This window comes from Oncorhynchus kisutch, linkage group LG1, assembly GCF_002021735.2.
Source record: "Oncorhynchus kisutch isolate 150728-3 linkage group LG1, Okis_V2, whole genome shotgun sequence".
Classification (NCBI taxonomy): Eukaryota; Metazoa; Chordata; class Actinopteri; order Salmoniformes; family Salmonidae; genus Oncorhynchus; species Oncorhynchus kisutch.
In genome coordinates, this window is record NC_034174.2 from 19,188,728 (window position 1) to 19,260,816 (window position 72,089).

At 41.9% G+C, this 72,089-nt stretch overlaps 1 protein-coding gene and 1 pseudogene across 1 annotated transcript; one reads left to right on the forward strand and one right to left on the reverse strand.

Annotated features, from left to right (window-relative positions):
- Window positions 1–23,808: 23,808 nt before the first annotated feature.
- Window positions 23,809–42,171, forward strand: LOC109877164 (toxin MIT1-like; annotated as a pseudogene).
- A 2,534-nt stretch (window positions 42,172–44,705) lies between these two features.
- Window positions 44,706–46,890, reverse strand: LOC109909185 (probable G-protein coupled receptor 173). Its single transcript, XM_020508253.2, has one exon. The coding sequence runs from the start codon at window positions 46,436–46,438 to the stop codon at window positions 45,317–45,319; it is 1,122 nt and encodes a 373-aa protein (XP_020363842.1). The 5' UTR covers window positions 46,439–46,890; the 3' UTR covers window positions 44,706–45,316.
- Between the last annotated feature and the right edge of the window lie 25,199 nt (window positions 46,891–72,089).

Genomic DNA, 72,089 nt, shown 5'->3' on the forward strand with positions numbered 1-72,089 from the left:
AACACGTCATTTCAACCAAAAAAACTAATGTAATGACGATGAATCAACGTGGAAAACTGATTGGATGAGCAAAAAGTCATCAACGTCAGGGGATTTAGTATTTTTTTCACCAAACTTAACCTAAATCCAATGACACGTTCAAATCACATTAGTTGAAAAAATACTTTTTTCCTGCATAATCTAGAGCAGAGCTCAACTCGCACATATCTCAGAGTGGCCTTGTTGAAAATGAATGGGGGTGGAATTTCTCCTGTTGAATTCGTTGTTGGTGAAAACCCTACTTTAGTTACCATTCTCTCTGTTTTGAATATGATATGTAATACACATATTACATGAACACATATTACATCTTTGGCCATTGTAGGGAAGATGCATCTTTGAAACACTCATAAGCCTAAATTCCATCGCTATTGGGAAACCGGGTCTTGATTGGGTATGTATTTTTTCAACTGCCAATTCCTCAATATATCAATATGTACCAATATGTACTCATTTCTTCTAAATAGGTGTTAAGAATACAGCCTGGTCTCATAGACTAGATGTAACATAGTAAAGTAAATCTGCAACACTAAAATTAGCATGATAGGTTATGTTTGCTATGGTTACAGAAGACAGAATGTTACTTAAGGTATGAACAAAAGTAGGGTGGTTGGTCGGGGTGGATGTGGGTGTATAATGCGAACGTCTAGCAACCCAAAGGTTGCGTGTTTGAATCTCATCATTGACAACTTGAACATTTTTGCTAATTAGCAACTCTGCAACTACTTAGCTAACCCTTCCCCTAACCTTAACCCCAGTTTAGCTAACATTAGCCACCTAGCTAACATTAGCAACAACAAATTGGAATTCATGACATATCATACTTTTTGCAAATTCATAACATATTGTACAAATTGTAATTCATAACATATCAAACGAAATGGATGATGGAAATCCACAAATTAATACATACCATACAAAACGTAACATATCATACTAATTGGAGTGTACCGGATTTACATTTACTCTGTTATGTCTACATAGTATATGCAAATCCGAGTCCAGGTTAAAGAATAAGGGCCGCAATGAGGTCTTAGGCGAGACTGCAGATGGATATCACAGCTCAGCGTTTTTAAAGGGTAGGGCGGTGGTCATACTCTCTCTTCTCTTCTAAACATATCCAGGTGTTAGAATGGCCAAGTCAAAGTCCAGACCTGAATCCAATCGAGAATCTGTGGAAAGAACTGAAAACTGCTGTTCACAAATGCTCTCCATCCAACCTCACTGAGCTCGAGCTGTTTTGCAAGGAGGAATGGGAAAAAATGTCAGTCTCTCGATGTGCAAAACTGATAGAGACATACCCCAAGCGACATACAGCTGTAATCGCAGCAAAAGGTGGCGCTACAAAGTATTAACTTAAGGGGGCTGAATAATTTTGCACACCCAATTTTTCAGTTTTTGATTTGTTAAAAAAGTTTGAAATATCCAATAAATGTCGTTCCACTTCATGATTGTGTCCCACTTGTTGTTGATTCTTCACAAAAAAATAGTTTTATATCTTTATGTTTGAAGCCTGAAATGTGGCAAAAGGTCGCAAAGTTCAAGGGGCCCGAATACTTTCGCAAGGCACTGTATATGTATTATTCCAGTTATTATTTTTAATAAAGGTGCAAACATTTCTAAAACCTGTTTTTGCTTTGTCATTACGGGGTATTGTGTATAGATTGATGAGGAAAAAACGATTTTATCCATTTTAGAAAAAGGCTGTAACGTAACAAAATGTGGAAAAGTCAAGGACTACTTTCCGAATGCACAGTATATAATGTACATTGTCAATGTATGTAGCTGTATGATTAATCTCGTAGGAACACAACACTTCCCTACCTCTAGTTTCCATGTATGATATGGATCTAATTCTTTCCTAGGATAGTTTCTATAAGAAGTATTTTTCTAGGGTGGTTCACTTTCCCCCTTGGAAATCCAGCCTAGTTATTAATTAAACTAACTGGAGCATCTCATCACAGTTCTGCTCTTGATGCCATCATTAGTCATTCCTTTGATTCACTGTGACTCAGAAAGAGAAAGATGATGCTTGCAGCCTCATGGCTTCATGATGCAATAGGAAATTGTGTTAAACCTGCAGCTCTAGGCGGTTCAGTCTACATCTCTTATGGAGCTGGTGTTAAATCATTGGTAGATCTTTTCATCAATTATAATTCAAATAAAACATTTATAGCATTGGTTTGTGTCACATCCTGATCTGTTTCACCTGCCTTTGTGCTTATTTCCACCCCGCTACATGTGTCGCCCATCTTCCCCATTATCCCCGGTGCATTATACCTGTGTTCTCTGTTTGTCTGTTGCCAGCTCGTCTTGTCAAGTCTTACCAGCGTGCTTTCCCATCTTTCTTTTTCTCAAATTCTGTTTCCTAGTTTTCCCGGTTCTGACTATTCTGCCCTGACCCCGAGCCTGCCTGCCGTCCTGTCCCTGTCTGACTCTGACCTAGTTACGAACCCCTGACCCTGAATGCCGTCCTGTATCTGTCTGACTCTGACCTGATCACGAACCCCTGCCTGTCCTCGACCTGCCCTTTGCCTGTCCTGTGTTTACAATAAATCTGAGGACTGTATCCGTCTCCTGTGTCTGAATCTGTGTGTGTGTATGCATGAGTTAAATTGGGAATTTGGAGATGGTGGAGCCCTATTTAGATGAGTTAGGGCTTCGGGTTTTTAGTTATGTGTAGGGTTAGGGTTGAACAGGAATGTAGACATGAAACTAAGGTTAGGCATAGGGTTAGGGCTATATTCTTAGAAAAAAAGGTATTACAAAAGAGTGGCTGTCCCCATAGGAGAACCCTTTCTGATTCCAGGTAGAACTCTTTTCAGTTTCAGGTCTGTGGGAAGGGTTCTACATGGAACAAAAAGGGTTCTTCAAAAGGTTCTCCTATGAAGACAGCCGAAGAACCATTTTACGTTCTAGATAACTTTTTTTCTAAGAGTAGCGTTATGGTTAGGTCTAGTATTATGGCTAGGGTTAGGTCTAGTATTATGGCTAGGGTTAGGGTTGAACTGGGGTGTGGACATGAAGCTAGGGTTAGCGTTAGGATTACTACTGTAGGTACAATGTCTTACCATTCTAGGGTTAGTGTTAGGGTTAGTACTGTAGGTAGTATCTTACCATTCTAAGGTTAGTGTTAGTACTGTAGGTACAATGTCCTACCATTCTAGGGTTAGTGTTAGTACTGTAGGTACAATGTCTTACCATTCTAGGGTTAGTGTTAGTACTGTAGGTACAATGTCTTACCATTCTAGGGTTAGTGTTAGTACTGTAGGTACAATGTCTTACCATTCTAGGGTTAGTGTTAGTACTGTAGGTAAAATGTCTTACCATTCTAGGGTTAGTGTTAGTACTGTAGGTAAAATGTCTTACCATTCTAGGGTTAGTGTTAGTACTGTAGGTACAATGTCTTACCATTCTAGGGTTAGTGTTAGTACTGTAGGTAAAATGTCTTACCATTCTAGGGTTAGTGTTAGGGTAAACAAATATATATTCTAGGGTTAGTGTTAGGGTTAGTACTGTAGGTACAGTGTCTTACCATTCTAGGGTTAGTGTTAGGGTTAGGGTAAACAAATATATATTCTAGGGTTAGTGTTAGGGTTAGTACTGTAGGTACAGTGTCTTACCATTCTAGGGTTAGTGTTAGGGTTAGGGTAAACAAATATATATTCTAGGGTTAGTGTTAGTACTGTAGGTAAAATGTCTTACCATTCTAGGGTTAGTGTTAGGGTAAACAAATATATATTCTAGGGTTAGTGTTAGGGTTAGGGTAAACAAATATATATTCTAGGGTTAGGGTTTGTACTGTAGGTACAGTGTCTTACCATTCTAGGGTTAGCGTTAGGGTTAGGGTAAACAAATATATATTCTAGGGTTAGTGTTAGGGTTAGGGTAAACAAATATATATTCTAGGGTTAGGGTTAGGGTAAACAAATATATATTCTAGGGTTAGGGTTAGGGTAAACAAATATATATTCTAGGGTTAGTGTTAGGGTAAACAAATATATATTCTAGGGTTAGTGTTAGGGTAAACAAATATATATTCTAGGGTTAGTGTTAGGGTAAACAAATATATATTCTAGGGTTAGTGTTAGGGTAAACAAATATATATTCTAGGGTTAGTGTTAGGGTAAACAAATATATATTCTAGGGTTAGTGTTAGGGTAAACAAATATATATTCTAGGGTTAGTGTTAGGGTAAACAAATATATATTCTAGGGTTAGTGTTAGGGTAAACAAATATATATTCTAGGGTTAGTGTTAGGGTAAACAAATATATATTCTAGGGTTAGTGTTAGGGTAAACAAATATATATTCTAGGGTTAGTGTTAGGGTAAACAAATATATATTCTAGGGTTAGTGTTAGGGTAAACAAATATATATTCTAGGGTTAGTGTTAGGGTAAACAAATATATATTCTAGGGTTAGTGTTAGGGTAAACAAATATATATTCTAGGGTTAGTGTTAGGGTAAACAAATATATATTCTAGGGTTAGTGTTAGGGTAAACAAATATATATTCTAGGGTTAGTGTTAGGGTAAACAAATATATATTCTAGGGTTAGTGTTAGGGTAAACAAATATATATTCTAGGGTTAGTGTTAGGGTAAACAAATATATATTCTAGGGTTAGTGTTAGGGTAAACAAATATATATTCTAGGGTTAGTGTTAGGGTAAACAAATATATATTCTAGGGTTAGTGTTAGGGTAAACAAATATATATTCTAGGGTTAGTGTTAGGGTAAACAAATATATATTCTAGGGTTAGTGTTAGGGTAAACAAATATATATTCTAGGGTTAGTGTTAGGGTAAACAAATATATATTCTAGGGTTAGTGTTAGGGTAAACAAATATATATTCTAGGGTTAGTGTTAGGGTAAACAAATATATATTCTAGGGTTAGTGTTAGGGTAAACAAATATATATTCTAGGGTTAGTGTTAGGGTTAGGGTAAACAAATATATATTCTAGGGTTAGTGTTAGGGTTAGGGTAAACAAATATATATTCTAGGGTTAGTGTTAGGGTTAGGGTAAACAAATATATATTCTAGGGTTAGTGTTAGGGTTAGGGTAAACAAATATATATTCTAGGGTTAGTGTTAGGGTTAGGGTAAACAAATATATTCTAGGGTTAGTGTTAGGGTTAGGGTAAACAAATATATTCTAGGGTTAGCGTTAGGGTTTGTACTTTTATTCTACTTTCTATCCTACTCTTCTTTGGACCAGTAAGGTGCTGGAGCTGGACTCCGCCTCCGTGTGTGTCTGTGTTTGAGCCATGCATTTTTTACATTCATCCCTGTTGGAGCTGTACTAGGATCTTTCTATTTTTTTTGTGATAGCAGACATTTTTCCAGTATCTCGCAGCTCTCAGCTGTGAGCCCTATTTCTAGAGGAGCACTTTGGCAATTTAGCTGAACAATGTGCTGGAGTGGCATCCACACTTACATGTGTTCTGGTGGGGAGCTGCAAGAAGTTGACTTCAGGCCTCACATCTGCATTGCATGTGTGTGTGCATGTGTATCAGCGCGGGTGCGTGCATAAGTGTATAATTACTGTATATCTGTTCTGACCCAAAACTCTTAGCAATGCAGTGTCTTTGTACAGTACATTTCCTCCCATTTACCACAAAGTGGAAAGCTTTGTTTCATAGCATAGATCTGAATTATCACATAGACTGGTTGTGATGAGGCAGCCTTAGCCTGGCTTCATCATCATTTTAAAAGTATTTCACATATATTTAATGAAGTTAATATTATCTAAATGCTTAAACATGTGTGGTTTGGATAAAGTGCACTAGTCCATTGCCATGCATCGCTCTCCACCATAGCTATCTACCTGACCTTAATTGTTAACGACCAAGGTGACTGCTCAGGTTGAAGCTAGGTGTGGTGAATTAGGTCAGTAGCGCGCAGCTCACACATGCTTTCAGTATCTGAGCAGTAGCTCTAATCATGTTCTATTTAATGCAGCGCTGTCTTTTAAACTAAAATGTACTTGACTAAATAATGGTTATTCAAACAAATGAATGCAATTAACCTCTGCGCACAGAACCCGTTAGCGGGATGAAATTCAACAACATACGGTGATCGCTACATAAATAGTCATATTAAACATGTGTCGAAAGCCTAGAATCTTGCTAATCCAACTGCATTGTCAGATTTAAAAAATGATTTACTGCGAAATAATAGGATGCGATTATCTGAGGATAGAGCCCCATAAGAAACAACTATTTCAACCAGCACAGGCATAAAAATCACAAATTGCAATAAATTAAATTGTTTACCTTTGACGATATGTATGTATATATGTATCCTTAATTAAAGCACAGCTCTATTCCCACCCATAATTCAATAGATTCAAGTGTAATTAATTGGTTAATTAGGAAGCAGAGCACAAATCATGTTCATTCACATTGTGTTGAAGATGAACACATTGATTGATGCGCTATGATATTTTAAGAATTGAGAGCCACTTTAAATAAAATGTGTTGATTATTAAACAGAGATAAATGTATTGATCCTCTGCATGCATAAGAAGTAATTTACATACACTGTCTGCCTTATTTGTTGTTTGAATCTCTCATATATATATATATATGGGAGACATATGTTTACATTACCAAAGCTAGTGAAATAGATAATCAACAAAAGTGAAATAAAAAATGAACAGTAAATATTAAATTTACAAAAGTTCCAAAAGAATAAAGACATTTCAAATGTCATACAGTGTTGTAATGATTTTCAAATAGAAAAGAAACAAACATAAATATAGGTTGTATTTACAATGATGTTTGTTCTTCACTGGTTGACCTTTTCTTGTGGCAACAGGTCAGAAATTTTGCTTCTGTGATTGCATGCTGTGGTATTCACTGATCATGCAAAACATCAGTCATATAGCATCACTCTGTGTTGTTGCTGCCGGGGCTGCATGTGAAGGAATCCTCAAACACTTAGATTCACTGAGATATAAAATAAATGACTGCTCCAAGAGCACTTAGGAGGACAGACTAGCTTCCTGTTGAAGGTGAAAGCACCCAAAGGGCCTCTCTTAGAGTGGGCAGTCAGAAGACAGCTGCAAGGGACAGTACACGAAGCAGGGATATATTTAGCATGAGTCGAGTCAGAGGGGACTATGTGGAAGAAAGAAGCTCTGATAAATGGGACAAATCCCATTATGGTGACATTGACTAAAAGGCAGGAAGTAGGGTTATCAACTTGAGAGAAGGAAACCCATTGGAGCTAATAACCTGGCCCTCAGGCAGGTGATATACAGAGGTCTGGGAGGAGTGGAGATGCCAGGGCCAGTCTTTAATCACGGAGCTGGGATGGGCTGAGGCTGAGGAGCCTCCCGGCAGGACCAGGGAGACATCCTGCCCTCTGCATAGATTCATCACTACCACTGCCTCCCCACAGCTCACCGCCCTTGCCCAACACAGATACATCACTGACAGTCCACACACTGAGGTGGGAAGGCGCACACACACACAGAAAATATTGTATGTAACTCAGAATATATACCTGATTGACGTAGCATTTTCCAACTAAAAGTTCACACTGTAAATATGATCGCTATTACACAATGAATGCAGTCTGAAATACATTACTGACACTCTTTCTTGTAGGCTTAGTTTCAGCTAGTGGAGTGTTTTTTCTCTCACTGAAGTCAGAAAAGCTCCACAATCTGTAATCGCTGATGCAAAGATACTGCTGAAGGAAAGCAGGTCAATTCACAATATGCCTCATCTATCTTAAAATGTTTCCATTTAGAAAGAATTCAACCTCAGTTCTGTCCTAGAGTGACAGGGTGAAGTCCCAGAGTTTAAAATGCCTCTCGGTGTCACATCATGTTAGTAGCAGTAGTCTGTGAGAGAGGCATCCTGCAGCACCAGACTAGACCCATGGATGACTGCCAGGAGGGATATGAGCACTGCATTGACTTATCCCATTTCAATCCCAAAAGCATGACTATGAAATGCAATTTTACCTCAGAGCCCAGAAAGAAAAATATAAATAACTGTCAGTTTACATTCACAGAGCATTGCCTGCCTATTTCCATATTCTTAACTGTCAGTTTACTTTCACAAAGCATTGCCTGCCTATATCCACATTCCTAACTGTCAGTGTGAGACAGCTGCTATCCAGACTCTCAGAAGCAGTGCAGTGCATTTAATGGAGGCAAAGACTTGCAGCTATGTGTCCTTATGATTTCTTATGAATATACCTCACTGTTGTCTAGATTAGCTAGCTCACATTCCACACTGTTGTGTAGATCACTCAATCACAAATGAATGGTGAAGATTGTCACCATCTAATCAGAATGGAACTGGATGATATCACATTTCCGACGTAAACAATTGAGTAGTCTTGCAGTTCTTAACTTAAATATGGATTTAAATGCCACATGGCAGTATGAGAAGTGTAATGAGATTGACTAGTATAGAAGAGAAGTAAAAAAGGCAAAGCAAAAACTCTTCAACAGTCATTTAACTGCGCACTGCATAATACATGTGGTACCCTTTTGAATAGAGGAAATTATCTCTTCTAAATGTGTTAATGGTACAGTGCAATGGAAACGATTTGTCTGAATGGCTGCAGTGAAAGACTGCATGTCCTAGATAGCAAACTTAGTGAAAGGGTAAGAGTATGGAGGATTATTTTCCACCAACTTCAACAAAGTATTAAATAAAGTCATCAGAGGATCATATTTGTAGGTTCTTTCTTTTGTCACTGATTGCCAAGCATCATTTAAAATGTGTCAATCAAATACAATTCAGCATTTGTATTTCAGGACACTCAAATCATTGTTGTTTTTAGTGATGATAGTATGCTCCATCTGATGTTGTGTTTTTCAGTGTATTTGTATTCGTATGGAGGCTGCTGAGGGGAGTGTCACAGGCAAAAATTAGGGGACACGAACAACAGGTATTGGCCAATTAAAAAAAACTTTTGTAACTAGGGGGCAGTATTTTCATTTTTGGACAAAAAACGTTCCCGTTTTAAACAAGATATTTTGTCACAAAAAAATGCTCGACTATGCATATAATTGACAGCTTTGGATAGAAAACACTGACGTTTCCAAAACTGCAAAGATATTGTCTGTGAGTGCCACAGAACTGATGTTACAGGCGAAACCCAGAGTGACGCATTTTTTTAAACCGCCTCATGCCAATGACTCCTTATATGGCTGTGAATGAGCTTACGTTTTCTACCTATTCCCCAAGGTTTCTACAGCATTGTGACGTCTTTTTACGCATTTATGTTGAAGAATAGCCGTAAGGGACCACATTTAGCAAGTGGTCACATGATGGCTCCCGCAGAAAATCTTGCGTAAAGTACACAAGTAGCCATTTTGCCAATCGCTTCTTATGAGAAACCAGTTGTCCTGACGGATTGTTGAATTGTCGAATTGTTACATGAAAAACACCTTGAGAATTGATTCTAAACAACGTTTGCCATGTTTCTGTCGATATTATGGAGCTAATTTGGAAAAAAGTTTGGCGTTGTAGTGACCGCATTTTCCGGTCGATTTCTCAGCCAAACGTGAAGAACAAACAGGAGCCATTTCGCCTACAAAGATAATATTTTTGGAAAAAAGGAACATTTGCTATCTAACTGGGAGTCTCCTGAGTGAAAACATCCGAAGTTCTTCAAAGGTAAATGATTTACTTTGATTGCTTTTCTTATTTTCGTGAAAATGTTGCCTGCTGCCAGCAGAGCCTAGCATAGCATTATGCCATGATAAACTTACACAAATGCTTGTCTAGCGTTGGCTGTAAAGCATATTTTGAAAATCTGAGATGACAGTGTGATTAACAAAAGGCTAAGCTGTGTCTCAATATATTTCATTTGTGATTTTCATGAATAGGAAGATTTTGTAGGAAAATTTATGTCCGCTGCGTTATGCTAATTAGTTTGAGGCTATGATTACACTCCCGGATCTGATAGTCGCAAGAAGTTAACTTTAAACAAAGAAAAAGGAATGAGGTGTGAAAGTATCATAATGTAGGGTGTATGTAAAGTGCAGGGATGCGTGAATCTGTGTGTGTGAACATGACTGAGTGACAACTACGTAAAACTACAAAGGAACAAACAAAACAGGATCATACCTGGAGGAGCAGAGAGAGAGACAAGAGTGGTTAGTGACGCAGTTTAAATACCCTGAGCCCAGGTGGCTCCAATCACTAACGACCCTCCTCTGCCTGCAGGAGGAACCGCCCCTGCAATGCAGAGGAGGGGCCGTGACAGGAGGACGACTCATAATAATGGCTGGAACGGAGCGAATGCAATGACATCTAACCATATGTTTGATGTATTTGATACCATTCCCCTAATTCCGCTCCAGTCACTACCACGAGCCCATCCTCCCCAATTAAGGTGCCACCAACCTCCTGTGTTGTGTTTTGGCTGACACTATGACACTATGCAGAACTGAATCTGTCTTTTCCAAATAATATAATGCAAATACCCATCTATGTAATTCTACTGCTGTCTCACTTTGGTAAAAATGGTCCAGTAGTAATCAATAATCAATACAGCTGAGGGTCTTTGCTAATTAGTACCTCAATATGCCACCGGTCCAGAATGCATCCCTTTAGGAAACCCTTTAATCATTATCCCTCTATGCTAAGGCTGTTGTAGCTAAATCCATAGACCCATAGATTAGTGCTATGTTCACAATGAGATCATTCTGGCATTCTATGTCATCTACATCCAAGCTGTTTGCAGTGTGTCTTAAATGACTTGTATCATGATGGAGGTCTTTTGCGTTCTTCCCAAATGACAATGTGCTGAATTGTGTGGGTAACTCGCTGCAATTAAGCGAGCACGCATAGCCACAGTCCCTACTCAATAAACACAGTTCTAACATTAGATCATGTTTATGCATGGTAATCGCTGCTCTGATATCTCCAAGGATGCTGCTATGTTTGTTCATTTATAGTTGGCTGTTAGATATAGCACAGCACAGCCTTTTTGCATTCTTGTTCATGGCATTCCACATGTGAAATTGAGGGCAGACCCCGTCAAAAGATTGCTCAATGAGATTATGTGATGCCTTCCAATCTCGGCCTAAGGATGTGGAGCAACTGCAGCAGTTGTTTGAATATTTCTCTCAGACATAGATCACACATACTCCATCATAGGTCCATGATCCTCAGGGGGAGGGGGGAAGGGCTGCCAGATCTCTCCTCATTAATGAGGGGAGCACCTTGTTATCCAGGCCGTATGCTGTGCATTATACCCTGGGGCTATTGTCTCGGGTAAGCAGGCTGCTGTTGCAGGGAGTACGTTCTAGTGAAATGCCTATAGATCTACTATTGGATCCAGAGGCAGAGAGTGGAGAGGGTATCTAGCCAGACAGGCGCGCAGGCAGGCAAAGTAAGAAATTGATTATTTTCCTACTCACGGACCACGGCGGGCTTTTAACACTGTGCTGGACCAAGGGGAGGGACTGACCCTACCCTGCACCCCAATCTCTTTCTTTCTTTCTTTCTTTGTCTTTCTTTCTTTCTTTCTTTATCGCCCAATCTCTTTCTCTCTTTCTCCATTGCTTGTCACCATGGACATGGTTGGCATCCGCAAAGACACACTTAACTCTGCCGGTCTTGTCGTGGTTTCACAGGACTTTTGATGATAGATGAACAATATTTACATTGCTTTCTGCATCAAAGAGGATGTGGGATTTGGTTTGGATTCAAAATGTTGAAAGCAGGTTATGTGAATTGAAGTGTCCTTCTGAGCCTCCTGATGTTAGACAGCTCTGTCATATTGAGAGAGACGTTGACCTTTCCTTATTTCTGTATGGGCTGAAATGGAAACTGCAGGGATTATATTTCCTCTTGGATAAAATGGGGCATTTCTGGTGTAAGCAATAGGGTGATTGTACTTTGAAGTAAATCTCAACTCTGTTAAAAGTACACTCAAGAAAAACTATTTTATAGATAATAATGATTCAGGAGTATCATTGAAACTGGTTAACATGCCCCCACCAACATTAGACAACTTTACAGAAAGCCCTTAAATCGCTGAAATAAGTCAATAAAATCAATGAGGAGAATAGTCAGATTAACCAAGCTTGGCAACAGCAACAAGGTGTGATGTGTAATGCAACATATTTTTGAGGGAGAACATTTCTTTGGGACAATCAGGCAACATCCTGACAACTGATACACAGAAATGTTCCTGCAATGATCTCATGAAACGTGTCTAAAACATTAGTATATTATATTCTGAGAACATGGCAGCAATGTTCTGTGTATGTTTAGTATGATGTTGATGGAATACTCTCCTAACCCACAGAAAACTGGACACATTAATGTTCTTGCAATGTTCCCATGAACGTGTCAAGAATATTAATAACTTATGTTCTGATAACATGGCAACCATGTTCTGTGTACTGTATGTTTGGTGGGACTTTATTGAACATTCTCCTAACCCATAGAAAACTGGACACATGAATGTTATCGCAATGTTACCATGACACGTGTCTAGAACATTAAAGGCCCAGTGCAGTCAAAAATGTGATTTTCCCATGTTTTATATATATTTCTAGACTATCAGGGTGGAAAAATAATGTGAAATTGTGAAAATTATGATAATGCCCTTTTTAGTGTAAAAGCTGTTTGAAAAGACGGACTGAAATTTCAGCCTGTTTTGGTGGAATGGAATTTTGGCCTGCCTGGTGACATCATCAGACAGTAACTGAGTTAATTAACCAATTGAAAAAGATAGTTCCAAACCTCTGGCAGTAACAGCTGATTTTCAGTTTTTCCCTCCCACTCAGACCACTTCCAGACAGTCCTAGCAAAATTCTTGCTTAAGAAATTGCTCTTTGCTAAGAAGCTATTTTGATTATTTTTGACCAATTTCATTCAAAACTACCACAAGGTACTTAATTGCTTTCCAGAAATTATTTTATATTGAGATTAAAAACTGCTGCATTGTACCTGCATTGTACCTTTAATATCTTATGTTCTGAGAACATGGCAACCATGTTTGGTGAGACGTTGATGGAATATTACCCACAAAAAACTGGACACATTAATGTTATTGTGAAGTTCCCATGAAATGTGTCTAGAACATTAATATCTCAAATTCTGAGAACATGGTAACTGTAAAGGGGTGAGTAACTGGTTGCCGGGAAGTCAGGCGCAGGAGAGCAGTGATGGGTGATAACAGGAGAACTTTAATTTACACCCTGGCCCAAAGGCATAGGCGAGGCAGCAAAGTACAACCATGGTAACATGAACCGGATTACGGCAAAAACTGAGAAAAATCCATCCAGGGAAAATAAAATGGAGGTCACACTCTTTTCAATGGGTTTTCTATGGGGATCTAGATTTCTGTGGCATTTGCTTGCATTTCCGATCGCTTCCACTGGATGTCAAAGGGTGAAAACAAAATGGGTAAAATGGCCCACCTTGCCTGACGATGATGCAGTCTCCTCGCTGCCCAGATGTACTCCAGGTTGCGGTGGTCAGTCCAGATGAGAAAAGGGTGTTGAGCCCCCTCAAGCCAATGTCTCCATGCCTTCAACGTCTTGAGCACAGTCAACAGCTCCTCGTCCCCCCACATCATAGTTTCGCTTCGCCGGGGTGAGCTTCGCCGAGAAGAAGGCACAGTGGCGGAGCTTCGGTGGCCTACCCGAGCGCTGAGAGAGCATGGCTCCTATCCTAGCCTCGGACGCATCCACCTCCACCGTGAACGCCAAAGAGGGATCTGGATGCGCCAGCACGGGAGCCGAGGTAAACAGAGCCCTTAGGTGACCAAAAGCCCTGTTCGCCTCAGCCGACCACTGCAAACGCACTGGGCCCCCCTTCAGCAGTGAGGTAATGGGAGCCGCTACCTTACCAAAACCCCGGATAAACCTCCGGTAGTAATTGGCAAACTCTAAAAAACGCTGCGCCTCCTTTACGAGGGTGGACACCTTCTCACGTCCCAAAGGAGCCAGGTGGACGGTCCCCAGGTACAGGTCCAGGTGCAGCAGGAACCCCTGGCAGCGTGCCGCCGTCCCATCAAACTCCCTGGGAAGGGTGAGACGAATCCCACTGGGACCGGTTGCAGGGGAGGCGAGTAGTGGAGACCCCTGTTGTGCTGGTGGGGGCGCTGGAGGGACTCCCTGTATCTCCCAGCGGTCCATAGTCTGGACGACACGGTCTATGACAGCGCCGAGATGGTGAAGCATCGCCGCGTGCTCCCGGACGCACCCGCTCCTGCTGACTCCATTGATCGGTGTGGAATTCTGTAATGGGGTGAGTAACTGGTTGCCGGGAAGTCAGGTGCAGGAGAGCAGAGATGGGTGATAACAGGAGAACTTTAATATACACCCTGGCCCAAAGGCACAGGCGAGGCAGCACAAAGCACTACCACGGTAACATGAACTGGATTAACAAACAAACAAACCTAGGTTTGAAACAAACCTAGCGCAAGCCAGCCTATAGCGTAACACCCTACACAAAGAACAATTCCACACACAGACATGGGGGAAACAGAGGGTAATATACATTTAGTCTGATGAGGGAATGTGAACCAGCTGTGTGGGAAAACAAGTGGAAAATGAAAGGTGGAGCGGCGATGGCTAAAAGACCGGTGACGTCGACCTCTGAACGCCGCCCGAACAAGGAGAGGGACCGACTTCGCCGGAATCGTGACAGTAATCACGTTCTGGGTAAGTTATATTGGACATTAAGGGAATGGTCTCTTGGAAACCTTCCCGGCATATCACAGGAACATTCCTATGAAAACGTTAATGAGATTCTTAAGGGAAGGTTCTCTAAAGTTGTGGGAACATTTGTTGTTAGCTGGGATCTCAGCACACTGCATGTGCTGTGAAAAATAGAACACTGGGGTTAATGGGAAATCTCCATACATGGCTCGATCATTGTCTGTCCGTGAGGTCTGGAAGACGCGGGGGGGTTCTCTTAACTGTTTTCATCAGCAGAGATGAGGCGTTTATGAGGCTCAGGATGAGGTCAGCACTGATATGCTGTGACAGCTCACTTACTCAGGTCCTCACATGACCCGCCCCATGTGACAGGGGTGTCAGGCCCTGAGGCCACCCGAGCCTCCCGTGTCACCCAGTGTTAGCATCACACCACAGCACTCTGCTGCACTGCATACATTACAGTACATAGAGCAGCAGGGATGTACTGCATGTCCGCGCTGCTGTGTTTGTTTATACTGGCAAAGGTCTATCTTCACAGACTGAGCCCTCCGCCAGAGGCAAAGAAACCTTTGGCATGTAGACTCAGGAATGTTGTGCTCATTCACATGTCCTATCTCAACACCTTGTGAAAAATAATACATTTTTTTTGAGAATGACACATTTATTTTATTTATTTCTTTTTATTTCACCTTTATTTAACCAGGTAGGCTAGTTGAGAACAAGTTCTCATTTACAACTGCGACCTGGCCAAGAATAAAGCAAAGCAGTTTGACACATACCACAACACAGAGTTACACATGGAATAAACAAACATACAGTCAATAATACAGTAGAAAAAAGTCTATATACAGTGAGTGCAAATGAGGTAAGATAAGGGAGGTAAGGCAATAAATAGGCCGTGGTGGCAAAGTAATTACAATATACCAATGAAACACTGTAGTGAATGATGTGCAGAATATGAATGGAGATACTGGGGTGCAAAGGAGCAAGATAAATAAATACAGTATCAAATCAAATCAAATCAAATTTATTTATATAGCCCTTCGTACATCAGCTGATATCTCAAAGTGCTGTACAGAAACCCAGCCTAAAACCCCAAACAGCAAGCAATGCAGGTGTAGAAGCACGGTGGCTAGGAAAAACTCCCTAGAAAGGCCAAAACCTAGGAAGAAACCTAGAGAGGAACCAGGCTATGTGGGGTGGCCAGTCCTCTTCTGGCTGTGCCGGGTGGAGATTATAACAGAACATGGCCAAGATGTTCAAATGTTCATAAATGACCAGCATGGTCGAATAATAATAAGGCAGAACAGTTGAAACTGGAGCAGCAGCACAGTCAGGTGGAAGTTGAAACTGGAGCAGCAGCATGGCCAGGTGGACTGGGGACAGCAAGGAGTCATCATGTCAGGTAGTCCTGGGGCATGGTCCTAGGGCTCAGGTCCTCCGAGAGAGAGAAAGAAAGAGAGAAGGAGAGAATTAGAGAACGCACACTTAGATTCACACAGGACACCGAATAGGACAGGAGAAGTACTCCAGATATAACAAACTGACCCCAGCCCCCCGACACATAAACTACTGCAGCATAAATCTTGGAGGCTGAGACAGGAGGGGTCAGGAGACACTGTGTATGGGGATGGGGTAGTTGGATGGGCTATTTACAGGTGGGCTATATACAGGTGCAGTGATCTGTGAGCTGCTCTGACAGCTGGTGCTTAAAAGCTAGTGAGGGAGATATGAGTCTCCAGCTTTAGTGATTGTTGCAGTTCGTTCCAGTCATTGGCAGCCGAGAACTGGAAAGAAAGGTGGCCAAAGTAGGAATTGGCTTTGGTGGTGACCAGTGAGATATACAGTGGGGCAAAAAAGTATTTAGTCAGCCACCAATTGTGCCAGTTCTCCCACTTAAAAAGATCGTACCAGCAACAGTGTGTGAAAACCTTGTGAAGACTTACAGAAAACATTTGACCTCTGTCATTGCCAACAAAGGGTATATAACAAAGTATTGAGATAAACTTTTGTTATTGACCAAATACTTATTTTCCACCATAATTTGCAAATAAATTCATTTTGTCTGTCATAGTTGAAGTGTACCTATGATGAAAATTACAGGCCTCTCTCATCTTTTTAAGTGGGAGAACTTGCACAATTGGTGGCTGACTAAATACTTTTTTGCCCCACTGTACCTACTGGAGCACGTGCTACGGGTGGGTGCTGCTATGGTGACCAGTGAGCTGACATAAGGCGGGGCTTTACCTAGCATAGACTTGTAGATGACCTGGAGCCAGTGGGTTTGGCGACGAGTATGAAGCGAGGGCCAGCCAACGAGACAGTACAGGTCGCAATGGTGTGTAATGTTGTGTCTTTACTATCATTAAATTAAAGACTTCGTTTTTTATCAAAGATTCCTGTAATTAGTATTATGCGATTTAACTGAATTATCATGTAACTGTAATTAACTAGGAAGTCGGGGCACCAAGAAAAGTATTCAGATTACAAAGTCATAATTTCCCAATATAACCTTTCAGGTATTTTCATATCTGATCAATAGTCTTCTGATTAATGATTGATTTATTTTACCTCACGTCTCATTCCAAACGCCGTAAATGGTTTGTTATCTGCACGAACCCAGTCTTCGCTATGAGTCATCCTTACATCAATTGTCTTAAATCATTTATTTATTACTAAGTAATTCACAGAAATGCATAAACAAAAAAAACAAACATGGTAAATGTGGTTACATGAAATGATAGGAAAATGGGCTGAACCGGCATGGCGGCTTGTTAGACAAATGAGAAGTGTGGGTCGACTAAGTTCAAATCCAATTCCCTTTTTGAGTTTTCCTTCATTAAACAGTCCAGAATCATATTGTAAAATTGTGTAAACAGTATCATACTCACTCATTCATCTTATACAACAATTAGATGTAAACCTTATATCTGGGGCTATTATATAAACAGCATTATGGGAATGTGGCCACACAGTCTCCCATGAGCTTCCCAAGTTGTGACAAATGGACCAGTTCGTAGCTGAATTCTTCACCAATATTTTACACTTTCTCCGGAACATTAAATTTGTTTGTACCTCAAGTTCTGTGAGTTGGAAGGATTTCCTTTGTCTCCATGAAAAACTACTCTCTATAACTGTGTGTCCATGAGGTCTTCTCAGGAATTTACGACCTCTGACCACAGCAGCCTAGTTGAAGAAGGGGAGGCAGGGAGAGGGGGATGGGCTTGCTATACCCAAATAGGCCAACTTCATGACATTAGTATATGGGGCTTTGGTGACAAAATGGATTCCACTGTGATAGACTGCATCCAATTTGTTGAGTAGAGTGTTGGAGGCTATTTTGTAAATGACATCACGGATCGGTAGGATGGTCAGTTTTAAGAGGGTATGTTTGGCAGCATGAGTGAAGGATGCTTTGTTGAGGAATAGGAAGCCGATTCTAGATGTAATTTTGGATTGGAGATGCTTAATGTGAGTCTGGAAGGAGAGTTTACAGTCTAACCAGACACCTAGGTATTTGTACTTGTCCACATATTAAAAGTCAGAATTGTCCAGAGTGCGGCAGGTGCAGGCAGCGATCGGTTGAAAAGCATACATTTAGTTTTACACATGGCTTAGGTTACAGGAACTTGGGAAATACATTGTGTGTAAATAGCACATATTCATCCCATGGCTTAAAACTATCAAACTGTCTAAGTAAACCTATTGGCACTGACCTGTCCAGTCTCAGTCACTGATTTAAGGAGTGTAATTTGTGATGGTAGCCATGTTCACATTACAAAAACTTGAGCATAAAAGTAATGACCTGATACCAGTATGTGTCTGTGTCGAGTATAGGCATGAGAAACACTAGTTGGATGATCTGATCCCATAGTCTAGGTTAAACTCAGTCAAAGTTGAATTGATTCATTCCTTTTGATTATTTGATGCTATGTAGTTGTAATATTCATTGTTTTGTGTTACAGAATCTTCAAATGCACTCTGAGTCATAACTCATAACACTGATAATGTGTACAGTAGTAACTAGTACCCAATAGGGCTCTCTCAATGCATTTGTGCTGTGTTTGAAGAATGTTAAAAAGTAAAGACATTTCACAATCAGCATAGCCCCTTTCATTTCTCAATAGAGTCATCCACTTAGGAAGAAAGTGGAGGAGATGTATTCTTCTAGAGAACAGAAGAAGCTCAGGGCCAATAGTATTTGGAGGTTGGATTCAGTTGGGAATGGATGTGACGGGATGTCTTTGTGGTGAATCAAGGACAGGATTAATGAGCTATAAATTGTGTGTGATCTTGCAAGGCGAAAGGCTATTCGCATGGTAGTGAATGTTCTGGCAATTGTGACATGATTCAAGGTTACATGTTTTCTGAAGGAGTGGATCTCTCTCTTATACAAAACACTGTGGGACTCTAAAAACACAAAATATTATAAAGCTCTATGACACCAAGGGTAAAGCACTATAAAGAACCCAATGAATGTTGTGTAGGTGCGATAGAGTGTATGTGGACTGGGTGAGGAGATCGAAGACAACAATGAAGAATATTAAAGAGTGACGTTAGAGAATTGTGTATATAACTGTCAAAAGATCACCTAAATAGAAGTGAATTGAACTGGACAAATAACCAAGGTTAAAGTTGACGTCTTTCCTCTCTATTCCTCGAACTCAACTCTGACCCTCGAAGACAGTTCTACTGCATTTAGACCTGGGGCACCAGGTGTGTGCATTGTCAGGTAGAACAGAATAGTATAATATCAATTGTTTTTTTTAAATAAAGTTGAATGCAGTGAAACATACTAGGGCAAATTCTGCAGTAATTCAAAACCAATTCAAAATATTTTGCAACCTTCAAATTGGTACATTTTGTCCAAGCTGTAGCTATGACAGACAACCAAGGTGGCTATTCATATTTTGGGTGTTTGAGGGGACAATATCAGGATTCATGAATTTTGAATAGAAGAAAAAGCACAGTACATTGACCAGAAACATTTCACATAAAATGCCTACATATTCTGCATATTGAGGATCAGAATGGTTGGGACAGTTTGAGAGAAATTGGATTTACACCCTGTTTTAGGGAAATAGGATTTAGAAACATGATTTATACCACGTAATAATGAATACATGAATCAATGGGGATTCTTTTGTTATGCCCCTGTCTCTTTCTTGTGCAGGGTTCTCCTTCCACACATCATTGCCTGGGGGCAAATATCAACACATCACACCACAGGGGTTATAACACTATAGGATTAGGCATGGCCTGCAATTAAAAGGCAACTCATTTTGCTGGGGCCCCATGGGATTTCACCCTGGCTCTGCCCTCCCTGATTCCTCTCTCCCTTACACTTCCCTAATCCCTTCAGGGGATCATCCCAGCAGGTGGGATCCTGGCTACACCGGGATTTACTCCCATCTCACACCAGAGGGGCCATGTCATGGAGATGAAAAGCATCAGATTAAGAGTGGCAGAGATGGGCTGGCATCCTGCAGTGCCTCGTGAGGGATGGAGGATGAACACGGGTGATGCCAGAGGATTTGAACAGCAGCAACATTATGTTACCATTGGTTTTGGTAAAGGTCCAGAGACAAAAAATCCTGATGTTCAAAATAACCTGTAATCTCATGACATGTGTCCCTAATAAATGTTTATGGATGCAGAGAAAATTTGATTGGGGATTCATTGAAGGGACAGACTCAGTGTTACGAATCCCTTTGGCCCGGCAGTCTAGGGGGGGATGGTAATGAGATCTGTAACATAACTCATGCAAAGTATAGTCGTGAAAAAATAACAGTGAGAACGAAAAACCACAGACAACTAAATTACTGTCAAACACTCATGGTTTATTTTTAAACACACGGTAAAGGGGAGCGGGAAAAGGGGCTGAGCTGGACCCAAGGAAAGAAATAATAAGTATTCAGAAACACCCCTAAGATAGTCTACCTGCTTCAACAACAACTAGCTAACCAACCAAACATAGTGGGTGGTCCACCCAGTTCTAACTAGTAAATTTAGACAAAGTTTACCTACGGGTAGTGTATGCCCATGGGCAACTTGTCTTGGTACCCCCTTTCCCACCATCAAACAAACAGTCAAACACCATAACAAAACAATACTCACAGGATAACAGACAAAAACCAAAAGAGAGATCTCTGCAAATAGCAATGGAGAGAGAGACACAGAGAGATCAAACTCCAGAGAAACCAACTGAATGGGTTTTTAAACTAAGGAAAATGGGATGTGATTGGGTAATGGAAACAGGAGGAGGTGTGTCTTCTAATTGATGACTGATTGGGGAATGATGATTGGCACACACAGGTTGAATCAATGTTGTTTCCACGTCATTTCAATGAAACCAACATGGAATACTGTATATGTTGAAGTGATGTCTGTGGGGATTGCTCATTCTGAATCCTGAACAGACAGCAGCCAAGGAGAAGCCTTTGTCATTCATGTAAACCATTACTTCGCTCTGGGTCTACATTATATCAGAGACATTAGTGTCCTACTCCCAGAGCCAAGCGTTGTCCTGCCAGACAGTAATTACTGCTGACACACAGAGGAGCTTTAAACTTCCTGACTGTCAGCGTGCCAAGCGCCCCGTACCCATCCTCATGCTTCCTGATGCACCCCCCCCCCCAGCTCCAGGCCAACGAACAAGAACAGCAAGAAAGACGCAATCCTCCTCCAAAAATAACCCCTTGTCTGTAAACTACCTTGACTGTGGTGGTCACCCTGCTTTAATGCTTTCTAAAGAACCTTTGTGCCAGAACCTCAGTGTTTGTCAGAATGAACCAAACACACTGCACTCCTCCGAGTGTAACAATGTGTGACACTAATCAGCCTGGCTTCCCACGTGGCTGCCTGCCTCTAAAATCTCAGCTAGCGCGAGCAAGCAGGTACATAATAAAATGGGGCATTCTGTAATCTGCTGTGGTAAATAAATCATAAAGCAACGATGGGTTCTGCACGGAATAGAGGAACGATTGGGCTCAGAGGGTACTTGATAAATAACTTGTGTGGTTGTGTGGCTGTGGGATGGTTATGAAGTATGGCTCTTAGACCAGAGAGAGTAGTTTTATAAAGGTGATGTCGCAGCAAATGATCAATCCTCATTGACAACCCTTTTGACATTTTCAAGGGAAAGTCCTTGTGACTAGGGGTGGAAACTTTCCCCAAATTCCCTTTTATATTTTTTTATATTTTTTTATCCAGGTTGGAAGATCCCAGGTTGGAAGATTCCCTCTCTCTAGGTTTCTTCCTAGGTTTTGGCCTTTCTAGGGAGTTTTTCCTAGCCACCGTGCTTCTACACCTGCATTGCTTGCTGTTTGGGATTTTAGGCTGGGTTTCTGTACAGCACTTTGAGATATCAACTGTCACAACTTCCGCCGGAGTCGGTCCCTCTCCTTGTTCGAGCGGCATTCGGCAGTCGACGTCGCCGGCCTTCTAGCCATCGTCGATCCACTTTTCATTTTCCATTTGTTTTGTCTTTGTTTTCTACACACCTGGTTTCAATTCCCCCATTACATGTTCATTATTTAACCCTCTGGTTTCCCCCATGTTTGTGTGCGTGTTTGTTTAATTAGCTCAGGCTGTTACTGACGGCTGGTATTTTGTTGCGGGGTTTTGTTAATACGCCCGTTTATTTTGTGGTACCGGTATTTTTCACGCACCATAGTATTGTGTTTATACTGGTGTTATCTTGTATTAAATACCTTGTCCACGCATCTCAGCTCTCCTGTGCCTAACTCCTTTCACCAGTTACCCACAGCCTTGACAGCAACACTGAAAATGATACAAAATCTTGGTGTTGCATTAAAGTTGTATGTTATGCGTGATTTGTAAGTAATGGAAACCTGTCTTATTTCACAGTACACACCATACAGTGCCATTTTGTTGTTTGTCCTAGCCGCTTTACTTCCGTCCTTGTGTTCTTCTTCCTCCAGTCTCTGTTTGACTTGCTTTGAGATTTGGAGCTCCAGCTTGGCAAGCAGACTGGTTCCAACAACACAGGCATAGGATAAAACAAAGTGCTTTAAATGTCAAATTACCTACTTGCAGTAATTTGGGGAAATATTTCCGGAAAAATTGGAGCTACAAAATTTGGTCCTCATTCCCGAGGATGGGACCTTACTCTTGGCTTCCTGTGTGACTTAGTTAGCTGTGTCACTGTGGCTCTGTCAAGTCCTTACCAACTGATGATGGACAGTTCATCCACTGCAGCTGACTGGACTCGTCAGCTGGTATTACTTGATGTCTCTATTCTGGAACACATGCAAGCTAAACAATTAAATGTATTTGATTGAAGCAGGAGAGCATATTTTTGCATCATCATTCTTTTAAATCTAACAATTGAATTGACATTGCTTCTTTTGACGTGTCCCTGGGTAAAACTATTTAATAAAATCACAAGTGCCACCACCTTTCATGTTGGAGAGGAGACCTTGAGTTGTAGTCATGACAACTGTTCCAATAGCAGATTGAATATTGGCAGTTTACCCACAGAGACAGTATGGCCTTGATGAATAAAAAAAAACATTAAACCCTGTACTCTCCTGTACTCATTCAGTTGGCATGAACATTTTCATTGGATTGGCATTATTTTAGTGACGATATACAAACTTATTGCACCAGAGCAACGGAGTGTGTGGCTTTTCTTTTCCCACCATATCATTATAATACCTGGCTGCGTATTACTTGAGTGGAAATTGATATTTTGGGAAAAAAAGATATAATGCTTCATCGCCTGCTTAAAGATGACAAAACAACAACAGGTTTGAGACCACTCAAAGGATGAGTATGGTAACGGTGGAGAAGAATGGGAAGAATTGGCGTCACCATAGAGAATACCAGAGGGATATTGTCGTGTTGAGCCTTACCTTGGGGCTTCTCATTTTTTATCCTGAGGCAATGCTGGTGCTGAGTGACTCAGTGAGACTGTGAATGGCAGGCTGGGTTAATAAACCTCTCTCTGCCCTCAACACAAGATTTTGGAGGCCACCTCTCTTTCCAAGTCAATCTAACGCACACATACACACTCAGGTACACACAGCAGACACAGCATCTCTTTCACCCTGTAGAACACAGGAGCTGGAGAACTATTCTTCTTCACCATGCGGTCCAGCTGCTACCTACTATTCTGTCTACTGCTCGTGTCCCATGGCTCCTCAGCAGTCATCACAGGGGTAAGTGAAAGCCAACAGGTCCTGGGAGCCAACTACACTCTTAGAATAAAAAGGTACTATCAGGACCTTAAAGGGTTCTTTTCTCTGTCCCAATAGGAGAACCCTTTGAACCCTTTTTGGTTGCAGGTAGAACCCTTTGGTTTCAGATAGGAACCTTTTGGGAGAACCCTCTGTATAAAGGGACAGCCGAAGAGCCCTTTTGGAACCCTTTTTTCTAAGAGTGTAGTTATGAGTGAATGATAATATAGAAAATGTAATATTTTGTTATGGGAAGCTTGATTTGGATGAATATGAAATAATGATCATAATTGATCTAAATCTAAATGAGGGGGTGCACAAAATGGAATAGATTCTTAGTAGATTATCTCAGTGTAATGAGAAGCCTCTCATGAAGACACAATACAGTTACAGTCTGCCTTTATAACATCATGTGTGATTTACATGCATCATTATCAACTCTAGGCTGGCTATACACAGAGAAGAACATTAGCATTATGTTGCAATATGTCTGCTTATTTTTCTATATCAATGTGAGGCTAGCCAACTGCCTTAGGAACTCATATTGAAGAGCACAATCCTTTCGTTATTGCTGTAAAACAAATGTTATCATGTTTTTTAAGTTAATATTTTACATTAACTGTGTAACCATAATAGTTCCTTCTGGTTAAACCAGTGTCGAATAATGTGTCAAATAAGGTTTTATTTCTCCAACATAGTTCTACCTATGTATAATGGAATAATTTTGTCAATTCATGTTCGTTGGAAAAGTTGAATGTGATGGCTTTAACAAGGAAACAGGTTTTAATATAATATTGGTACAACTTTATATAACTGAAAATAAGCTTTTACAGTACGATGCAGGTACGTACGCACACATTGTTGCATAGTACCTATGGTACTTCAGGTACCATGCAACGTGTTTGCTATTTGTGTAGTTGCATTGTTTAATATATATAGAGTACCAGTCAAAAGTTTGGACACACCTACTTTTCTTTATTTGTACTATTTTATACATTGTAGAATAATAGTGAAGACATCAAAACAATGAAATAACACATATGGAATCATGTAGTAACCAAAAACGTGTTAAACAAATCAAAATATATTTGAAATTTTTGATTCTTCAAAGTAGCCACCCTTTGCCTTGATGACAACTTTGCACATTCTACAATGTAGAAAATAGTCAAAAGAAAAACCCTTGAATGAGTAGGTGTGTCAATACTTTTGACTGGTACTGTATATATATAGTTTTAGCAGAATTTCCTAGGGGTTCCTAATATCTCTAGGTTTAAAAAACATACTTTGTTTTATCAGTTTCAATGGCAATTTGGTATCCAATTTGTGTATGGAATATAATAGATGAAGAAAAAAATGCCAGAACAGTGCAGGCATAGGGATGCTATTATAAACTGAGATTGGTGCACGCAGCCATGAAACGAAAACAAATTTTCCTCAGAGACTGTCACAATAAATGATCTCACTACTCCCTCATCTCTCTCCTTCGTTTCATTTGAAGTGAGAGCAGTCACTCAAGTTGTTCATATCCTTCTGAGCAATTTCCAGATAGTGTTTTAGAATACACATGATAGACTTCATGTATTATACAGTGGGCTCCAAAATGACTGGCACTGCACAAACAATGCTGAAACAAATATAAACAATATAACTATAGAGATGAACTCAAAATACCAACATGTGAGAAATACTGTACTTTATTAATGTTTCAATGGAACCAACCAAGATCATACAATTATTTAATACAAAATCAATTTGACTAAAATCAAGGTTTCATAATTATGGGCACTCCTCATTTACTACTTAGTGCAACCACCTCTGGCAAGGAGAACAGCATGGAGTCTTTTCCTGTAATGTTTGACAAGGTTAAGGAAAACATTTGGAGGAATTTTGGACCATTCCTCTATGCAGATCCTTTCAAAATCAATAATGAAACATCAATAATGTTCCAACCGGAGAATTCCTTTGTCTGAAGAAAAGCACTGGAACGAGAGGTAACTCTGTTGGGAGCACTCTGCCAGACCACTGACTCAAAGAGGTCTCATGAGCCCCTCCTTTATAGTAGAATCCTCAGTCAAGTTTCGAAAGACGGTTAACATCTAGTGGAAGACGTAGGAAGTGCAACCTCATCCATATCTCAATGTGTATTCGGTAGGAAAAGCTTTTGAAAAGTCAAACAACCCAGGCAGAATATATCTTGTCGAGACAACCTCCTACGGTTTAAAACATACAGTGTATGTTATTTCTAATCAGCGCATATACAAACGGCCCCCCACCCAGGTCTATAAATTTATATCGGACACCCCCCAAGCTGCAACCCATGAGGGTGTAGCAAATCAAAATGAAATACCGGCAGACGGAATATGTCAAGACAACCACCTGTGGTTTTGGGGTCTCTAAACATTCAGGGTTACTTATATGGCCATTTTTTGCATACGGATGCCGCCCGAAAAAACGACACCTCTGCTCTGTAAGATCATTACAGAATATCTCTCCTTTGAGCCACGACCGCGGAGCGAGTGACAGCAGATACTATCCACTCTGTACGAACGCCAAAAGCTCAACTCCAGACAAGACCAGCAGCCTAGAACAGCTAAAAGACCATCTGTGAATCCATCCTAATGGAGCTTTCTGAAGGTGAGTTAGTGAAAATAATATTTTAGATTTGAAGGCGTTAAGTATTGTATGGATATTATTGATATTATTGTAATATTAAACTGGGACAACGATTTTTTTTAGGTAATATGTCAAATACACGTATTCTTATAATTTAAAATATATATATATATCAGATAAATATATATTAATATTATATAACGTTTGTAGAGTATCCGTCCTTTACGCAGTTGCTCCGGGGGAATAAATTATTTGGAACAGCCTTCATTAGAAGGGGATTACGTGGAACAAAACGCATGCAGCCAGTCCCCATCACACTATTGTCCACGTATATCCAATAATAAAATCCATAAGAATATTTATACGTTAAAAACAAAAAGTGTGCACCATGTATATTAAAAGCTATTTTTCTGTTTACAGCTGACAGACCGCCAAGAAGGATCACGGCTGCATTATGTACTCTGAACGACTATGGTGGAGAAGATGACATAGATGCTATTCTCCCATTCTGTACGAACGTTTTTTCAAACACACCGAAAACTGGCACATCAACTCCCCCGGGAACCTCCACCCGCTTCCTCCATATTCCAGACCCAAACAAGCAATGCACAACGTATGCGCAAGTGCATTGCGCAGAATCACCCTAGACTGAAAAGTGTTACTGGGCAGGAAACGTACTGCTTCAAGAAACGGCGCTCCATGGACACGGTATGAAGCCATTATACACTGCTCAAAAAGATAAAGGGAACACTTAAACAACACAATGTAACTCCAAGTCAATCACACTTCTGTGAAATCAAACTGTCCACTTAGGAAGCAACACTGATTGAAAATAAATGTCACATGCTGTTGTGCAAATGGAATAGACAACAGGTGGAAATTATAGGAAATTGGCAAGACACCCTCAATAAAGGAGTGGTTCTGCAGGTGATAACCACAGACCACTTCTCAGTTCCTATGCTTCCTGGCTGATGTTTTGGTCACTTTTGAATGCTGGCGGTGCTTTCACTCTAGTGGTAGCATGAGACGAAGTCTACAACCCACACAAGTGGCTCAGGTAGTGCAGCTCATCCAGGATGGCACATCAATGCGAGCTGTGGCAAGAAGGTTTGCTGTGTCTGTCAGCGTAGTGTCCAGAGCATGGAGGCGCTACCAGGAGACAGGAAAGTACATCAGGAGACGTGGAGGAGGCCGTAGGAGGGCAACAACCCAGCAGCAGGACCGCTACCTCCGCCTTTGTGCAAGGAGGAGCAGGAGGAGCACTGCCAGAGCCCTGCAAAATGACCTCCAGCAGGCCACAAATGTGCATGTGTCTGCTCAAACGGTCAGAAACAGACTCCATGAGGGTGGTATGAGGGCCCGACATCCACAGGTGGGGGTTGTGCTTACAGCCCAACACCATGCAGGACGTTTGGCATTTGCCAGAGAACACCAAGATTGGCAAATTCGCCACTGGCGCCCTGTGCTCTTCACAGATGAAAGCAGGTTCACACTGAGCACATGTGACAGATGTGACAGAGTCTGGAGACGCCGTGGAGAACGTTCTGAGGCCTGCAACATCCTCCTGCATTGACCGGTTTGGCGGTGGGTCAGTCATGGTGTGGGGTGGCATTTCTTTGGGGGGCCGCACAGGCCTCCATGTGCTCGCCAGAGGTAGCCTGACTGCGATTAGGTACCGAGATGAGATCCTCAGACCCCTTGTGAGACCATATGCTGGTGCGGTTGGCCCTGGGTTCCTCCTAATGCAAGACAATGCTAGACCTCATGTGGCTGGAGTGTGTCAGCAGTTCCTGCAAGAGGAAGGCATTGATGCTATGGACTGGCCCACCCGTTCCCCAGACCTGAATCCAATTGAGCACATCTGGGACATCATGTCTCGCTCCATCCACCAACACCATGTTGCACCACAGACTGTCCAGGAGTTGGCGGATGCTTTAGTCCAGGTCTGGGAAGAGATCCCTCAGGAGACCATCCGCCATCTCATCAGGAGCATGCCCAGGCGTTGTAGAGAGGTCATACAGACACGTGGAGGCCACACACACCACTGAGCCTAATTTTGACTTGTTTTAAGGACATTACATCAAAGTTGGATCAGCCTGTAATGTGGTTTTCCACTTTAATTTTGAGTGTGACTCCAAATCCAGACCTCCATGGGTTGATAAATTTGATTTCCATTGATAATTTTTGTGTGATTTTGTTGTCAGCTCATTCAACTATATAAAGAAAAAAATATTTAATAAGAATATTTCATTCATTCAGATCTAGGATGTGTTATTTTAGTGTTCCCTTTATTTTTTTGAGCAGTGTGTATATATATATATATATATATATACATTATTAGTTATACATATTTTATTATTTATACATTTTTATGATTGTTTTAACATATTCAATGTCAAAGACTCCAACAAGACATTCCCGGCAGAATCTGGAATGCTTGGTGAAAAAAGTCTCGAGCACCCGGTTTCCACAATTCGTCAGAACAGTCCTCGTCAAAAAAGCAGAGGTAATTTAATTATGTTTTGTTAATATATAGTCTTATACCTGAAATTTATTTGACATTTTTTATGTAATATCTTTTATGTTTAATAACCTATTTTGTACGTATTATTTTCTTTCAGACTTCTACCTGGTGTATAACGGCACAGAAGACCCTACACACCTAGACTACGCGGATGCCCTGGACATTCACAATAAAACCCCAAAACCCGGAGGATTTCACCGTTATAAATGACATTTCCGAGGTAGATGACCTGCTATTATGTGAAGCGGCCAGCCTTCTTGATTCAGCCAATTCTTTGGTGGAAACACCTGAACCTAAAATAGAACAAGCTATGTTTTTCACAGCCTTTCCCAGGGCTCTAAAATCCCGAAAGGTTTTGCTCCACAAACGAATAGTGAGGAATGCCCCACTCACTAAAAGATTCAGGGTAGTCTATGACAAGAGACTGCTTTTGCCTGACGGGACCACATTGCCCTTTGGCTACTGACTTATGCTACAAGCCCCAGTGTGTCTTAAAGCTTAAGATATAATGGCTGCTGTAGAAGGTTTTGACCCCTGGTTGCAACTATCATTTTCGGCCTTAATCACAGGCCCCTCCAATAGTGGTAAAACTTGTTTTGTAAAAAGTATTTTAGAGAACTCTGAACATGTATTTTCTCAAAAGCCTGACAATATTGTGTGGTGTTATTCGTGTTATCAACCTTTGTATGATGAATTGTTGAAGAAAATAAAAATCAAGTTTCTTGAAGGAACACCTAAATCCCTGTCTGATGATGAACTTCTCACTCCTCATAAAAACTATATGCTGGTTTTGGACGATAAGCTATTTGCAGGTAGCGAACATCCCGAAATTGCACAAGCTTTAACCCAATATACTCATCATAGAAACCTGTCCGTGCTTTACTTGGTGCAGAATGTGTTTCATCAAGGTAAAAAATAGCTGTACCATTTAGTTTGAATGCCAATTACATGGTTTTGTTCAAATACCTTAGAGACAAAATACAAATTAACACTCTAGCTCAGCAGATAATCCTACTTTATGGAGAGCTATGAGGATGCTTCCATTTTCTTATTTAATTAGTGGATTTAAAAGCCAATACTCCAGAACTCCTGAGGCTACAAACCGGTCTGTTCCCATGGGAGTGGCCGGCTGCGTACATTCCTAAAAAGTAACCGCTATGTTTCTATGTTTAAAAAGAAACCTGCCCCTCTTGAGAAGCCTAGTTGGGGCTACAGCTAAAGAACGGAAGGCCATCTTGGGTCACTGTTCTTCAGATCTCATATTATCCCTATGTGAGTTTGCTTTGAATCTTCTCAAAGGACGCATTCCACTCACCCTGACGCAATTAAAAAAATTAAAGAGACAAAAGACAGCGATCAAACTCTTTGCCAATAAAAGGGCCAGTCTTCAAAAGAAAAGACATAGAATACAACAGTCTGGGGGGTTTCTTCTGCCTTTGCTAACTATAGCTGTGCCCTTCATCACCAGCTGTATTGCTGCCAGACGTGGGGGTTGAACACAGAGTGTTATGGCAAATAAAATGTAATTGGTGCCTCAACAAGAGTTGGATAGACTTAAAAAACAAATGCAGGGTCCTGAAAATATTAGACAAACAGCACAAAATGATTTGGATATGGCCATGAAGGATATTTTGAACTGAAAAGGATTGAACCCTTATGATAAGGTCCAATAAATACACAAACCTCTTGCAAAGGTATTTGGCCTTGGTAAAACAAGGTGAGAGAGAGACCAACCATTTAACGCTTTCCCTACCGGACCCTTTAAAAGATGACGCGCCTAGCGAGAGCCAAGCCCCTGTAATACCTGTATCTTCGATCTTACCGGCTGAAGATCAAATGCCTGTTGAAGATAAGGTTATAGATGACATGTTGACACATGTTCCGGCACGTAACAGGAAAAATGTTAGATACATTATAAACAAGATAAAAGACTCAAAGGGGACCACTACTTGGAATGACAAAGGAAAGTTTATCCTTCATGGCGCTGTTGTCAAGGGTTCACATATGCCTGACTGCCACGCTAAGCTTGAGAGCTAATATATTTATTTCATTTCATTTGCGATTTTCATGAATAGTTAACGTTGCGTTATGGTAATGAGCTTGAGGCTATAAATAGGATCCCGGATACGGGATTGCTCGTCGCAACAGGTTAACAACACTGTCATCTCAGATTTTCAAAATATGCTTTTGAACCATAGCTAAACAAGCATTTGCGTAAGAGTATTGATAGCCTAGCATAGCATTAAGCCTAGCATTCAGCATGCAACATTTTCACAAAAACAAGAAAAGCATTCAAATAAAATAATTTACCTTTGAAGAACTTCAGATGCTTTCAATGAAGAAACTCAGTTAGATAGCAAATGTTCAGTTTTTCCAAAAAGATTATTTGTGTAGGACAAATCGCTCCGTTTTGTTCATCACGTTTGGCTACGAAAAAAACCTGTATCCAGGAGTGTAATTATCTCCGCAAGCTCATTAGCATAATGCAACGTTAACTATTCATGAAAATCGCTAATGAAATGAAATAAATATATTAGCTCTCAAGCTTAGCCTTTTGTTAACAACACTGTCATCTCAGATTTTCAAAATATGCTTTTGAACCATAGCTAAACAAGCATTTGTGTAAGAGTATTGATAGCCTAGCATAGCATTAAGCCTGGCATTCAGCATGCAACATTTTCACAAAAACAAGAAAAGCATTCAAATAAAATCATTTACCTTTGAAGAACTTCAGATGTTTTCAATGAAGATACTCTCAGTTAGATAGCAAATGTTCAGTTTTTCCAAAAATATTATTTGTGTAGGACAAATCGCTCCGTTTTGTTCATCACGTTTGGGTAAGAAAAAACCCGAAAATTAAGTCATTACAACGCAAACGTTTTTCCAAATTAACTCCATAATATCGACAGAAACATGGCAAACGTTGTTTAGAATCAATCCTCAAGGTGTTTTTCACATATCTATCGATGATAAATCATTCGTGGCAGGTTAGTTTCTCCTCTGAAGAAATGGAACGCGCATGGACCTGGAGATTACGCAATAATTTTGACGCAGGACACCGGGCGGACACCTGGTAAATGTAGTCTCTTATGGTCAATCTTCCAATGATATGCCTACAAATACATCACAATGCTGCAGACACCTTGGGGAAACGACAGAAAGTGCAGGCTCATTCCTGGCGCATTCACAGCCATATAAGGAGACATTGGAACACAGCGCCTTCAGAATCTGGGGCATTTCCTGTATGAAATGTCATCTTGGTTTCGCCTGTAGCATTAGTTCTGGGGCACTCACAGATAATATCTTTGCAGTTTTGGAAACGTCAGAGTTTTTTCTTTCCAAAGCTGTCAATTACATGCATAGTCGAGCATCTTTTCGTGACAAAATATCTTGTTTAAAACGGGAACATTTTTTATCCAAAAATTAAAAGAGCGCCCCCTATCACGAAGAAGTTAAAAGTACCACGACAGCCCACAAGGTTGCTGATGACAGAAGACCTCCCGGGTGGCGTCAGTTTCTTAAGGCCCTGGCAGTCCTCAACATTCCCCTCTCGGGTGTACCCAACTATAAGCTTCGTCAACAGATTCAAGCTTTAAAACAAAAACCTTCAACGAGCTACAGCACCCCTAAAGATATCCCAACAACCCCTCCCCCCTATGAAAGGGATGATGATAACTCATTTACCCCCCTGAACGTCTCCAGACCTTTTCCTAATCCCGATCACTCAGGGTGGTTAGACTTTTGAATGACTTTTGAATGACTATGATTAAATTAAATACATTTTATTTAAAAAATTAAGCAATTTAACATTTTTGGCATTCTTGAAACATTTGATGTGAGCATAAGCCTTGATTACATGGTCTTAAAGGACACAAAACAAGTTACTACATTATCATTACTTCTTAAATCATCATTATAAAGACGTAACATCTTCAAAAGAAACTCCCCGGGCTCTTTGGCATAAGTAGAATACACAGTGTTGACCACATGTAGTGGAAAGGTTATCTTGCACTTGTTTGATGCTGTAGTATATCTTTGATCCGTTTTTGGTCAAAAATTCTTTAATAGATTTGGGGAAATGTGAAAAACTGGGGGGAAAGCCATAGGAATAAAAAAAGTTGAGATTTTTCTTCCTCCTTCGTCTTCTAATGTCACAGCTAGCCAATGTTCACCCGGCATGTGTTTAGGATGGGTATTGACAATAAACATGGCCGGCCGCTAAGGCCATTTCTCAATAGGGAATTCATCACAAGCCCACACTCCACAAAATTGTTTTCCAATCAAGCAGGTCATGAGCCCTTCCAACTCTTGTGTATTCATGTTTGCCGAAACAATCCTTAATAATAATCCACTAAGACTTGTCTTTGAGCATTCACTTCCAAGATTGAATCAGAGCATGCATAAACAATCATGCTAACTGTACGGAAAGGTGTAAAGGTGTACGGAAACACATTTCCAGCCTGAGGTTACCTTGGGACACCACCGACAGGTTTCCTGAGGTGTCTTCATCAGGTGATAAATTGAAAGCATACAATGTGTAACCCTCTGCTAAAATAATTTCTGTCAATAGGTAAAGAGAGATCTTTTAGATGCCTCCCTGTAGCCAGGAATAGGTTGTAAAATTCTCGCACAGATATGTTGTTAATAAATTGCGGTTGGAAAGCCTTAGCAGGGACCTGACGTTCGTCCTGAGCTACATACTCTGCATTGAAGCGTTGAAAATTTAATTGGTTTTTATCTAAGCTGCCCATATTAGAGGCGTGATTAACCAAACCTATAACTATGTAGCGGGGTAAAGAGCCTAGAAAAAGGTTTTCTTGACTGCAGATTCTACTGCCCACAGGTATGCTAAAGGTTTTCATGGTAATTCTTTGGAGAAGGTAAAGGGCATTTCCTTTCATCAAAGCCTGTGAGTGACCCGGACAAACTGCCGGAGATAGACACTTGTTTAATAAAAAGCGTTGCCCCCAACACTTTTAAACTAAAGTCACCGTCCTGGGCAGACATCAGACAAAACTCATCCTTGGCCCTGGTTAATTTTTGTCTTAAATCAACTGAATTTAATAGTAAACGTTCTTGAAAGAAAATGTCAGAGTGTATAGGCCCTAGCAGATGAACCTCTCAAGATTCGGCACAGTAGCGAGCGCGTGCCTCCAGTCCTTTGTTTGCACTGGTGGAAGGGTCTATCGATTCCATTGAGACTCCTGCAGTATCCTTGCTAAACAACCCGGCGCTGAATTGTGTCTTGAGAGTGTCTTCGGAGAAGTTGAGTAAAGACTCCATGATGACCCTATAAGGGTATTGGCACTGCTTTGACTGATTAGGCGTTCACCCAAAGTCATCCACTTGGGAGAAGATGGTGGCCAAGGGGTAATTAATGACACTCACTTTAGTATCGTCTGCAATATTAGTACCATCTCTTTTGGTCACTTTTAGACGTAAATGCACCAAGGTGTTGTTGAGGTCCAGATAGTTGTCACCGTGGCCTGGTATGAAAAATTCTATAGGACCGTTGTCGGTAATGGCAGAGAGTGGGGCTATCTCCACATAACTGGTCCTCTCTATTGAATGTTGGGTTAAGGGGGCCATGAAAAGATCGAGCTCTGTCTTTATAGTTTCAGAGGACATGCGGTGTAAAAGAGCCATGTTGCTTGTTCTTTTAGAAAATACTTCAGAGTATTCTTTTTGTCGTTTTTGGTCCAGACATCCTCACTTTACCACGTCTTTGACATACTGAGTTTCTTTTAACGGTTAACCTCCGCTTTTTAGGGGCAGGCCTGCGTCTTATACCCGGAGGTCACTTTTTTGGTCTTCGAGACATAAGCCCCAAGCCTTCTTGATGCTCGGTATCTGGTGACGCCCTTCTGGTCATAGCATTGGCTACAACCACACTTATTATATTTTTACCCGCTGAATTTTGAATGTGGTTTGGCTATGCTGAGGCCTCTCTTCATAAACGGTAAAACCATCCTGAAGAGGTTACGAAATATACCGCCGATCCCCGAACCGTACATTGTCGGGGATCCATAATTGCTGGGTAACCCATTACCCACTTGAGCAACATAGTATGAGACATAGCGGTTAGGTTTGAAATGTTGATTGTGGTCCATAACCCTTTTAATTGATTTGTATTATATATGTAGAGAGGTTTTGGTGGGTCTATAGTGGAGTTTTACAATCGTTTCATCATAAGTAAATTCTATGTTTTCGTTCTGATCCGTTTTAACGTGTTAAGGGTACAGGTTCCCCAGGGGTACCCCCCCCCCCCCCCCTCAACTGAAACAGTGGCGCACAGAATGCAAAAATATTCTTAGAAATATTTAACCTCCACACATTAACAAGTCCAATAGCTCAAATGAAAGATAAACACCTTGTTCATCTAGCCAGCAAGTCAGATTTCTAAAATGTTTTACGGCGAAAACATAGCACATATTTATGTCAAACCACCACCAAAGACACAGCTAATTTGAATAGCCATGTTGAACAAAAGATGCAATCAACAAACGCAGGATTAAAAGAAAAATAATTCACTAACCTTTTGAAAATCTTCATCAGATGACAGTAATAGGACATGTTACACAGTACATTTATGTTTTTTTCAATAATATGCAATTTATATCCATAAACTCTGTTTACAATGACGCCATGTTCAAAAAATGCTACTCAAATGTCCTGAGAAATGATGATAGCTCCACCAGATAACGTCAGATAACAAGCAATACACATCATAAACTTTGACTAAATATACATGTTCTACATATAGTTAGAAAGATACACTGCTTCTTAATGCAACCGCTGTGTTACATTTATTTTTAACGTTACAGAATTCGTTCACTAGGCAATAATATGAGACGGCGCTCAGAGATTAGCAATATGTCTCCGCTATGTTGGAGTCCACAGAAACACAAAATTACCACATAAATATTCCCTTACCTTTGATGTTCTTCGATCAGAAGTCGTGCAAGGAGTCATACTTACCAAAAACTGCGTTTGGCTTTCAAGTCTGTGTCTTTGGGTTATCAAACGCGACAAATTCCGGCTGAAATGCAGCCAAAATTCTAGGGGTTGCGCATCAAAACTTCAAAATTACATATTATATGTCGACTAAACTGGTCAAACTAAGTGCAGAATCAAGCTTTAGGATATTCTAAACATGCAAAACAATTATCAGCTCGAACAGACAAACCGACATCGTTTGGTGAATCTTGGAACAAAGAGAGGTCCAGACGCAACGCGCGCATGAGAGTACATGTATTTTCGCGTGACCCAAAGGTTTTAGCCCGCCAAAGGGTGAGGGAGCTGAAGAGATAGAAACTGTTCCCAGATCCGTAGCTGGTTGGGAAGGGTGGGGGCGATGACGTCAAAGTTGGCCAAACTTTCTTAATGACAAGAGAGAGTTTGGGAGAATGGCTGCCCTGAGAGTTCTGCTTTACATACAGACATAATTTGAACGGTTTTAGAAGCTCTAGAGTGTTTTCTATTCAATAATAATTATTATATGCATATATTAGCAATTCTGGACAAAAAAAAATTCTGTTTACTATGGGCACGCAATTCCTCCAAAGGGGGCAGTATTCTGCCTAGCTCTAAGCTCAACCAGAATATTTTCAATATATTTCTTGCTTACAGGTACGTAGTGTGGCTTGTCGTAGTTAAGTGACTATATCGCCATCCTTTCCATCTATATGAACTGTTCTCAGGAGGGGCACACAACTGTCTCCTACCCTTTGATAGGATATGATGTCGTTATACACAAATATGTTGTAAAATCCTGCATGTATATCCGCAGGGAATGGGAATAATTTATCTTTCACATACGTCCATTTATCCCCAACATGTAGGCTAAATTACCGCTGGTCTTTATACCCCCATCAGCATCCCCTGAGATTTGTACACGTTTATGTATAGGGTTGTAGATCAAGAGTATTTCCATATTGTTCAGGGTTAGGAGTTCATTCAACTCTGAGATGATCCTGTTGACGGTTCTATAGAACCCACTTTTAAGCTTAATAAGTTTTGCAGGTTCCGATATCCTTTTGCGATAAAAATCACGGTCCTTATCCTTGATATTATACCAACTATGGGGGTATGTAATCTCGCTGAGACCTACTTCCCAGGCCTCTGATAACTCTATAGGCTTTGGGAAATTGGTTGTAAATTCGAACTTTGGTTATTACGGTATATATGTGCAGACGCATTACTGGGGAGAGTCAGGTAGAAGCCGCTGTGTTCCATGATGCACTTCTGTGTACATGTGAATGATGTTGTATTTATCATGCATGAGGGTTTAAGTTAACCCCCGATGCCTCCACCACATTGTGCTCTAATACCCTGTTGAACTTTTGAGGCCAGTTTTTCCAGCGGACCAGCACCCATTTTTGACCCTTTTCTCTCTTTTGATCTAGAATCTCCTCCACGTGAAATACTTTGTCTTTACCCAACTGTACAGTGCCTTGCGAAAGTATTCAGCCCCCTTGAACTTTGCGACCTTTTGCCACATTTCAGGCTTCAAACATAAAGATATAAAACTGTATTTTTTTGTGAAGAATCAACAACAAGTGGGACACAATCATGAAGTGGAACGATATTTCAAACTTTTTTAGCAAATCAAAAACTGAAAAATTGGGCGTGCAAAATTATTCAGCCCCTTTACTTTCAGTGCAGCAAACTCTCTCCAGAGGTTCAGTGAGGATCTCTGAATGATCCAATGTTGACCTAAATGACTAATGATGATAAATACAATCCACCTGTGTGTAATCAAGTCTCCGTATAAATGCACCTGCACTGTGATAGTCTCAGAGGTCCGTTAAAAGCGCAGAGAGCATCATGAAGAACAAGGAACACACCAGGCAGGTCTGAGATACTGTTGTGAAGAAGTTTAAAGCCGGATTTGGATACAAAAAGATTTCCCAAGCTTTAAACATCCCAAGGAGCACTGTGCAAGCGATAATATTGAAATGGAAGGAGTATCAGACCACTGCAAATCTACCAAGACCTGGCCGTCCCTCTAAACTTTCAGCTCATACAAGGAGAAGACTGATCAGAGATGCAGCCAAGAGGCCCATGATCACTCTGGATGAACTGCAGAGATCTACAGCTGAGGTGGGAGACTCTGTCCATAGGACAACAATCAGTTGTATATTGCACAAATCTGGCCTTTATGGAAGAGTGGCAAGAAGAAAGCCATTTCTTAAAGATATCCATAAAACGTGTCGTTTAAAGTTTGCCACAAGCCACCTGGGAGACACACCAAACATGTGGAAAAAGGTGCTCTGGTCAGATGAAACCAAAATTGAACTTTTTGGCAACAATGCAAAATGTTGTGTTTGGCGTAAAAGCAACACAGCTCATCACCCTGAACACAACATCCCCACTGTCAAACATGGTGATGGTAGCATCATGGTTTGGGCCTGCTTTTCTTCAGCAGGGACAGGGAAGATGGTTACAATTGATGGGAAGATGGATGGAGCCAAATACAGGACCATTCTGGAAGAAAACCTGATGGAGTCTGCAAAAGACCTGAGACTGGGACGGAGATTTGTCTTCCAACAAGACAATGATCCAAAACATAAAGCAAAATCTACAATGGAATGGTTCAAAAATAAACATATCCAGGTGTTAGAATGGCCAAGTCAAAGTCCAGACCTGAATCTGTGGAAAGAACTGAAAACTGCTGTTCACAAATGCTCTCCATCCAACCTCACTGAGCTCGAGCTGTTTTGCAAGGAGGAATGGGAAAAAATTTCAGTCTCTCGATGTGCAAAACTGATAGAGACATACCCCAAGCGACTTACAGCTGTAATCGCAGCAAAAGGTGGCGCTACAAAGTATTAACTTAAGGGGGCTGAATAATTTTGCACGCCCAATTTTTCAGTTTTTGATTTGTTAAAAAAGTTTGGAATATCTAATAAATGTCGTTCCACTTCATGATTGTGTCCCACTTGTTGTTGATTCTTCACAAAAAAAAGACAGTTTTATATCTTTATGTTTGAAGCCTGAAATGTGGCAAAAGGTCGCAAAGTTCAAGGGGGCCGAATACTTTCGCAAGGCACTGTACAGAGGCCTTGATGGTGTCCACAAAAATAGTACTGACCACCCCATCAAACACATCCTCAGGCTGTGCACATGTAGGAGGTGTCGGGTGTCTTGCCTGGGGGGAGTAGAATTGTGGACTGCGTGGCATAAAGTCCTTAGTAGTGCCCCCAGGACGTATCGGAGTCCTGGTATGTTGTATGAATATCCATGGTATATGCTGAAATGAAGAACCGGAGGCTTTATGTGCACTCTCTTTATTGTTGAACCAGTCCTTTGGGTATCAGGGCGTGGTTAACGCAGCCGCATACTTAGTTTTCTTTGGGGGCTGACCCTTCTGAGGATGTACCTTCTTGGAGTTCCTTTGAATCATAATCCTCAGGATTCGTATATATTATGCACTTCCTTAGCCGAACAATGCTCTGCCACTGTTGGCTCTGTACAAAAAGAGCTTCCAACAACTCTAACATGTTCAATTCCATTAGATCCCAACTTTTAAAAGGAATAAGCATGTGCAACCTAAAATCCCCAGTCAGGCCACCATCACGAATGTTTTGGTTGCGGGTTTCCTCGTTGCTGATATAGAACTCCACGCATCCACATGGAAGTCCATTCTTTCTTTGTATTTTCACCCTGTGAAATACTCTTCCTGAGGAGTCAGGGGTACCTTCCTAACGGGTCTCGTAGCCCGTGAACACGCTATACCCCTTTGTGATAACTCTCAGTTCGGGACACAGAACCTTGCGAAAAACCGGCCAATCTTCAAGCCCGTAGTCCACTCCTAATGTCTGGTCTGTATATACTTCTCCTTCGGCTACGGTATAGTTTCACTCTACAGGCCTGGTAATCAACCTGATACCCCCATTGCTGTCCATTAGACATCATCACTTGATCTTTCAGCGCAGTTGCGGGCGGTATTTGGGTTCTATACACACTTAGAAACCGCTTTTTTGGCGCATCGTATATTGTGGCTTTATACTTGGCCCTTTCTCTATGTTTCAGCCGAGGTCCTGCTTCCGTTGTTACAGTCATCACAGCTTTGCCACTGATCACAAAATCCATAGTTATTTTTAAAATCATGTTTAGTGTTCTGGGGTCGCATGTGTTGTTCTGTGCTTTCTTTATAATGCGTCTGCCGCAAACACAATCCCCCCCGGACATTCCTGCTTCATAAACAACAACCCTAAGGGCAATAAAATAGGTGGGGTGTGGGGCCATCCTCTGAAATGTTCAAACACGTCCCTCCCAGTTCAACCAGGTTCCTACACATCAATCATCATGACAACTTCAAAGGAATAGATGCAATATAGATATAAAATAACACACCCTCTAACACCCTCTAACACGTGACAACAGGAACAGGATGCACTTACCTTCCCGCAAGGATGTCCTGGCCGGATGCCCATATTTGGGCATGTACGCGTCATCCAGACACAGGGTCATAATTTAACACTCGCCGTCTACTTTCTTCTCTCTGACTGAGATGGCCATAGCAGAACATTGATTTTGTTGTCACAGAACCATTTCTGTGTGGATCTTGAGGTATGTTTCGGGTCATTGTCTTGTTGGAAAGTCCACCTACGGCCAACTCCCAACCTTCTGGCAGAGGCAACCAGATTGTCAGCCAAAATTGCCTGATACTTGGTGGAATTCATTATGCCATCAATCTTAACCAGTGCCCCTGGACCTCTGGAATTAAAACAGCCCCAAAACATCACTGACCCCCCTCCATATTTCACCATGGGTATGAGGTTCCTCTCCTTGTATGCATCTCTGTTTCCACGCCAAACATGCCGATGCTGTATCTGACCAAAACGTTCAATTTTGGTCTCATCTGACCAGAGCACCTTCTTTCAGTCATAATTGAAATGACATTAGGCAAACTCCAAGCGCTTGCGTCTGTGTCTTGGGGTCAGAAAGGGCTTTCTTCTGGAAACCCTTCCAAAGAGCCTGTGGTTGTGGAGGTGGCGTCTGATGGTGCTTTTTGAAACCAGGTGACCCCAAGACGCCACCAATGCCTACAAATCTTTCACAGTGATACTTAGGGATTTTGTTGCTTCTCTCACCATCCTCCTCCCTATCCTGGGGGGCAAAATGCATTTGCGTCCTCTATCCGTGAGGTTTTCAACTGTTCCATATCTTTTGAATTTTTTAAGAATTGCCATGACAGGGCTCAGTGGTATATTCAATTGTTTGTGGATCTTCTTGTAGCCATTAGCAGATTCATGAAGGTCTACAACCATCTGTCTCTTTTGAACTGCCAGTTCTTTTGTTTTCTTCATGGTGTTGGATGACAGCGGGATATTGCATGTGTTACCTCATTTTTATACCCTAGTGAAACAGGAAGTGATGTAATGGCTCAATACAGTTCCTTAAGACTTAGATGAACTTAAATAAGTGACATTTAATTTATGGTTTAATTTTGGTAGATGTTATTTACAATAATCTTTAAGGGTGCCATTAAATAGTGAAACCTTGATTTGAGTTTAACATTTTGAGTTTAACTCTATAATTATGTTGTTTATATTTTTTTAAGTATTGTTTGTGCATTGCTAGTCAGGGGTGCCAGTAATTTTGGAGCCCAATCATTACCAACATAAATCAATTGCTGTAGAAATGCTTTGGCTTCTAGCAATGTTCTCACTTTTAATGCTTCTCAGTTTTTCAACTCTATTATATTTTGTGTGATCTCTTCAGGCCTGTGAGAAGGACTCTCAGTGTGGAGGGGGGGGGGGTGTGCTGTGCGGTCAGCTTATGGATCCGAAGCCCGAGGATGTGTGCCCCTATGGGACAGGAGTGAGATGAGTGCCACTGCTTGAGTCACAAGGTGCGCCAAGTTCTGTACATCGTATCTCACTAGTCAATCTCTCAGTCTCTACTGAAAGTTGGAACGACAGAAAGAGTCCAGATTTCATTACAAAAGATGCCATATAACATATTCGTTCACCTACTGTATGTGTTTCTGTCTCTGTTTCCAGGTTCCCTTCTTTGGCAAAAGACTACACCACACATGTCCATGTCTTCCAAATCTGGCATGCATCACCACATCCGAGGGCAAATCAAAATGTCTTTCCCTGTACATGTACCAAGAATACTACCTCTGAGGACAACCACCAAAAATGCAGCTAGTGATTTACTATGCCTACATTAGCATTTTGGAAAATAATGTTTTCAGGACATTTATTAAAGATACTTTTCAGGTTGTCTTAGATTTGCAAAGGACAATTTGTTTATCCTCCTTAATAACAGATTGGTCAGATTGTGTGGTCAGGAAAAATCCTGGGCCCAAAGCATGTTGTACGTTTGAAATAACTGACCCATATTTCACTACTACTGTAGTTAATTATTAATATATATATTTTATTTTATTTAACCTTTATTTAACTATGCAAGTCAGTTAAGAACAAATTCTTATTTACAATGACAGCCTACTGGGGAACACTGGGTTAGCCACCTTGGGGTGGCAGGTAGGCTAGTGGTTAGAGTATTGAGCCAGTAACCAAAAGGTTGCTAGATCAAATCCCTGAGCTGACAAGGTAAACATATGTTGTTCTACTCATGAACAAGGTAGTTAATCCACTGTTTCTAGGCTGTCATTGTAAGTAAGAGTTTGTTGTTAACTGACTTGCCTAGTTAAATGAAGGTCAAATTCAGGGGCAGAACAACATATTTTTACCTTGTCAGTTCAGGGATTCAATCCAGCAACCTTCCAGTTACTGTCCCAATGTTCTAACCACTAGGCTACCTGCCACCCCAACAAAGCAACAAAGTAGCAACTTAGCTTCCCAATAATTTTAAGAGTTTGGGCATTTAGAGGTTAAAACAGAAAGTGCTATTTGCCACTCAATTTAACAAAGAAAGAAAGAGCTTTCTCTGTTAATAAGAGGGAGCAGGTCTCCAGAAATCCGACAGCTCTGAAATTGTGTAATTTTCTGGGTACATTTTACAGGGCATTTATTTAAAGCTCAAAGCTATAATTAGATTTGTCCGATGTTCGTTGACTCATTTTAATCTCATTCTTTATTCATGGGAAACTGTGTTATTCAGATCTAGTTACATTTCAGACTAGTTTCTCAATATTCATAATACTTGGCTTCTTAATGGAGCAATCTCCCAATGTCCCAAATATAGAGCGTACTCACAGATGGGGTGGGTATCTTCTGCAATTAATATAAATTAATTGGTCAAAGCTGACAGTATCTGACAGACCGTAGAATGTGTATCTCAATAAGTTGATAATCTGTTTATTAGGTCCAAGTAGTGTACCATAACATAATGTACAGAAATTGTTCTCTAGATGGAAAAACAAAAAATATAACCAAGTTTCCTGTACAATGATGTTAAGCTGAGAGATGAGCTATGCCATAAATTAAGCTGTGGTGCAGTTTGGGTAATGCAAACACAGCCTATTACAAAGCCGATAATCAGGTTTTACGAGCCAAACAGTCCCTCCCATGGTGATAGAACAGTATACAATTATGACATTGGCTTGTATAAGCCACAACGTGTAGAGCCCTGCCATTTCAATGTAGGTATATTCAGACAATGGCACCATAAACTCTTTGCAATAACTCAGACTTCATCCGAACTTACTCTAGGGATGAAATGTTATATTGCATTTTGAACATATTTCAGGTGTGCAAAACTGCCTCTGAGAAACTAACAGAGGCAAATGTGGGGTCAACAATATGGCCGTGTACATGCAAAAATGTTCAAGAGGCACTTCTAAGCAAAACAAAGCAGCAGAGAGAGTTCTCCTGGGGCAGAGCTGTTGTATAAAAAATGCCTGATCTGAAATGATACTGCATGAGAGAATTCACAGGAGAGATTAATTCACAGGTGAGAACGTTTCAGTCGTTCAGAAGCAACAGAGTCATGCTGGGAGTAGAGCGGAGCAGGCATGCTCCATGGTAATGGTTATGAATGCAGTGATGCTGGGCCGGGCCAGGCCAGGGAAGGGAGGGAGGGTGCACAGTAGGTATACTGTAGGTACACCGGGATGCTCTATCCAGAAACATCAGCTCAGCAGTTCTCACTCTATCCCACTTCCCCCTAGGGAAGTCAACCTGGGCTACAAAGATTAAAGACTCCAGTTAGCTGACAAATGTTCATTTACATGCCTGTAACTGAGACGAGCAATGATCAGAATAATGACTCTTTTTGAATAATGATTGTTTTACATACTGAAAGGTGCCTGCTGGCTAGTTAAAGTCTTATGAGAAGAATGGAGTGTGTAAGCAGAGGCAAACTGGACTCTTGCTGCACTGCACTGCTTTTTCAGAACTTTCTAAGGCCGGCTAAATTCTCTGGGACATGAATGATGGTAGCATTTTACATTACAGTGCAGAATAAAGTGGTAATAACATGGTAATAGTATGGTAACAAGTTAGCTGATCACAATGAAAACATGATCTGCCCAGATACCCCGATTTTAGTATAATTATATTATTGTTCCAGGGTAATACAACCCCCCACATGTTGTGCTATAGAGGAGGTAATGATACAACAAAATATGGTCAATTGTTCAGTTAGCGTTTGAGGATGAGTGGTAGAAAATAGGATGTGTCTATATTGTTATTGGATTGAAACACATAACGGATATTGTTCAGTTACCTGTATAACAGAATCAAATCAATACTAATCATTAATCTGTTGTTTATTTACTCAGAAGTACAAACATTGCAAACATCTCTCTGCAGCATTGATGCTTTGCTTCTTTTAGAGTTCCATCATCCTTGTCCATAGAAAAAAACATGTAATTTGTCTTTTTTACAGGGAATGTGCAAGGTATACATTTTTATCAACACATGTTATTAAAATCCAGGAAGAAAATGTATTTGCAAAAGACTGTAAAAGTTTGTTTTATCACCTTCTCCACACAAATAATTATATGAAGATTTTATGAAAGCTACACCATATTTGATTTAAAAAAAAGTTCAGAATAAAGAAATAAAAAGCTTTAGAGAATGTACAGAATTGTCTTATGCTCTTGTAACTGAATTGCCATAGGCCTACATTACTCAAATAATATCCCAATGAGATTCTTCAAATATGCAACATTATTAGTAGGCCTATTCGAAATACAGATTGGCAACATTTTGCACTTTCTGTAAGTGCAAATCACAAAATATGGCCAGCCTGTGTGGGAAAATTGGACAAGCTTAGCAACAGAGTAATATCACCTAAGGCATCAAAACCAACATGACAGTTCTGTTCTTTTTCCCTTGTCTAAAACAACAGTAGAACCTATCAGATGACACAGTATGGTTCCATAGACATAGGCGTCTGTGTGCTGAGACAACATGGGAAACTGGCTCTGAGGCGCGATCTCAGCTCCTTGTTGAATATGAAACAAATAATGGGATTCGCCCCGGCCTGAACGAACGTCATCCACACGGCTGCAGTCAGGTAGACCTGTGGAATTGTGCCTCCTTTGACAAACACTCGAATGTAGCAAGTAACAATGTACGGGGCCCAGAGGATAAGAAACGCCAGGGTTATCATGTAATACATTTTCCCTATGCGTTTCTCCATTTTAAATTCATCCAAGACAAGCAGCCTTCTGTTTCCATTATGCGAAGTTTGTCTGATTCCCACCAATGTTGGTGGGGTGGGACCACGTCCAAATCCTGCTATCCAATTGGCGGCTGCCTGCCCAGTTGCACCTGGCCCGTGAAAGGTCCAGTTTTGGCTTATTGCTGGGACAAGCTGAGCGGGTTTCATCTTCCGATGGTCGTACACGAAACACAACATTTTGATGTAAACAACGTGCGTTGTTCCCACGATGACAGCCAGCATCAACATGAAACCCAGGGTGTCATTTGCTTTCACATATCGGTGCTCAAAAATGCATTGTTCCTCTTCATGGATGAATTTGTAGGTGCCAACGTCAAATACAGGGGGGAAAGCCATAGCGACAGAGAGGGTCCAGACCATGCAAATCACTGCCACACATGTCCACAATGTCATTCGTTTGGAATAAAACCTGTGGTGTGCAATCGCCATGTATCTGGTTACACTGACGCAGAAGAGCATAAACGCTACATGAAAACAAAAAAGGACCGAGAGGAACGCAATAATTTTGCAACGTATAATGCTGTACGTCCAGATGGAACGGTTGTTGATTGATATCATCACAAACGGCAAACACACCGCAGACCGTATTACATCTGCCAAGCACAGATCAAGTAGAAAATAATACGGAGCCTTGTGAAGGGAGATGTCTTTCAGCACTAGCAGGGACAACGCCGCATTCCCGAAAAGGCTGATGCAAATGACCAGACCGAGCGAGGCCAGTTTCACCGCAGAGGCGGTGATGGCATAATTATGTAGCGTGGGACTGCTTTCCCCAAACTCGCTTGAATTTGCCATCTATGTAACCAAGCTATTGTCAAAGGCGCGTGTATTCTATATCCCCACATCAAGTGGTCGTGCTTTCCCCGGTCGAAGTAGGCCTATCAATGATTGATAAAAATTTACCAGCAAGAAATTAACATGATGCACGATTATGTTACACTACCTCACGGTGAACAGCATCTAGATTTTAACCGTATTAGAATATCATTCATTATTCTCCTGGATTTGAAGCATTGCCTGATTTCAGCAGCGACTGAGATCCATCGAAATGTATTTTCTTGTTATCCTTCATCTCACAAGTTTCCGTTTTGAATATGAAATAGGCTACACCCATGTTCGTAGTTCCATTTTCTGCTGATAGCAAACATATTGCTCTGAAACATGCCGTCTTTGCACACACCATCTTAAATGGATCCGTTTAACTGCCAGACATTTCAAGAACACATCTCCATTTCCACTGATGCTGAGGTTCTCGTTCGTCTTGAGGAATAAATACACATAAATCGGAGGACAGGCCGTCATCATCTCTTCAGCACGCAATTAACAGGGTTGGGTAGACTATAGCCAAACCACTGTTCAGTCCACTCAATCGAAGGCATGGCGTACGAATACATCCAGCAATACAAACTAATGCATATCTATTAACTACAACCGTTGGTTTGCATTTGAGGAAAAGCCTACACTTTACGTTTTCAAACGAGGTTGAATCGATTAGGATAAAGTGGAGAGACACTGAACAGCGCCGGCTAATGTCGAGATAGATTAAATGTAGGCTCATCCACGTCCTCGGATCAGAAACAGTTGTCAGATCTCCTGTGCGCTACATTAGTCTGCGGCGCTACATGGAATCATTCAATAATTAGATCCTGTCTCATGCATTCCCAAGGCATGATTTCCCATGTCTAGAAAGGCTTGTCAAATTCAATCGTTTCCGAGTGCTCAGTTCCTTTTACACTGAGGCAGCTTTAAAGGCACAGTCATGTGTTTTACAACCAGCCTAACCTAAAATCCTCTCATTTGAAATATAAGTAATTGAGTCAATGCATAGACATACAGGTCATACAGGACAGCTGCATTATGAAGAATGCCACCACAGTAATCTATATAAAGGGTTTCTATTCCGGTTTCTATTGTTTTAGTCTTATATTTTCAAATTAAATCCCATTTTGACTTGTCAATATGCAGGGTAGGCTTACACAATTTTGCCAACATGATTGGTTGGCACCACCAAGTATGCTAGGCCTATTACACTATATCCCCACGATTGTTTTTAACCAACCATAATATGACAATTTAATAGTTATAAGACAGAAGCCCACATATTACTATCACCAATTATATGTGATGTGTTAGATAAATATCTATCTTATTTAACAAACTGTATGCACATACTGTAATATGGCACGATATAGGATATTTGACTCCATTAAACATTAGCATGTCAATGGAGTTGATAACACAAATCTGGCAGCTGTGATTCACTAGTGCCATCTGCAGCCTACTTGTGTGTGTGAGAGAGAGAGAGAGAGAGAGAGAGAGAGAGCAGAGAGAGAGAAAGCAGAGAGAGAGAGAGCAGAGAGAGAGAAAGCAGAGAGAGAGAGAGAGAAAGCAGAGAGAGAGAGAGAGAGCAGAGAGAGAGAAAGCAGAGAGAGAGAGCAGAGAGAGAGCAGAGAGAGAGAAAGCAGAGAGAGAGAGAGAGCAGAAAGAGAGAGAGAGAGAGACAGAGACAGAGAGAGAAAGCAGAGAGAGAGAGAGAGAGCAGAGAGAGAGAGAGCAGAGAGAGAAAGCAGAGAGAGAGAGAGAGAGCAGAGAGAGAGAGAGAGCAGAGAGAGAGAGAGAAAGCAGAGAGAGAGAGAGAGAGAGAGCATAGAGAGAGAAAGCAGAGAGAGAGAGAGAGCAGAGAGAGAGAGAGAGCAGAGAGAGAGAAAGCAGAGAGAGAAAGCAGAGAGAGAGAGCAGTGAGAGAAAGGGGAGAGAGAGAGGTCCATTAAGGGTCCATTTCCTTTAGCTCATAATTTGAAGGAAAATAGCCCTCTATCCTAAAAACCTAGATACAAAAGACTGAATAAGTCATGATCAATAAAAAGATAGGCATCAAATGTATGGGCTATGCCCAGGAAGTAGTGTTTAGTCTTGCCTAATATGTTGGCCTGCTGGTGCTCATTTGATTTAATGTGATGTACATTGTCTGTCTGTGGATTTTGTACACTAGGGGAACTCTCACATGGGGTTTTAGGTCACTGGTCACATGTACAGGTATGTAGCCCATAGTATATACAGTGCCTTCGGAAAGTATTCAAACCCCTCCACATTTTGCTACATTACAGCCTTATTCTAAAATTGATGAAATTGTTGTTTTCCTCATCAATCTACACACAATGACAATGGAAAAACAGGTTTTTAGATATATTTTTTTTACAAATATATAATAAACATATCAAAACAAAAAATATCACATTTACATACAGTGGTGGAAAAAGTACCCAATTGTCATACTTGAGTAAAAGTAAAGATACCATAATAAAAAATGACTCAAGTAGATGTGAAAGTCAACAAGTAAAATACTACTTGAGTAAAAGTTTTAAAGTATTTGTTTTTTAAAATATACTTAAGTATGAAAAGTAAAGGTAATTGTTAAAATATACTTAAGTATCAATATTAAAAGTATAAATAATTTCACATTCATTATATTAAGTAAACCAGACGGCACACTTTTCTGTTTTATTTATTTACGGACAGCCAGGGTCTCACTCCAACACTCAGACATCATTTACAAACGAAGCATTTGTGTTTAGTGAGTCTGCCAGATAAGAGGCAGTTGGGATGACCAGGGATGTTCTCTTAATAATTGTGTGAATTGGAATTTTCCTGTCCTGTCCTGCTAAGCATTCAAAATGTAACTAATACTTTTGGGTGTCAGGGAAAATGTATGGAGTAAAAAGTACAATATTTTCTTTATGAATGTAATGGAATAAAAATAGAAGTTGTCAAAAATATAAATACAAATAGTAAAGCAAAGTTCAGATACCCCAAAAAACTAGTAGAAAGAGGAGGAAGGGAAGCGCTACTAAGGTACACAATAGTACATTTTGGTAGCAAGAAGGTGCTCTTTGTAAAAGGGGTAAATTGGTCATCAAAAAGAAAGGAGTACAGCAAAGTATTTTTACTTAAATACTTTACACCACTATACAGTACCAGTCAAAAGTTTGGAAACACCTACTCATTCAAGGGTTTTTCTTTAATTTGACTATTTTCTACATAGTAGAATAATAGTGAAGACATCAAAACAATGAAATAACACATATGGAATCATGTAGTAACCAAACAAGTGTTAAATTTATTTTAGATTCTTCAAGGTAGCCACTTTTGTGTTGATGACAGCTTTGCACACACTTGGCATTCTCTCAACCAACTTCACCTGGAATGCTTTTCCAACAGTGCTGAAGGAGTTCCCACATATGCTGAGCTCTTGTTGGCTGCTTTTCCTTCACTCTGCGGTCCATCTCCTCCAAAAACATCTCACTTGGGTTGAGGTCGGGTGATTGTGGAGGCCAGGTCATCTGATGCAGCACTCCATCACTCTCATTGGTCAAATAGCCCTATCACAGCCTGGAGGTGTGTTGGGTCATTGCCCTGTTGAAAAACAAATGATAGTCCCACTAAGCGTATCGCTACAGAATGCTTGCTGGTTAATGCTGGTTAAGTGTGCCTTGAATTCTAAATAAATCACAGGCAGACATTGTCACCAGCAAAGCACCCCCACACCATCACACCTCCTCCTCCATGCTTCACGGTCGGAACCACACATGCGGAGAAAATCCGTTCATCTACTCTGCGTCTCACAAAGAAAATGGAGGTTGAAACAAAAATCTCAAATTTGCTCGTGTATCTTGGCCCAATCAAGTCTCTTCTTTTTATTGGTGTCCTTTGGTAGTGTTTTTTTGCAGCAATTCGACCATGAAGGCCTGATTCACGCAGTCTCCTCTGAACAGTTGATGTTGAGATGTGTCTGTTACTTGAACTCTGTGAAGCATTGATTTGGGCTGCAATCTCAGGTGCAGTTAATGAACTTATCATCTGCAGCAGAGGTGATGGTTTATGCGACTGAAAAAATAAGCTGTTCTGGCCATAATATGGACTTGGTATTTTACCAAATAGGGCTTTCTTCTGTATACCACCTGAATGTTAAAGTGTATTTGCCCATATAAGGTCTGTTATGACCAGTGGGGTAATTGGTATTTCTGAAAATAAAAACAAAAACTTTCCTTGCAAAAAAGTATTTAGTCAGCCAACAATTGTGCAACTTCTCCCACTTAAAAAGATGAGAGAGGCCTGTAATTTTCATCATAGGAACACTTCAACTATGACAGACAAAATTAGGAAAAAAATCCAGAAAATCACATTGTAGGATTTTTCATGAATTTATTTGCAAATTATGGTGGAAAATAAGTATTTGGTCACCTACAAACAAGCAAGATTTCTGGCTCTCACAGACCTGTAACTTCTTCTTTAAGAGGCTCCTCTGTCCTCCACTCGTTACCTGTATTAATGGCACCTGTTTGAACTTGTTATCAGTATAAAAGACACCTGTCCACAATCTCAAACAGTCACACTCCAAACTCCACTATGGTCAAGACCAAAGAGCTGTCAAAGGACACCAGAAACAAAATTGTAGACCTGCACCAGGCTGGGAAGACTGAATCTGCAATAGGTAAGCAGCTTGGTTTGAAGAAATCAACTGTGGGAGTAATTATTAGGAAATGGAAGACATACAAGACCACTGATAATCTCCCTCGATCTGGGGCTCCACGCAAGATCTCACCCCGTGGGGTCAAAATGATCACAAAAATCCCAGAACCACACGGGGGGACCTAGTGAATGACCTGCAGAGAGCTGGGACCAAAGTAACAAAGCCTACCATCAGTAACACACTACGCCGCCAGGGACTCAAATCCTGCAGTGACAGACGTGTCCCCCTGCTTAAGCCAGTACATGTCCAGGCCCGTCTGAAGTTTGCTAGAGAGCATTTGGATGATCCAGAAGAAGATTGGGAGAATGTCATACGGTCAGATGAAACCAAAATATAACTTTTTGGTAAAAACTCAACTCGTCGTGTTTGGAGGACAAAGAATGCTGAATTGCATCCAAAGAACACCATACCTACTGTGATGCATGGGGGTGGAAACATCATGCTTTGGGGCTGTTTTTCTGTAAAGGGACCAGGACGACTGATCCGTGTAAAGGAAAGAAAGAATGGGGCCATGTATCGTGAGATTGAGTGAAAACATCCTTCCATCAGCAAGGGCATTGAAGATGAAACGTGGCTGGGTCTTTCAGCATGACAATGATCCCAAACACACTGCCCGGGCAACGAAGGAGTGGCTTCGTAAGACGCATTTCAAGGTCCTGGAGTGGCCTAGCCAGTCTCCAGATCTCAACCCCATAGAAAATCTTTGGAGGGAGTTGAAAGTCCGTGTTTCCCTGCAACAGCCCCAAAACATCACTGCTCTAGAGGAGATCTGCATTAAGGAATGGGCCAAAATACCAGCAACAGTGTGTGAAAACCTTGTGAAGACTTACAGAAAATGTTTGACCTCTGTCATTGCCTACAATGGGTATATAACAAAGTATTGAGATAAACTTTTGTTATTGACCAAATACTTATTTTCCACCATAATTTGCTAATTAATTGAATAAAAATTTCTACAATGTGATTTTCTGGATTTTTTTTCTCATTTTGTCTGACATAGTTGACGTGTACCTAATGATGAAAATTACAGGCCTCTCATCTTTTTAAGTAGGAGAACTTGCACAATTGGTGGCTGACTAAATACTTTTTTGCCCCACTGTATATAGGGCAAGTAATCAAGGAGGTGATGGAGTCCAGGAGTGTGTCATATTGCGCTAATGTACGTAACGATGGTGACAGGTTTGCGCCTTAACGAGCGAGGTGACCAAGAGGCCGGAGAGGGAGCACCCGTGACACCAATTATCTCCTGTGTATTTATACCTGCATTTTCTGTTTGTCTGTTGCCAGTTTGTCTTGTCCCATCAAGTCCTACCAGCATGTTCCCGTATTTCCTCTGCTCTAGTTTTTGTTTTCCCCAGTCTACCCAGTTCTGACATTTCTGCCTGTCCTAACACGGATCCTGCCTAACATCCTGTACCTGCCTGACTCTGATTTGGATTACGACTCTTTGCCTGCCTTGACTTACCTTTTGCCTTCTTCGTTCCCCTCAGACTGCTCGAAGATAGAGAATTTGATAACACTGACATCCGGGAGGGAACTCACCTGGGCTACAGTGGTGTGGGTGGAACAGTCCACCGTTTGCCTCAATCTGGAGGAGTTCATGGTGGTGGAGGTACGTAAAGTGTTTGATTCTCCATTGTCCGGGAGAGAGGCTGCTCGTAGGATCCTCCAACTACGCCAGGACTCCTGTAGTGTGGCAGACCACGTGGTGGATTATAACACGTTGGCGGCCGAGAGTGCCTGGAACCCGGAAGCCTTGTTCGACACGTTCCTTCACCGGTTATCGAAGGTGATTGAAGATGGGCTTGCAGCCCACGGAGCTCGACTCCCTCATAGCCTCGACCATCCAGATCGATGAGCGGCTACGGGAATGTAGGAGGGAGAGGGAGTCTGTTCCCTGTCGGCCTCGCTCGTCCTCAATTTCTACCTCGCTTCAGAGGAATCCCAGAAATCCCCAAAGTCTACATTTCCAAGTGGATCGTTGTCACCCGAGTTCTCTCGTAAATCACAGAGGGCTCTCGACTCGCCTCCTCCGGAGCCCATGCAACTGGGCAAGGCTAGATTGTCTCCTGCTGAGTGCTTACACAGACTAAACACCAAGAGCTATCTGTATTGTGGAACTACGGGGCATTTCTTATCTACCTGCCCATTAAAAGACCAGGCTGATTCGTAGGTATGGGGATGGCCCGGCTAACCGGATGTTTGTAAAGGATTCTGCCCGTGCTCCGGTTCTGGAATGGGCACATTCTTTGAGGCTCACCTGTCATTCTGGCTCCCGTAAGACCTTGGCTTTCATCCGACAATGTTTTTGATGGCCCACCATGGTTCCTGACGGCTCCGCATTCATGCACTGTGTCTGCGCAGAACAAGACTCTGCGGCATGCTCTGGCTGGCCTCCTTCAACCACTCCCTGTTCCTCACCTCCCCTGGTCCTATATATTATCGGTCTTCATCACAGGTCTCCCTCCGTCAGATGGCAACACCACCATCCTTACAGTGGTGGATAGCCACCCATTTTATCCCCCTTCCTAAGTTTCCCTCAGCTAAGTAGACGGCCCAGCTCATGGTATAGCACATCTTCCGGATCCATGGACTTCCGGTCAACATGGTCTCCGATCGCGGTCCTCAGTTCTTATCCTAGTTCTGGAAGGCGTTCTGTTCCTTCATTGGGTTGTCGGCCAGCCTGTTCTCTGGTTTTCATCCCCAGTCTAACTGCCAGTTGGAGCAAGCCAATCAGGACCTGGAGACAAAACACATGAAACTGTTGAGCGTGAAAAACCCAGCAGTGCTGCAGTTCTTGACACACTCAAAACGGTGCGCCTGACCCCTACTACCATACCCTGTTCAAAGGCACTTCAATCTTTTGTCTTAGCCATTCATCCTCTAAATGGCACACTTGCACAATACATGTCTCAATTGTCTCAAGGCTTAAAATTACTTCTTTAACCTGTCTCCTCCTTTTCTACACTGATTGAAGTGGATTTAACAAGTGACATCAATAAGGGATCACAGCTTTCAACTGGATTCACCTGTCCGTCTATATCAGGCATGGGAAAGTGGTAAAATCAAATCAAATCAAATTTTATTTGTCACATACACATGGTTAGCAGATGTTAATGCGAGTGTAGCGAAATGCTTGTGCTTCTAGTTCCAACAATGCAGTAATAACCAACAAGTAATCTAACTAACAATTCCAAAACTACTGTCTTATACACAGTGTAAGGGGATAAAGAATATGTACATAAGGATATATGAATGAGTGATGGTACAGAGCAGCATAGGCAAGATACAGTAGATGGTATCGAGTACAGTATATACATATGAGATGAGTATGTAAACAAAGTGGCATAGTTAAAGTGGCTAGTGATACATGTATTACATAAGGATACAGTCGATGATATAGAGTACAGTATATACGTATGCATATGAGATGAATAATGTAGGGTAAGTAACATTATATAAGGTAGCATTGTTTAAAGTGGCTAGTGATATATTTACATCATTTCCCATCAATTCCCATTATTAAAGTGGCTGGAGTTGAGTCAGTGTCAGTGTGTTGGCAGCAGCCACTCAATGTTAGTGGTGGCTGTTTAACAGTCTGATGGCCTTGAGATAGAAGCTGTTTTTCAGTCTCTCGGTCCCAGCTTTGATGCACCTGTACTGGCCTCGCCTTCTTGATGATAGCGGGGTGAACAGGCAGTGGCTCGGGTGGTTGTTGTCCTTGATGATCTTTATGGCCTTCCTGTAACATCGGGTGGTGTAGGTGTCCTGGAGGGCAGGTAGTTTGCCCCCGGTGATGCGTTGTGCAGACCTCACTACCCTCTGGAGAGCCTTACGGTTGAGGGCGGAGCAGTTGCCGTACCAGGCGGTGATACAGCCCGCCAGGATGCTCTCGATTGTGCATCTGTAGAAGTTTGTGAGTGCTTTTGGTGACAAGCCAAATTTCTTCAGCCTCCTGAGGTTGAAGAGGCGCTGCTGCGCCTTCTTCACAATGCTGTCTGTGTGAGTGGACCAATTCAGTTTGTCTGTGATGTGTATGCCGAGGAACTTAAAACTTGCTACCCTCTCCACTACTGTTCCATCGATGTGGATAGGGGGGTGTTCCCTCTGCTGTTTCCTGAAGTCCACAATCATCTCCTTAGTTTTGTTGACGTTGAGTGTGAGGTTATTTTCCTGACACCACACTCCGAGGGCCCTCACCTCCTCCCTGTAGGCCGTCTCGTCGTTGTTGGTAATCAAGCCTACCACTGTTGTGTCGTCCGCAAACTTGATGATTGAGTTGGAGGCGTGCGTGGCCACGCAGTCGTGGGTGAACAGGGAGTACAGGAGAGGGCTCAGAACGCACCTTATCTGGAAGCCACGCGGCCCACGGCCCCCCCTTTGTAGGCCCACGGACCAATTTGTTATTTATTATTTGTTAAAGATCTCAGTCGGGGTCTCAACTTACTGTTTAGAGTTAGAATAATAGACAAGGTGTCACACCCTGACCATAGTTTGCTTTGTATGTTTCTATGTTTTGGTTGGTCAGGGTGTGATCTGAGTGGGCATTCTATGTTGGATGTCTTGTTTGTCTATTTATATGTCTGGCCTGATATGGTTCTCAATCAGGCAGGTGTTAGTCATTGTCTCTGATTGGGAACCATATTTAGGTAGCCTGTGTTTCACTGTGTGTTTGTGGGTGATTGATCCTGTCTCTGTGTTTTGCACCAGATAGGGCTGTTTTTGGTTTTCCACGTTTATTGTTTTGTAGTCTTCGTGTTTATCTTTTTGTTATTAAACATGAATCAAAGAAACCACGCTGCATTTTGGTCCGCTTCTCCTTTGCCTACAGAAAACCGTTACAGAATCACCCACCACAACAGGACCAAGCGGCGTGGTAACGGGCAACAGCAACAGCGGCGCAAAGAGGAATGGACATGGGACGATGTATTGGATGGCAAGGGTTGCTACACCTGGGAGGAGATCCTGGCGGGAAAGGATCACCTTCCATGGGAACAGGTGGAGGCAGCTAGGAGAGCAGAGGCAGCCGGAGAGAGGAGCCGGCGATATGAGGGAACACGGCTGGCAAGGAAGCCCGAGAGTCAGCCCCAAAAATGTCTTGGGGGGGGCTCACAGGAAGTATGGCGAAGCCAGGTAGGAGACCTGCGTCAACTTCCTGTGGTTACTGGGGGGCGAGAGAGACCGGGCAGGCACCGTGTTATGCGGTGGAGCGCACGGTGTCCCCAGTGCGTGTACATAGCCCGGTGCGGTACATTCCAGCTCCGCGTATCGGCCGGGCTAGAGTGGGTATCGAGCCAAGTGCCATGAAGCCGGCTCTACGCATCTGGTCTCCAGTGCGTCTCCTTGGGCCGGCTTACATGGCACCAGCCTTGCGCACGGTGTCCCCGGTTCGCCTGCATAGCCCAATGCGGGCTATTCCACCTCGCCGCACTGGCAGGGCGACCGGGACCATTCAACCAGGTAAGGTTGGGCAGGCTCGGTGCTCCAGAGCTCCAGTGCGCCTGCACGGTCCGGTCTATCCGTCACCACCTCCACGCACCAGCCCTCCGGTGGCAGCCCCCCGCACCAGGCTGTCTCTCCGGCTCATCCTTACAGGGGCTCCCTCCTCTCCAGCCCTGTCGGAGTCTCCCGCCTGGCCGGCGCTGCTGCCGGAGTCTCCCGCCTGTCCGGCGCTGCTGCCGGAGTCTCCCGCCTGTTCGGCGCTACCGGAGCTCCCGCCCCTCATTCCAGAGGCGCAAGAGCCCCTCATTCCAGAGGCGCCAGAGCTCCTTAGTCCAGCGCTGCCAGAGCCTTCCTCTTCAGCATTGCCGGAGCTTCCCATCTGCCCATCGCCGCCTGAGCCACCCGTCTGCCCATCGCCGCCTGAGCCACCCGTCTGCCCATCGCCGTCTGAGCCACCCGTCTGTCCAGCGCCGCCAGTGCCACCCATCTGCCAGGAGCCGCCAGTGCTGCCAGTCTGCCAGGAGCCGCCAGTGCCGCCAGTCTGCCAGGAGCCGCCAGTGCCGCCAGTCAGCCAGGGGCCGCCAGTGCCGCCAGTCAGCCAGGGGCCGCCAGTGCCGCCAGTCAGCCAGGGGCCGCCAGTGCCGCCAGTCAGCCAGGGGCCGCCAGTGCCGCCAGTCAGCCAGGGGCCGCCAGTGCCGCCAGTCAGCCAGGGGCCGCCAGTGCCGCCAGTCAGCCCAGAGGAGCCAGAGCCCCTCAGCCCAGAGGCGCCAGAGCCCCTGCACCTCTGTCCCGAGCTTCCGCCCCTCTGTCCCGAGCTTCCGTCCCTCTGTCCCGAGCTTCCGTCCCTCTGTCCCGAGCTTCCGCCCCTCTGTCCCGAGCTGTCGCCCCTCTGTCCCGAGCTGCCGCCCCTCTGTCCCGAGCTGCCCCTCAGTCCAGTGGGGTCATTAAGTAGGGTCGCCGTGGCTAGGAGGCCACGGAAGCGGACAAGGTGGAGGACTAAGACTACGGCCACGTCCAGCACCAGAGCCGCCACCGCGGACAGATGCCCACCCAGACCCTCCCCAATAGGTTCAGGTTTTGCGGCCGGAGTCCTCACCTTGGTGGAGGGGGGGTACTGTCACACCCTGACCATAGTTTGCTTTGTATGTTTCTATGTTTTGGTTGGTCAGGGTGTGATCTGAGTGGGCATTCTATGTTGGATGTCTTGTTTGTCTATTTATATGTCTGGCCTGATATGGTTCTCAATCAGAGGCAGGTGTTAGTCATTGTCTCTGATTGGGAACCATATTTAGGTAGCCTGGGTTTCACTGTGTGTTTGTGGGTGATTGTTCCTGTCTCAGTGTTTTGCACCAGATAGGGCTGTTTTTGGTTTTCCACGTTTATTGTTTTGTAGTGTTTGTGTTTATCTTTTTGTTATTAAACATGAATCAAAGAAACCACGCTGCATTTTGGTCCGCCTCTCCTTCAGATGAAGAAAACCGTTACACAAGGTGCAATTTCAAAATTTGATTGTGCATCAGCAGCCACTCAATTAGCCCATGTTAGCAATTTTGCTTCGATTAGTAAATTAGTCTAGGGCATAGCTATCTAAACTTGTAGTAAGCATGATCGAATTACTGACCTGGGTTGGGCCCATAGATTATCAGTTATTATATTAAAAACGGCAATGATTTGCCTCCACCCTATACTGCCCTGCCAAGTAAAAAGGCTAATAGAGTAGAACTGGTTTCACAGTGACTTTATGCAGTTACTGCTAACATGACCCCCATTTTCTCCAAAACAGAATACAATAGAGGCAGGATACTTGTCCACATGATTAAGCATGTATTTAATATAGCAAAAATGACATTAATTCATTCTCAACCAAATTAGCTGTACAATTTCAAATTTTTCTGCCCCATGGCAAAATGTGTAGAATTGCAGGAAATACACTTTAACCTCTCTGGCACAGGCATGCCGCTAGCGACCCACCTCAACAACATCCGGTGAAATTGCAGAGCACTAAATTCAAAATACAGAAATAGTCATAATAAACATTCATAAAAATACAAGTGTTATACGTTGGCTTAAAGATGAACTTCTTGTTAATCCAGCCGCTTTGTCAGATTTCAAAAAGGCTTTATGACGAAATCATACCACGCGATTATCTGAGGACAACTCCCCACTTACAAAAGCATACAAACATTTTCCAACCAAGTAGAGGAATCACGAAAGTCAGAAACAGCGATACAATTAATCACTTACCTTTGAAGATCTTAATCTGGTTGCAGTCACAAGAGTCCCAGCTACACAATAAATGTTTGTTTTGTTCGATAAAGTCCCTCTTTATATCCCAAAAACTCAGTTTTGTAGGCATGTTTTGTTCAGTAATCCACTGGCTCAAAGGCGGTCAAATCATGCAGACAAATACATCCTAATAGTACCGGTAAAGTTCGTTGAAATATGTCAAACGATGTTTATAATTAATCCTCAGGTTGTCAATTGTCTAAATAATCAATAATATTTCAATCGGACAATAGCATATTCAATAGAAAGGAAAAAGGACAAAGGCCGCTCACACAGCCACGCTCGCAAACCAGCACTGTATGCTTCCTCAGTCCCCTAACAGGAAGGTCTCATTCTTCTTCATTTTTCAGAAAACAAGCCTGAAATAATGTCTAAAGACTGTTGACATCTAGTGGAAGCCATAGGAACGGCAATCTGGGTCCTATTAGGTACTCAATAAGCATTCAATTGAAAACCCCCCACATCAAAGAAATACCACTTCCTGAATGGATTTTCCTCAGGTTTTCGCCTTCCATATCAGTTCTGTTATACTCACAGACATTATTTTAACAGTTTTGGAAACTTTAGTGTTTTCTATCCAAATCTATCAATTATATGCATATCCTAGCTTCTGGGCCTGAGTAACAGGCAGTTCACTTTGGGCACGTCATTCATCCGAATACTGCCCCGACACTAAAAACTTAAATCTAAAAACATGTTCTCTTCGCTGTCACGAGGTGGGAACGCAGACCCACGAGCCACTGCGGCCCCTCATGATGAGTTCTGTTTTTTTGTGGCTCCTACCCCCATCAAAGTTGCCCATCCCTTTTCCTACCCGACCTCCTTTCCTCTCCTCAATCCCTATCTCCCTTTCTTTATCTCATTTCCTTTCCTAGCTCCTTTCCTAATTTCCTAGCTATCTTTCCTAACATCCTTTCCTTCTCTAATTTTCTTTCCTAGATTCCTTTCCTCCATTCCTAGCTCCCTTTCCTCCTTTCCTAGCTTCCTCTCACAGGTGGCTGGTGGCACCTTAGCCAAACTTTCATACCATAACCGCTAACCGCTACACACAGCCTACATCATTGTCACCATATTAGCTAATGTCATAGTCAACATACAGTGCCTTGCGAAAGTATTCGGCCCCTTGAACTTTGCGACCTTTTGCCACATTTCAGGTTTCAAACATAAAGATATAAAACTGTATTTTTTTGTGAAGAATCAACAACAAGTGGGACACAATCATGAAGTGGAACGACATTTATTGGATATTTCAAACTTTTTTAACAAATCAAAAACTGAAAAATTGGGAATGCAAAATTATTCAGCCCCTTTACTTTCAGTGCAGCAAACTCTCTCCAGAACTTCAGTGAGGATCTCTGAATGATCCAATGTTGACCTAAATGACTAATAATGATAAATACAATCCACCTGTGTGTAATCAAGTCTCCGTATAAATGCACCTGCACTGTGATAGTCTCAGAGGTCCGTTAAAAGTGCAGAGAGCATCATGAAGAACAAGGAACACACCAGGCAGGTCCGAGATACTGTTGTGAAGAAGTTTAAAGCCGGATTTGGATACAAAAAGATTTCCCAAGCTCTAAACATCCCAAGGAGCACTGTGCAAGCGATAATATTGAAATGGAAGGAGTATCAGACCACTGCAAATCTACCAAGACCTGGCCGTCCCTCTAAACTTTCAGCTCATACAAGGAGAAGACTGATCAGAGATGCAGCCAAGAGGCCCATGATCACTCTGGATGAACTGCAGAGATCTACAGCTGAGGTGGGAGACTCTGTCCATAGGACAACAATCAGTTGTATATTGCACAAATCTGGCCTTTATGGAAGAGTGGCAAGAAGAAAGCCATTTCTTAAAGATATCCATAAAAAGTGTTGTTTAAAGTTTGCCACAAGACACCTGGGAGACACACCAAACATGTGGAAGAAGGTGCTCTGGTCAGATGAATCCAAAATTGAACTTTTTGGCAACAATGCAAAACGTTATGTTTGGCGTAAAAGCAACACAGCTCATCACCCTGAATACACTATCCCCACTGTCAAACATGGTGGTGGCAGCATCATGGTTTGGGCCTGCTTTTCTTCAGCAGGGACAGGGAAGATGGTTAAAATTGATGGGAAGATGGATGGAGCCAAATACAGGACCATTCTGGAAGAAAACCTGAAGGAGTCTGCGAAAGACCTGAGACTGGGACGGAGATTTGTCTTCCAACAAGACAATGATCCAAAACATAAAGCAAAATCTACAATGGAACGGTTAAAAAATAAACATATCCAGGTGTTAGAATGGCCAAGTCAAAGTCCAGACCTGAATCCAATCGAGAATCTGTGGAAAGAACTGAAAACTGCTGTTCACAAATGCTCTCCATCCAACCTCACTGAGCTCGAGCTGTTTTGCAAGGAGGAATGGGAAAAAATGTCAGTCTCTCGATGTGCAAAACTGATAGAGACATACCCCAAGCGACTTACAGCTGTAATCGCAGCAAAAGGTGGCGCTACAAAGTATTAACTTAAGGGGGCTGAATTATTTTGCACGCCCAATTTTTCAGTTTTTGATTTGTTAAAAAAGTTTGAAATATCCAATAAATGTCGTTCCACTTCATGATTGTGTCCCACTTGTTGTTGATTCTTCACAAAAAAATACAGTTTTATATCTTTATGTTTGAAGCCTGAAATGTGGCAAAAGGTTGCAAAGTTCAAGGGGGCCGAATACTTTCGCAAGGCACTGTAGCTACTAGAACTAATGTGTTAGTAAACCTGCTACAATCACGTAGTACAGTGTATAGCAAGCAGTTTGGTATTTTATTAGGAGCCCTATTAGCTTTTGCAATTATGGCTCTATATAATACTGTACCCTTTCTTGAATTTGTTCTGGATTTGGGGACTGTGAAAAGGCATGATGGCATGTTTGGTGCGGTAAGTGTGTGTCAGAGCTCTGTGTAAGTTGACTATAACAATTTGGTATTTTCAACACATTAATGTTTCTTATAAAAAGAAGAAGTGATGCAGTCAGTCTCTTCTCAACTCTTAACCACAGAGAGACTGGCATGGATAGGATTTATATCAGCCCTCTGATTACAATGAAGAGCAAGACGTGCAGCTCTGTTCTGGGCCAGCTGCAGCTTAACTAGGTCTTTCCTGGCAGCACTCGATCACACAACTGAACAATAATCAAGATAAGACAAAACTAGAGACTGCAGGACTTGCTTTTTGGAGTGTGGTGTCAAAAAAGCAGTGCATCTCTTTATTTCTGAAAGATCTCTCCCCATCTTTACATCCATTGAATCTATATGTTTTGACCATGACAGTTTACGATCTAAGGTAAAGCAAAGTAATTTAGTCTCCTCAACTTGATCAACAGCCACACCATTCATTACCAGATTCAGCTGAGGTCTAAAACTTAGGCAATGATTTGTACTAAATACAATGCTCTTAGTTTTAGAGATTTTCAGGACCAGTTTATTACTGGCCACCCATTCCAAAACAGACTGCAACTCGTTGTTTGTCACACCGGGATCTGTTTCACCTGCCTTGTACTTGTCTCCATCCCCCACTAGGTGTCTCCTATTCTTCCCCATTATCCTCTGTGCATTTATACCTGCGTTTTCTGTTTGTCTGTTGCCAGTTTGTCTTGTATTGTCAGGTCTTACCAGCGTGTTTTCTGTTTCTCCAATTCTCATTTTCTTGTCTTCTGCTTGTCCTGAGCCTGCCCGCCATTCTGACCCTTAATGACTCTGGCTTGGATTACGAACATCTGCCTGCCCTCGATCTGCCCTTTGGTGTTAATAAATACTCAGAGAATCTAACTATCTGCCTCCTGTGTCTGTATCTGGGTCATATCCTGAGTCGTGATATTGTTAAGGGTTTCAGTGACTTCATTAGCTGTGGTTGCTGATGCGTATATGGTTGAATCATCAGCATACATGGACACACATGCTTTGTTAAATGCCAATGGCAGGTCATTGGTAAAAATAGAAAAGAGTAGAGGGCCTAGAGATCTGCACTGCGGTACACCACACTTTACACGTTTGATATTAGAGAAGCTTCCATTAAAGAAAACCCTTCATGTTCTTTAGATAGATAGCTCTGAATCCATGATATGGCAGAGGTTGAAAAGCCATAACACATATATTTTTTGAACAACAGATTATGGTTGATAATATCAAAGGCTGCACTGAAATCTAACAGTACAGCTTCCACAATCTTCTTATCAATTACTTTCAACCAATCATCAGTAATTTGTGTCAGTGCCCTTCTTTATAAGCATGCTGAAAGTCTGTTAATTTGTTTACAGAGAAATAACATTGTATTTGGTCATTTTTCCAACAGTTTGCTAATAGCTGGCAGCAAGGTCATAGGTCTGCTGTAGCAACCCGCAAATGCCGTTTTACTTTTGCCGGAATACTTTGGCTTCCCTCCAGGCCCGAGGACAAAGTCTTTCCTCTAGGCTTAGATTAAAGACATGACAGCTTTCCATCTAAGTTGTCAATGCCAGGATGTTTGTCAATATTGATCGATAACAATAATTGTTTTCACCTCTCCCAAACTAACTTTACAAAATTCAAACTTGCAATGCTTTTCTTTCATTATTAGTTTTTCACCATGAATATGATGGCACACTGTTAGCTGTTGGCATTTCCTGCCTAAGTTTGCCTACTTTGCCAATGAAGTAATCATTAAAATAATTGGCAACATCAAATGGTTTTGTGATGAATAAACCATCTGATTTGATAAAAGGTGGAGTTGAAATGGTCTTTCTGCCCATAACTTCATTTAAAGTACTGAAGTTTTTTTTTCATCATTCTTTATGTTATTGATTTTGGCTTCATTATACGGTTTCTTCTTTTTGTTGTTGAGTTTAGTCACATAATTTCTCAATTTGCAGTAAGTCAGCCAGTCAGATTATAAACCAGTCAGACTTATTAGCCACTCTTTTTGCTCCATCTCTTTCAACCATACAGTTTTTCAATTCCTCATCAAGCCATGGAACCTTAACAGTTCTAACAGTCAGTTTCTTATTAACAGGCTCATGTTTATCAATAATTGGACAAAGCAATTTCATAAATTCATCAAGTGCAGCGTCTGGATGCTCCTTATTAATCATATCAGACCAACAAATCTTTTTTTACATCATCCACATAAGAGTCACAGCAACATATATATACAGTACCAGTCAAACGCTTGGACACACCTACTCATTCCAGGGTTTTTCTTTATTTTTACTATTTTCTATATTGTAGAATAATAGTGAAGACATAAAAACTATAAAATAACACATATGGAATCCTGTTGTAACCCAAAAAGTATTAAACAAATCTAAAATATTTGAGATTTGAGATTTTTCAAAGTAGCCACCCTTTGCCTTGATGACAGCTATGCACACCCTTGACATTCTCTCAACCAGCTTCATGAGGCAGTCACCTGGAATGCATTTTAATTAACAGGTGTGCCTTGTTAATAGTGAAATAGTGCAATTTCTATCCTTAATATGTTTAGCACAATCAATTGTCTTGTGACAAGGCAGGAGTGGTACACAGAAGATAGCCCTAATTGGTAAAAGACCAAGTCCATATTATGGCAAAAACAGCTTAAATAATCAAAGAGAAATGACAGTCCATCATTACTTTAAGACATGAAGGTCAGTCAATGCGGAAAATACAAGAAGTTTGAAATGTGTCTGTGTGTAGCTGGTGAGATGAGTCAGGCGCAGGAAAGCAGATATGAGTAATGAAAGCAATTTTACTCAATACTATAACAATACACGACGTATAAATACAAGGCCACAAATACGGACCGCAATACAATAAACAATTACTCACAAACAAACATGGGGGAACAGAGGGTTAAATAATGAACAAGTAATTGGGGAATTGAAACCAGGTATTGAAACAAGACATAGACAAAACAAATGGAAAATGAAAAGTGGATCGGCGATGGCTAGAAGGCCGGTGACGTCGACCGCCGAACGCCGCCCGAACAAAGAGAGGGACCGACTTCGGAAGAAGTCGTGACAGTACCCCGCGCAGCTCCAGCAGCGGGCCGATACCGACCTCAGGGACGACCCGGAGAACGAGGCGCAGGGCGATCGGATGGAGACGTTGGAACTCCCGCAGCAACGAAGATTCCAAGATGTCCTCCACCGGCACCCAGCATCTCTCCTCCGGACCGTACCCCTCCCACTCCACGAGGTACTGAAGGACCCGCGCCCAACGCCTCGAGTCCAGGATGGCTTGATCAGCATACGCCGGGGCCCCCTTGATGTACAGAGGGGGTGGTGGAACCTCCCGCACCTCAGACTCCTGGAGTGGACCAGCCACCACCGGCCTGAGGAGAGACACATGGAACGAGGGATTAATACGGTAATCTGGGGGAAGCTGTAACCTGTAGCATACCTCGTTCAGTCTCCTCAGAACTTTGAAAACCGATCCACAATGACCAGGATCATGGTGTGTTGCCCTGTGAGGGAAGAAGATCCGTCAGGAAGTCCACCGACAGGTGCGACCACGGCCGTTGTGGAACGGGTAGGGGTTGTAACTTCCCTCTAGGCAGGTGTACCAGTACTTCACACTAAGGCAACACACCATCCGACCGATGCCAGGGTCACCAGAGGAGGGTGACGTATGGGCCCAATAGATCAAACGGTCGCGGACAGAAAACGAAACGTACAGGTGCCCAGCTGGACACTGGGGGGGAGTGGGCTCCGTGCGTAACACCCGCTCGATGTCCGCGTCCTGCTCCCACACCACCGGTGCCACCAGGCAAGAGGCCGGAAGTATGGGAGTGTGATCCATGGACCGCTCCTCTGTGTCATACATCCGGGGCAGTGCATCTGCCTTAGCGTTCTGGGAACCTGGTCTGTTGGACAGAGTGAAAACAAAACAGGTAAAGAACGGCCCATCTTGCCTGGTGAGGGTTCAGTCTCCTCGCCGCCCGGATGTACTCCAGATTGCGGTGGTCAGTCCAGATGAGAAAAGGGTGTATAGCCCCCTCAAGCCAATGTCTCCACGTCTTCAGAGCCTTGACAACAGCTAACAGCTCCTGGTCCCCCACATCATAGTTTCGCGCCACCGGGCTGAGCTTCTTCGAAAAGAAAGCACAGGGGCGGAGCTTTGGTGGCATGCCCGAGCACTGAGAGAGCACGGCTCCTATCCCAGCCTCGGAAGGGTCCACCTCCACTATGAACGCCAAAGAGGGATCCGGATGAGCCAGCACGGGAGCCGAGGTAAACAGAGCCTTCAGGTGACCAAAAGCCCCATCCGCCTCAGCCGACCACTGTTAACGCACCGGTCCCCCCTTCAGGAGTGAGGTAATGGGAGCTGCTACCTGACCAAAACCCTGGATAAACCTCCGATAGTAGTTGGCAAACCCTAGAAACCACTGAACTTCCTTTACCGTGGTGGGAGTCAGCCAATTACGCACTGCTGAAATGCGGTCACTCTCCATCTCCACCCCTGAAGTGGAAATGCGGTACCCTAGGAAGGAGAAGGACTGTTGGAAGAACAGACATTTCTCCGCCTTGACATACGGGTCATGCTCCAACAGCAACAGTCGGCCAAGCACCCTGCGCACCAGGGACACATGCTCAGCGCGTGTAGCGGAGTATATCAGAATGTCGTGGATATACACCACTACACCCTGCCCGTGCAGGTCCCGGATACTCTCATCAACAAAGGCCTGGAAGACTGATGGAGCATTTATCAACCCGTACGGCATGACGAGGTACTCATAGTGCCCTGAGGTGGTACTAAATGCCGTCTTCCACTTGTCTCCCTCCCAGATACGCAGCAGGTTGTAAGCGCTCCTGAGATCCAATTTAGTGAAGAAGTGCGCATTGACTCGATCGCACTGGCGATGAGAGACAGCGGGTAGCCGTACCTCACAGTGATCTGATTGATACCTCGATAGTCAATACACGGGCGCAGACCCCCATCCTTCTTCCCCAGGGATTCGGAGACATATGTTTCCATAGCCGTCGTCTCCCCCCTGTGACAGAGGATACACGTGACTCCTGAGAAGTGCTGCGTCTACCAGGAGATTTATCGCACAATCCCCCTGTCGTTGGGGTGGTAACTTAGTCGCCCTCTTCTTACAGAAGTCGAGAGACAAATCAGCATATTCTGAGGGGATGCGCACGGTGGAGACCTGGTCTGGACTTTCCACCATAGTCGCACCGATGGAAACCTCTACGCACCTCCCTGAGCACTCTCATGACCACCCCTTGAGAGCCCTTTGTTGCCACGAAATAGTGGGGTCATGATAGGCCAACCAGGGTAGGCCCAGCACCACGGGAAACGCAGGAGAATCAATAAGGAAGAGACTGATTCTCTCCTTGTGACCCTCCTGCGTAACCATGTCTAGTGGAGCGGTGGCCTCCCTAATTAGACGGCCACAGATGGTGCAGGGAATGACCCCTCCTCCTTTCACCCTAAGCGGAACAATCCGCGGTCCCAGCTACAAGGGTTAACCGCGTCACGGGCTGCGTTCAAGCCCTCAGGAAACCCTGCTAGCTCGATAGGCAGATAGCTAGCAGCTAGACTAGACTAAAAAGTTAGTTAGCTACTAAGAAACTTTCCAGTACACTTTTAAAACAACACATTTTCCAAAACAACAAACCTTGACTTGGAAGAGTTGCAGTGCTGGATAGCTTTAGCCAGCAAGCTAACATAAATAGCATTCCTTTCTGTTGGATCCAGGTGTTTGAGTAGGCTAACTTAGTTAAAGTTAAAGTGAAAAAAGATATAATAATATAGCCAGCTCTCTCTCTCTCTCGCTCTCTCTGATGCTTCTATAATAATATAGCCAGCTCTCTCTCTCTCTCTCTCTCTCTCTCTGATGCTTTAGGAGGAAATTACTTTATGAAAAACTCTTCAACTATTGTTTTTCTCTCTCTTTTATTCATTGACTCAATTCTCTGATCCTTTGATTGGCTGGACAACATGTCAGTTCATGCTGCAAGAGCTCTGATAGGTTCAAGGACGTCCTCCAGATGTCATCATAATTAATGTGTAAGTCTATGGAAGGGGGTGAGAACCATGAGCCTCTTAGGTTTTGTATTGAAGTCCATGTACCCAAAGGAGGACGGAAAATAGCTGTGGCTACAACATGGTGTTATCCAAGAGAATGCTATTTAGGCTACTGTTGATCTGCATTGTGTTTTTATCAGTTATTTGGTGACCTAAATATATTTAGTATAGTTTTATCTAAATATGATAACTTTTTAATGTTTCACTATAAAAAATAAAACAATTGTTCACTGAGTAGGATGGTCCTCCCCTTCCTCCTCTGAGGAGTCTACAGTTACAGTCTACAGTGTATTTCTGATCAAATGTATATTTTTTTAATGGACAAAAAAAATAGCTTTTCTTTCAAAAACAAGGACATTTCAAAGTGACCCCATACTTTTGAACGGTAGTGTACCTTTAATTTTTTTTATAAAAAACAGATTTTGCTTTGTTATTATGAGGTATTGATTGTAGATTGATGAGGATTTTTTTAAATTCCATTTTAGAATAAGGCTGTAATGCAACAAAATGTGGAAAAAGTAAAGGGGTCTGAATTTGATCTTTATTTAACTAGGCAAGTCTGTTAAAACCTGTTCGGGATGCATCCCTGTACAGGGATCAACATCAGCGGAAATCAGCGGAAATTTCAGAGTGACAACTAATAGTACTCGATACAACTCAAACTTTCATTAAAACACACATGCAGGGTACTCAATTAAAGCTACACTCGTTGTGAATCTAGCCAACATGTCAGATTTTTAAAATGCTCTTCGGCGAAAGCATGAGAATCTATTATCTGATAGCATGCAACCCCCGAAATACCCAAAGGGGACGTAAACAAAATAATTAGCGTAGCCGGCGCTACACAAAACGCAGAAATAAAATATAAAACATTCATTACCTTAGACGAGCTTCTTTGTTGGCACTCCTATATGTCCCATAAACATCACAATTGGGTATTTTTTTCGACTAAATCCATCCATGTATACCCAAAATGTCCATTTATGAAGCCCGTCTGATCCAGGAAAAAACTGCTTTCCAAAACGCAACGTAATTTTTTTTAAATTAAAAAGTTGCCTATAAACTTTGACAAAACACTTCAAACTACTTTTGTAATCCAACTTTAGGTATTAGTAAACGTTAATAATCGATCAAATTGATCACGGGGCGATCTGTATTCAATAGCAGCAAGTCTTGAAATCATGGTCCATATTCTCCCTTCCATAACTTCCTCTGGTGTACCCGAAGACAGGAAGTGCCTATTCCTCATTTCACCAAGGATAAACTTCAGCTCAATTGCCAGGACTGGCGACATCGTGCGGAAGCTGTAGGCATTGTAAACTGGACGCTATCTATTTTCCCTTGCCATAGACAATACAGAGACTGGCGGAGGGATATTTTTTTTGTGTTTTTTGTGAACAGTTTTCCTTGGGATTTTGCCTCCTACACACGTTCTGTTATAGTCACAGACATGATTTAACCAGTTTTAGAAACTTCAGAATGTTTTCTATCCACACATACTAATCATATGCATATACTATATTCCTGGCATGAGTAGCAGGACGTTGAAATTTTGCGTGATTTTTAACAAAAAGCTGCAAAAAGTCTCAGCCTCTTTAAGAGGTTTTTAAGAACAAATTCTTATTTGTTAGGTTAGAATGGTATATAAACTAATGTACATAGTATTTTGAGCAGAGCTCTCGGGAATAAAAGCTATTGATTAATTTTGAGACTGATCTTTGTCTATTTTATGCAAATAACAACCTTACAAATTCTTAAAAACGGTCAAAGTGTTTTGCTTTGTTATAATTGAATTGATTAACAAACACATATGACTTACATTCCTCTAAATATGGGGTAATGATGTTAGGGACAATATAGGGTTAATTACAACAAATATTTGCTAAAATAATAATTGCTTGCCAAAAATATAATTTTTGTAATGGCAATCCTGGTTATAAAGTGCCTTTGGAAAGTATTCAGACACCTTGACTTTTCCAGATTTTGTTACGTTACAGCCTTATTCCAAAATGGATTACATTTTTTTAAATCCTCCGCAATCTACACACAATACCCCGTCATGAAAAAGAAAAACATGTTTTTATAAATGCAAATTTATACAACATTTTAAATTGAAATACCTTACTTACATAAGTATTCAGACCCTTTGCTAGGGGTTGGGGCGAGACAGGATTGTGTCGAGGCACAGATCTGGGGAAGGTTACCAAAACCTTTCTGCAGCATTGAATAACACAGTGGCCTCCATCATTCTTAAATTGAATAATTACTTAGTAGCAATGCAAATATAATGGTACAGCTATATGGATACTCAATCACTATGGTACTTTTTATGATATATTATGATAAATAGAATTGAAACTTGTATCTTTTTATGGTAAATGGTGAAATAAGTATAGCAAGTTATAATTGTAATGGCTTAGCAGATAATAACAAAAGACGATGAGTATTTTCCTGGCTAAAAGCGAAGTAATATAATATCTATTGTTGACAGGAAACTTTTTCAACCATTTTAGATTAAGTTGTGTGGAAATATACTTCTCCCGTGGACAAAGAAACTCAAAAGGGTGATGATATTTAGCAGTGATATTCAACATAGACAGGGCTCTAACTCCTCTAGCTCCAAAATGAAATAGGGTGCAGGCCAGGCAGCAGGCTGTTAGCCAGCCTGCCAGCATAGTGGAGTCTGCCACTAGCAGAGTCAGTGTAGTCAGCTCAGCTATCACCATTGAGACCGTGTCTGTGCCTCGACCTAGGTTGGGCAAAACTAAACATGGCGGTGTTCGCCTTCGCAATCTCACGAGGATAAAGACCTCCTCCATTCCTGTCATTATTGAAAGAGATCATGATACCTCACATCTCAAAATAGGGCTACTTAATGTTAGATCCCTGTTAAGGGAATTTTTACCTATAATGACTAATTATGTATACATTTCAATCAGGTCTGACGAGTCAGAATACTATTATGTTACTGTATATGTACTAATCAGAATACTATTATGTTACTGTATATGTACTAATCAGAATACTATTATGTTACTGTACATGTATGAATTTTCTTCCTTGATCCCAGTACTGAATATAATGTGGTGAATGTGGTCAAGAGTTAGAACAATGACGGTCTGTTCCTTGGTACAAATGAATGAACTATATCTCCAGACTGACTAGAATGCTTATCTACACTGGCTGACCTTGGCTCTAGGCGAGGAGGGAAGGCTTGAGAACTATAGAGCCTTTCTACCAGTGTCAAGAAGAGACGGAACATTTAGAAAACGCTGACGTCATTTTCAGTTTATAAACTGTGGTAAAATGTGTAAGTACTCAGTACTCTCGAAAATAAACTCCGCTGTTTGATTTTGAGACTGGGCTCTGTCTATTATTATAGAATAAGGGTCTTACAAGTCCTTATGAATGGACAGAGTGTTTAATTTTAATTGGATATTAAAACATAGAGTAATTTAATTCCTTTAACAATCCCTTACTTCAAAGGCAATTATAGTCAATGAACTAATCACTGATCATAATCTTGATGTGATTGGCCTGACTGAAACATGGCTTAAGCCTGATGAATTTACTGTTTTAAATGAGGCCTCGCCTCCTGGCTACACTAGTGACCATATCCCCCGTGCATCCCGCAAAGGCGGAGGTGTTGTTAACATTTACGATAGCAAATTTCAATTTACAAAAAAAAAAAAGACATTTTCGTCTTTTGAGCTTCTAGTCATGAAATCTATGCAGCCTACTCAATCACTTTTTATAGCTACTGTTTACAGGCCTCCTGGGCCATACACAGCATTCCTCATTGAGTTCCCTGAATTCCTATCGGACCTTGTAGTCATAGCAGATAATATTCTAATCATTGGTGACTTTAATATTTTTTGGGTTTTGTCCAACATGTCTCTGGACCTACTCACTGTCACAGTCATACTCTGGACCTAGTTTTGTCCCATGGAATAAATGTTGTGGATCTTAATGTTTTTCCTCATAATCCTGGACTATCGGGCCACCATTTTATTACGTTTGCAATTGCAACAAATAATCTGCTCAGACCCCAACCAAGGAACATCAAAAGTCGTGCTATAAATTCACAGACAACACAAAGATTCCTTGATGTCCTTCCAGATTCCCTCTGTCTACCCATGGACGCCAGAGGACAAAAATCAGTTAACCAC

Excerpts from the sequence above, each read along its gene's own strand:
- LOC109909185 (XM_020508253.2), bottom strand. The coding sequence starts at position 46,438 with ATGGCAAATTCAAGCGAGTTTGGGGAAAGCAGTCCCACGCTACATAAT.